Source organism: Lytechinus pictus, unplaced genomic scaffold (genome assembly GCF_037042905.1).
Source record: "Lytechinus pictus isolate F3 Inbred unplaced genomic scaffold, Lp3.0 scaffold_31, whole genome shotgun sequence".
NCBI classification, from domain to species: Eukaryota; Metazoa; Echinodermata; class Echinoidea; order Temnopleuroida; family Toxopneustidae; genus Lytechinus; species Lytechinus pictus.
Genome location: NW_026974151.1, coordinates 303,816 through 375,904, shown reverse-complemented (window position 1 = coordinate 375,904; position 72,089 = coordinate 303,816). Strand labels below are relative to the sequence as shown.

Below are 72,089 nucleotides of genomic sequence, written 5' to 3'. Positions count from 1 at the left end.
TCTGTTAGTTTTATCTTATTACTCTTTTCAAGAAATTTTAAATTAATGACTAATTCTCTCTTGAAATCTAACAGCCAACATATAGACTTTATAAATCGTATATTGTGCGAAAACCAAAATTACATTAAGAAAAGCCATGTTTTCATTTTCAACATCGTGGCCAATCAATAATGTTTTCTCATTAATTTGAATATTCACATTAAACTGGATCTTAATGAAATACTGCAGTTTCTGCCAAAATAATTCACATGTGGACAATGCAACAAAACATGATCTAGAGTTTCGATTTGTTTACAATGGTTACAAGTCATGTCTGATGTGATATTCCATCGAACTAAATTCTCTTTATACGGCAAAATCCGATGCAACAATTTGATAGTATATTGTTTAACTCTGTTATTAAATAATTTTCCAAACTTAAATTTAAGCAATTTGCTCCAATCATAATCTTCTGCAAGTGATAGACTGTCTTGCCAAAAATATAACACCGTTGGGTGTAAATTCTTTTTTAAATCTACAAAATATGTGTAGAATTGTTTTGTTTTTGATATTGTAATGTCAATTGAGTCACCGGTTTTAATTTGAATAAGTTTTAATTTGAATAAATTTATCGTTTTGCGTTCGTTGATCATCGTGATTTTCAACCTGAGTAGTGTTCAACTTATCGAACCAATATTTTGGAAAAGCGGTTTTAATTTTAGCATATTGAAATAAGATACAAAGAGAATTCATCGACAGTAAGTCTGTAATACTTTCAGAGTTTTCCATGATCCATTTTCAATTAAATGGTGTACTTTAACTATACCCTTATCGTACCATTTTCTGAAATACAGTAACTTGTTTTCATGTTTATATTTGAATTATTCCATATGATTTCATTTTCAAATTGAGTTACTTCGAATATATTAAGATAGTGAAGTTCAGCCCATGAAGTAAGTAAGTCTGTATAAAATGTAGGTAATGAATATTTTTTGCATAATTTAATCATGTCTACTGGAGAACAGTTACATTGGATGGATAATGGTATACCGCCTAATTTATGTAACCAAAACTCACAAATATATTTCCATGGTGGTTCATCACCTCTTACAATTTTTGGTAACCAAGAAAGTGTGAGTGATTTCAATCTAGAATCTATATCAATCATACCCAAACCCCCATATTGGGGTGAATTAATAATGTAAGCTCTTTTCACTTTTTCTCTTTTAGAATTCCATAAAAATGAATGAATTATTTTATTAAGTTCTTTGATATCATTTTGGGGCATGATGTAGCATGTGCTTAGGTATATTAACTGTGATACAAGTAACATTTTTATAATAACTATTCTCCCATAGTATGTCAGATCTCTCATCTTCCAAAGATTTATAATACGTTTAATTTTATCTATCTTTACAGACCAATTAAGGACATTGAAGTCATTTGTGTTCTTGCATAATACAACCCCAAGATATTTAATTGGTTCATCAGACCATTCCAAGTTGCATATTCCATTTGTTTCATTATGATTTATATTAAGTGGCATAACTTTGGTTTTATCTAAATTAAGTTTTAAGCCAGAATAATCCCCGAACTTAATAACATCTTGAATTGCGACATTTTATGCCTGGACGAAATTAACAAAAAGAGCGGTGTCGTCTGCTAACTGTGAGATCTTTAATTCTTTTGAAAATGGTTCTTTGTGGAATGGAATCTTAATACTACTTACTTTCTTGTTTGACCTTATCTGTGACGCCATTACTTCAACAACTAAAACAAATAACAAAGCCGATAGAGGGCACCCTTGCCTTACACCCTTTTCTATCTTAAACTGTTTTGAAATCCAACCATTATTCATTACCTTGCCTCCAGCGTTTTTATATAATACTTTAACCCATTGGATAAATGAATCTCACACAATCAAATGCTTGTTTGAAGTCTAAAAAAAGTACCAATCCTTGTTGTTCCAAAATTGTGCAATAATCAATAACATCTTGTACCAACCTTAACCCTTTGCGTGCGACGGGCTTCCACAGAAGCCCACCGAGTCATTCACTTAGCTACGACGGGCTTCTACAGAAGCCGAGATTTGTTTGGTTTAATTCGATGAAGTTTTTCAGCTTTTTCGTAATTTTTATGTAATAAAACCTCTGCCACTATTTCCTTTATAAACCTATTTCGATAATAAAATGAAAAAAATATACAGCTACGTGGGGAAAAATCCCCCAAATAGGAAATCATTTCAACTTTACCCGAATTTTTCGTTGGAGTCAAACGGGGAGGATAAATTTTGTGATGTGCACGTACGCGCGCGCACACTAGGCCTGATCACGTGATTTGTTCTGATCACGTGATTTGTTTTGATCACGTGATTTGATCCATATCGTTGTTCTGAAAGATAATCTAAAATCTTTTCTGCAAGATCGTCACGTATAAGCTACGCGCTTATTCACCATTTTCGTCTTATTTATTTCATCAAGGAGATATCACTAGATATATTAGAATGATATCTCCTTGGTTTCATCGATCGGTTGTATTTTCAAAAAAACAAAAAGCTTGTAATGTCTTAGTACTTTGAGCTGATCTCGGTGCTTTTTTTAACTTTTTCCCTCCCCATCATCCCTCTTTTCATTATTTTTGTCTACTACACGCTTAAAAATGAAGTGTTGGATCCACCCTTTTACACGCTGAATTCAGCGTTTTGAATAGGGGCGAGGAGTGACAGTGTTCTAAATGCTGGTTTACCCTTTTTGAAAGTGTTAAAAATACAGCACTATTATAGGGCTGAAAAAAACGCTGGATTCTACCCTTTTCTGATAGGGGTAAATTACCATGATTAATTTGAAAGTGTTAAAAATACAGCAATATTATAGGGCTGAAAAATATGGTGGACTCTACCCTTTTCTGAAAGGGGTAAATTACCATGATAAATGTGACTTTGACTTTATTAAATGCTAAAATTACAGCCTCATCAAACCGCTGGAAAACGTGTTGAATCTCCCTATTTTTGTACCCTTTTTACTGGGGTAAAATAGCATAATTAAATGTGGTTTTTACAATATAAAGTGTTGAAACCCCCTTTTCAAAGGGGTGAATGGTGATCAGACTCGGGGGCCTGTCAAGCATACTTAAACACATCCTCATACACACAATTAATGCACACATACACAATTCTCTTTTTTTAAACATGTTTTTATTAGAGATTTCATCCAAAATCGATTACATTAATTCACGGGAAACAATTACAATTTTCATGAATGTACAAATGAATGATGCATGGAAACATTTTAGACTGGTTCTATTTTTAAAATGTTTGTACATTGTATTTCCAAAGGTTGTTTATTGGAATGGTTCAGAATTCAAAAAATGAAAGACGGTTGATTTTCTGAAAATTAAACGGGTTTCAGATTCATTAAGCATTGTGATTCAAAAGGTCACAAATGATTTAGTGATTTGTGCATTTCAGTGTAGAAGTTATTATCAGGCCCTCACCCATCTTTATCAGTCAGAGCAATGGGAATTAAAATCAGCAATATGCAATGAGAAATTAAAAAAAAAAATTTCGCCTGACGGACGGACACACAGATAGGCACGGAACATGTTTCATAGTATCCCCTCATTTGGCGGGGACACTCAACTGTGAACATCCTGATACGGAAAATTCAAATTTGGAAATGACAAACCTTAGAAGAAACCTAAACCTAAGAAGAAAAAAAAAAAAAGAGAATCATGATTTCTACTATACTGCTGTACAAATTAGACACTGTTGAATAGAAAAAAAGAAGAGCCTAAAAAGAAAAATCATTACAGAATTTCTAAGTCCGTTTATGTGCCTGTACAAATAACAGATGTATGTTGTTAAATGGTCTCCATCTATAGTATTATTCAGATTGGAAATATCTCTTCAAATGCAGATAATATCGAAACACGTTTAAATTCATTAAGTCCTAATATGCAGATCATTTAACTATGAAGTATTAACATGCTTTCCATAATTGTTGGTAAACATTCAACCTAAAATAACATGTTCTACGTATCATTTGAAAAAAATATCAAATAGAACTTTGGTTAACAGTAATAACACACATAATAAACCTTGTTAATTATAAGGGAACATGTCAATTCTCATCATTTAAAGAGCAACAGTACCTATAATGTAGGTAAACTTATGTACAGATAGGGTAAAATGAGCTGCTGTGAACTCATAAAAAGAACATGACAATGTTGACATGGTAATACATGTATGCAAATAGATTTTCAAGTTACAATACAATCTAATTAATTGGAATAATCATGTCCATATGGCATACAGTCACTGGCCGACTTCGAAATAGACCATATGCATGTGATGTCATAACATAGCGCCCTCTCTCAAAGGTTATAGGAATATGCAAAAACAGAGTTGTCAGAGATGCGCAAGTTGCAGATCAACAACTCATGGAATTAAGGCACTGGCGCTGACCTCTACGATGGTGTTACGATGACATCAACGCACATGCAGGGTCACTTCACATATAATAAAATTATGACTGACTATAGTTGTCAAATTAAGATATTATGTAGAGAGAATTACTTTCCAACTGATATTTCAAACACCGGCTTTCAATAATTATCAAATGACACACAATTATGAACATAGAATAAGTAGTCTACATTCAGACGACAAAATAGTTCACTTCATAATTTGAGTCCGAATGCAAATGTAAACATTATCAAATGAGTCCATTTGTGCATTATTTACATCAGATGTGACTTGTCAAATTGTCTCTATTTATAATGGAAATACAATTCAAATAAGTAGTTTAAATTCAGACAATGAATAATTCACTTCCTAATTTGAGTCTGAATGCACCTGTAAAAATTATCAAATGAGTCCATTTGTGCATTATTTATATCAGATGTGACTTGTCAAATTGTTTCTAATGGAAATACAATCCTCATCATTCAAAGCACAACAATGCCCATATTCAAAATAGGGGTGGGCTATAGAGGGCAAATTTTTGGGCACATCTCCGAGACACACTCATCACACCTTATTTTGACGAGTCTAAGTGTACCGACAACTTATTTGAAAAATAAAAATAACTAGATTTTAATTCGTCATGCGGACGAATTAGGTGGTCTGTCCTTATTCTCGCCATCATGATCACCATTACCATGTTCCAGCAGATCAATATGATCTTCATGATGACAACGGAATGTTCATTATGGATGGAATACTTGTGAAAGACGGGAGATGATAAAGCACTGTGAAAATGGTCTCTTTGATATATGACAAGACATGTGATATGAAAAAAGTAATTATATAGTCTGTTTTATCTTGCTAAATTTTAACTTTTATACCTTTTAATTATCATAAAGGATCATGTACGAGGTGGTAAAAAAGAAAAAAAAAAATGAAAAAAAATCATCTTGTTTACCCCAGGACTCGAACCTGCGCCCCCGAGAACGCAAGTCAAGTGCGTTATCCATTGAGCCACGACATTCCCCATAGAGATTACACGTAAGCAAATTTGAGAATTGCAAATCCAATTTTGCAAGCGAAAAACGGGCATGATCCCGGCATCTGATAAAAAAATGGAGGGCACACTTCCGAAAGCTTAGAATCTCAGCTACAACATTGTAAAAGCTCAGAGACAACTGACAGGAAAAAGTGGAGATATAGCTCACGAAATAGAGGAATGTAGAATCTAGTTTTGAGAAAAAGTCATGTCCCATAGAGATTACACGCAAAATGAGGAAAAATGACATGCCTCTTTTGATCGCTATTTTACGCCATGATGCGTTTTTCAAAATGAAAATTCATGTTAACTCAGGAGAATGAGTACATTCTAAACTACAACCTATCGAAAATTGGGCGAAAATTGACCAATATTCACGGAGTTAAAGCCTAATTTGCATAATTATTATGACGTCATAACAAGGAAAATTGATATTTTAACTTCCGACGCCATTATGATGACGTCATGATCAAATTGAGGGACAATGGTGACATGAAATCAAATCTACAACTCATACTCTATCGATATATGAAAAAAAAATGGGGGTCAACGCACTATTTAAAGAGCTACAGTGAATTTTTAATAGGCATGTTTTTGCCCATATATGGCCTATAGTAAGAGCTCGCGCGCACACGTGCTGCAAACTTTAACGGGTGTTAATTTCGTTATTAATGGTCGTAGAAGGTTGATGAAGGTATCAAATTGCTCAGAATTATATTATCAATGCAATGATATAAAAAAACGGCGTTTCTGCGTTGCGTTGAAGGCGTTACGCGCGGAAACGCGCGCGCATACGTGTGCGTGCGCAAATTTTTGAAATGCTTAAAATGACCTGAAACGTACTCTACTTTGGTCAAAAAGTGATTTTGAGCAATTTGAAATTTTGACGAGCGCATACGCGCGCGTCGTGACCACCAGGTGACCTTTGATGACATGAACTGTTGACCCTTGACCTGATGTTGATGTGATGTAAATATTGTTAATTTTTGATAATTGATAATGGAGATATGATTGATAATGTGATTTTACGAAATGGCGTCTAGATGACGTCATCATGACCTGATGACCTTGAAAATGTTATTGTCACGTCTTATGACAATGACCTTTGACTGTGCCAAAATTGAAAGAAATTGACAAAACCGATCTGGAGTTATCCTTGGAACAAAAAATTGGCGGAAATAAAAATAAATAATAGTAATAATAATAATAATAATAATAAAGAAGAAAGAAAATTCTGACAAAACTAATAGGTGATCTGTCGTTGACAGACCACCTAAAAAGTTGGAAATCCAGGGTGCCCGGGCCAAAAAATGTACACGCCCAAAATTGTTCAAATACATTATTTTGTGTACTTAGTCAATAAAAAAAAACTAACAGATCATGTTTGATTATTTTCAATTTTAACTGGCTGAATAAATTTTCTTTTCAGCATAATTATGCTTCAGAAATGTTATTTGAAATATGTAGCTAAAAAACAACTAACATAGTTGAAAAAACAAAGAAATATAAGAAATTGATATAATAAAGTTAAAACAATGAAATATATTTAAGAAATTAAACATGGTACCAAGTTTTTTGTCAAGTAGAATTGTTAGAAATGCTATAAAGAATATTTCCCCCAAAAATAGCAATCTAGGAGTTACAATAGTCACATTAGGTATTACCAAATAAATTAGAATTAATCAAACATTTCTAATTGTGATGAGAAAACTCAATTTGTATTGACTTTGTACACAGAATCATGTATTTTGAGCAATTTGGGGCATGACAAAATTTTGTTCATAGGGGCATGGCTTAAAATCTGTACGTGTGGACGTGACAAATTTCGTCTCAAAAGTTACGCGAGACTTAGAAGTATAAAGTCAGTGTACGGTGTGGACAAAAAAATCTCGCACGGCGGACTTATTATGCAAAACGTTGAGGGGGAGGGGGCTGTATTAGCCCCCCCCCCCAAGTCTAAATAGGGTTAAATAGCATGCATAGATAAATTTGGTATTTTTAAATGTTAACAGTCTAGTCTGATTCCTTGACCTATAAAACCTAAAGTTATTGACACCCAAATCATGAACAAATATTTATAAATGACAAAGATATGGCAAAAGTGCATTTTCAAGGCTAAAATGGCTACCATCTTGGATTTTTCACGTTTTTGGACGGGGCACCCTGGATTTTAAATTAAAAAAAAAAAAATTCTTCCAATAATGTGTCAGTACACTTAAACTCATCAAACTAAGGTGTGATGAGTGTCTAGAAGAGGTCAACTTCTATAGCCCACCTCTACTATTAACTAGTTTGATCAGAAGCCTTCAGACTATAATTGTAGTGACGCCTATAACCGTGACGGCCAGCTTCTCATAACATATTACTTGCTGCTAATAGCAGTGATACTCGACATCAACTCCTTGGCCCGTGCTGGGATAACATCCCTTGGATGGCCAACTTCATACACAAAGTGTTCCAGAAACTTATAGAATGCTTGCAGTTCAGTTGCGTAATGAATGTTGAACACGTAGTGCAGCTTAAAAAGAACATCCACCGATGAAGTGATATCTCCTGGGCAGGGGATTGCTTGCTCATCGATGACGACAAAGTACTGCACTGGCAGGCGACGAGTCCCTAGCCCCAGCAGGTATGGCTGGCTTCGCTTCACTTTTGCATTCTTTCGCTGCTCTTTGATGAAAGCTTCTACGCTGGTGCCAAGCTGTAAGAGAGTAACAATGGACAAAAATTTAGTATTTGCAAGCCTTTACCAATTATAGGCTCAAATACATACTTTTACATCATTTGGGGGACAAAAGTGAAAACAATTGTAAGACAACATATTAAGATTTCGATAACAGCTTTGGTCAATTTGTATGTTACCCATTTGAAATGAGCCTTTTGTAGAATAAACCAAACCACAATTATTCTGTTGTTTTTCTATAAATTGAAAACGTTTGTCAAAGCACAATCTGAATTTAAGTAATACTGAATAGGACAACTACCCCCCCCCCCCGGACAATTACCCACTGGACAACTACCCCCAGGACATTTGATAGTTGGGGATAATTGTCAGGGGTAGTTGTCCTTGGGGTTAATTCTTCTAGGGAGTAGTTGTCCAGCGGGGTAGTTGTCCTAGTGGGGGTAACTAAGAACTGGATCTTTTTAGAACTGCATTGGATGTTTTTCAGAAATTTTAATTAAAAAATAATGGAAAAACCACTAATGAATATCGTAACAATTTCATTAAATTCATCCCACATTAAAGAATGAATGTAATAATTTTACTCCTTTCAAAAGATTGAAATTAGACTTCATGCACATAGCAAACATACCGGTCTTGTAACCAGGAAGTACTGCACTGCATCTGCCAAGGACGTCCTCTTTGCCGCGTTAGATGGAAGTAGGTACACAGCCCCCATGAATGCATAGAGTGATTTCTCTCCTAATAAGTACAATAAACAGAAGATAAAAATTTGGATAAGATATAAGTAGAAGTAAGTAGTAACTCATTTTTGAAGCATAAACAATGATTTTGAACAAAAGAAATGGTGTAGTTGGAGTTATTGATGATATAATAAGAAAAGTTTATCAAAGCTTATCAAAATCACAGCCTCCACATGACAATGAGTTAAGCCAATAAATTCAGCTGGGAGGAAAATGAAATCATGAAAAACATGCATTTAGATATTGTGATTTTAAGGACATTTCAAACTTGGACAAAGTTATTTGACCTGCTAAACATGCTAAACACTAATTTATTCTGTGTACCAAACTGGCATGCAAGTTCTTGATATGATACCTCCATGCCTGACACAGACTTATGAGTGCCCAGGGATTTCGGGCATGCAGTTTGTTGCACTCTGATCGGTCAGGTCATATTTTTCTTTTATTGGAAAATCCTCCTTCAAATTATTGTAATTTTTTTTTTCCTGTTTCTTTATATTGTGTGCCAAAATTTCTGAATGTTACAGGAGTTTGTTTATCGATCCTGCTCTGTATAACTAAAAATGCCTATTCAAGCACAATATTTATCTATCAAACTGAAGGACACATTTTCTTACCCTCACTGGTCACCTAACTCAGAAGGTGGATGATACAAGTCCTTCATCAATGCTTGTATCTTCGGCAGCCTGGACATTTTGCAAATGTGTAGGATGCTCTCCACAAATCTTGTCTCCCACTTGCTGATAAGTTTGGCAGTGGCCTCTGGTAACAACAGCTTGAATTCTTGCTGTATCTTCAATAAACATGCATACATATAAATATGGTTGATAAAATCATCTCTTTTAACAGTACTTTGTACAGTACTTCCAAATAAATCATGTACACAGATGTCATTGCTAAATTATTTCTACATCATTTCTGAAAGAATGAATATTATTGCCCCCCTAACAGTTTGTAAAAATGAAATTTTGTGACAATATATGTACATTACCAATGGGGAGTTGTCCACAATGACATCACAGATTCTGGCGGAGTTGCCAACTTGAAGATGTCCATAATAAGTATTTACGAAAACTTCGAAAATCCATAACTCGAAAACGTATTGTCCAATTTTGTTCAAATTTTTACTGGTGCCTTCTCTATTCACTGAAAGCATGTGAATGTCTGAGTTGCCTTCCACTTTAAGAGCTCGGGGAGGGTTCAATTTGAGATTTCAGATGCTTCTGTAAGCTAACAGAAGTAAAATGAAAACGTGGGATATTTATATCTCGCATCAGACAGACTCCATTTATAAAATATCAAATTGTATTTTATGATTAAAGTCCCCCTTTAATTATTAGTTAATTCCTACATGGAGCATTGTTACATGTACTACTTACAACTGTCGGTGTATCTAGAAATCTTGGGTATCGCTCAAGGATGTCAGTGACTTTTGGCAATTTCTCAGAGATCCAATTTCGTCTGTTTTGGAACGTCCTGCCCATGCCCTCCAGGACCTCTGCACTGCTCTCTGCAGTTGCCCTTTTGCAGAAGTTGACAATTTCATCCTCCTCTTCTGAGGTCACCTCTTCCATTTGTTGAAATGTGCGCTTCAGTTCTTTCTTGAAAGCTTTCACCTGCAGCCCTGAATATTTTCCTGTCCTTGGCCTTCGCTGTTGTTCACGAGGTAGAGACCTCCGCATGGTGTTAAGCTTCGAGCTCAAATATCCACGAGCTGAATCAGTTTCATCATACCAAATATCCTCAAAGAAAACAGAAAGAAAGGAGAATGTAAGGATGGAATTGATTTTGGTCATTTAACAACTACGTTGAGAACCACTGAAGATACATGTACCAAGATCATAGAAAAATATTGACAAAAACAAATCTCAAGATAAAGGGGCATTTTGTGACAGACGACAAACATTAATAAAAGTGTAGCAGAAAAATTAAACTAGGAATTCATGGCTACTCAACCACCCATCTTCCTCAACAAGAGACGCTAGGATCGTACTACTGTAACCACCCATTCTCAAGTCAAGTAGCACCAGGATCATGAATAGAGAACGAAATTGGTAGGAGTATCTGACAGACAACAGGAAATAGATAAAATGTGACAGAAGAATCAGAGTAGGAATTCATGGCTACTCAACCACCCATCTTCCTCAACAAGAGACGCCAGGATCGTACTACTGTAACCACCCATTCTCAAGTCAAGTAGCACCAGGATCGTGAATAGAGAACGAAATTGGAAGGAGTATCTGACAGACAACAGAAAATAGATAAAATGTGACAGAATAATTAAAGTAGGAATTCATGGCTACTCAACCACCCATCTTCCTCAACAAGAGACGCCAGGATCGTACTACTGTAACCACCCATTCTCAAGTCAAGTAGCACCAGGATCGTGAATAGAGAACGAAAATGGAAGGCGTATCTGACAGACAACAGGAAATAGATAAAATGGGACAGAATAATTAAAGTAGGAATTCATGGCTACTCAACCACCCATATTCCTTAACAAGAGACGCCAGGATCGTACTACTGTAACCACCCATTCTCAAGTCAAGTAGCACCAGGATCGTGAATAGAGAACGAAATTGGTATGAGTATCTGACAGACAACAGGAAATATATAAAATGTGACAGAATAATTAAAGTAGGAATTCATGGCTACTCAACCACCCATCTTCCTCAACAAGAGACGCCAGGATCGTACTACTGTAACCACCCATTCTCAAGTCAAGTAGCACCAGGATCGTGAATAGAGAACGAAATTGGTAGGAGTATCTGACAGACAACAGGAAATAGATAAAATGTGACAGAAGAATCAGAGTAGGAATTCATGGCTACTCAACCACCCATCTTCCTCAACAAGAGACGCCAGGATCGTACTACTGTAACCACCCATTCTCAAGTCAAGTAGCACCAGGATCGTGAATAGAGAACGAAATTGGTAGGAGTATCTGACAGACAACAGGAAATATATAAAATGGGACAGAAGAATCAGAGTAGGAATTCATGGCTACTCAACCACCCATCTTCCTCAACAAGAGACGCCAGGATCGTACTACTGTAACCACCCATTCTCAAGTCAAGTAGCACCAGGATCGTGAATAGAGAACGAAAATGGAAGGAGTATCTGACAGACAACAGGAAATAGATAAAATGGGACAGAATAATTAAAGTAGGAATTCATGGCTACTCAACCACCCATATTCCTTAACAAGAGACGCCAGGATTGTACAACTGTTACCACCCATTTTTTGGACTACCCTGTTCTGATTACTATCAAATCACTTGACAAAGCCCCATGGGCAAAAATCTGTGAACAATCTTTCATTAGGAAGTTTTTATTTGAATTATTTGTCTAAAGCAGATATATATACCCTGAGGAAGTGAGGTGGTACCTCACAAAAATTCGGTTCTAGCTGTTTGTAGAAAATAAAAGTAGGAGTAAAATGTATCTCTGGTATATCATATCGTCTTTTTGTATTATCACAACTCTCCACTACATGGACTCTCATAATCTTCATATACATATTCATATTATATTTGATCCAACAAGTGTGTCTTGACCACTTGCAAAGAAGTCCATCAAGTGGAATATCACTGAAGTTTCATGTATGACATATTTTATCTTATAAAAATAACCTGTAACTCCTAGAAGTGAGCTTGGACTCAGCATGTGGAGGTCTTACAGTGAACATGCATTAAAGGGGAAGTTCACCCTGGAATTTTATTGGTCTTAAAAAATGAAGAAAAATAATAAAAAAATATTAGTGAAAGTTTGAAGAAAATCGACCCAAAAATAGCGAAGTTATGAATATTTGAAGTTTTGATTGTGTGACGTCACGTGCGAGCAGCTCTCCCATTGGATGTGTATGTAAATTCCATAAATTTGTCTTTTTTTCATGGTTCTTGATAAAGGGATGGGTCAATTTGATATAGTCATGTATATGAACATATGTTTGATGGTATATTGACCGCACAGGTGACATAATTAATTTCTTTTGAAAAAAATGACATTTTATGAAATTTACACTACATAACACATAGGAGATCTGCTCGCATGTGACGTCACAGAATCAAAACTTTGAATATTCGTAACTTCATAATTTTTAGGTCGATTTTCTCCAAACCTTCACTCATATTTTTCTTTTATTTTTCTTCATTTTTTAAGACCAATAAAATTCCAGGGTGAACTTCCCCTTTAACTACACAAATATAGTTGTATTCAGAAACATGGCTCAAAAGTTATTTTACATAATGATAAGATTGTAGACATTGGACAGACAGGTAGACAATCTCTTTGTTGTGCCACTTTAAATTCATGTGGCAAAAATTAGGTATACTTACATAGGGATACTTTGATGAAGTTGACTTCAAGCTGGGATATGCAGTAATGATACTTTTGGCAACTGCAATTTTCTCTTCTCTCGTTGGGTAGCTGCATGATATAAAAAATGTTTAATGAATTGGTTATACGAAATAAAAAAAATAATGGCAGATACAATTCTAACATCTGTCATACATGTTGGCCAGTTCTGCAGAGCTCCAGAAACAAACTTCTCCTTTCCATACCCACTAAAACATGCAATACTGTGGAAATCTTCCACATGTTAGAAATTAGGTTAAATTCTTTAGCTGATGTGAATTTCATCAAAGTTTTACACACCAAAGGACAATCATAGCAATATTGAAAACAAGGATTATACAGATTTAAACAACTATATGTGCTAGATGAACAAAACTAACACCTGCTGACATGTTCCTTAAGACTTACATGAAACATACAGTGATACTTGTATGTACATGTACACATATGTTCCACTTTTGGTTGTCTGATTATGTTACAATTTGATGCAAGATGATATAGACAAGAACAAAATAATGTGGTAATTATATGAGTAATTACATTATCATGCCATAATACTAGTATCTTCAATTTATAAAGTACTAATAAATCTCACTCTGCCATTTTTTTCACGTTTAGCATACATAACTTATATACATTACAAGTAGAGCTGTTTCATTACTTACTATGAATAGATTTTGACCATCTCAGCTGCCACGATAGTTGTCAACAAATGACGAGTTTCTGTTGTGATTGTCTGGTTGGTAGAGTATTCCTCTTCGATAAGAGCTCCACGAGGGTGATTCCTCACTATTTCTCGCACATCAAAGCCCTATGATGGATTAGAACAGGGGGCAGAAATAACAATATACATGTTTTATACATACACTTATTAATCTTTGGACAAGCCAACTAGTAAATGAAGTATATTCATTTGAAAATAAAGTTTTGAATGCATGTTACAAATTAATGTATATTTTCTTTTAATTAGTTTGAATGAAACTATAACTACATGAAGTAGTTGGTCATTACTGTAAATATATCACACAAGTACCATCTCAAATTGTTTAGCTCTAAATATTATTTTGAGATTTTTTTTTTTTTTTTTTTACTAAAGACTAGTATCATGCCCAGGATAGTTTTCAAAATTTGATTTTTACCAAAATACATGTAATAAGTATATTACCTTTACTTTAAGTGAGGGAGACTTTGTAGGCACCTTGGCTTCTTTGACAGGTGGAGTAGTTGACACATCTGTAGAACACTGGACATGTAGGACGTGGCCATCTTCAGGGGACGATGGTATGACAGTGGCACCTGTTGATCGTTGTGGGCTCTGTGATGATGTAACTGGCTCTATAATGATACTACCACCATCTCGCATCAAATTCACATCATCCATGTCCTCTTCATCGATATCAACATAGGTCTGAAATTGCTCCATTTTCAGTTTCATGGTGTATGCCTCATTGTTGAGAGAAAACTTGATCGCAATCTTGGACTTCAAATTTGTGAGGAGTTCCTCCGGGCTCGATGAGGATACAGTCAAAAGTTTCTTTTTCTGCCCGTAACTCACACATAAATTACAGCTGGCCTTCTCCATTTCTAATCTATAAAGATGAAAAAACAAACTAGATTTTAATTCGTCATGCGGACGAATTAGGTGGTCTGTCCTTATTCTTGCCATCATGATCACCATTACCATGTTCCAGCAGATCAATATGATCTTCATGATGACAACGTAATGTTCATTATGGATGGAATACTTGTGAAAGACGGGAGATGATAAAGCACTGTGAAAATGGTCTCTTTGATATATGACAATACATGTGATATGAAAAAAGTAATTATAGTCTGTTTTATCTTGCTAAATTTTAACTTTTATACCTTTTAATTATCATAAAGGATCATGTACGAGGTGGTAAAAAAGAAAAAAAAAATGAAAAAAAAATCATCTTGTTTACCCCAGGACTCGGACCTGCGCCCCCGAGAACGCAAGTCAAGTGCGTTATCCATTGAGCCACGACATTCCCCATAGGGATTACACGTAAGCAAATTTGAGAATTGCAAATCCAATATGGCAAGCGAAAAACGGGCATGATCCCGGCATCTGATAAAAAAATGGAGGGCACACTTCCGAAAGCTTAGAATCTCAGCTACAACATTTTAAAAGCTCAGAGACAACTGACAAGAAAAAGTGGAGATATAGCTCACGAAATAGAGGAATGTAGAATCTAGTTTTGAGAAAAAGTCATGTCCCATAGAGATTACACGCAAAATGAGGAAAAATGACATGCCTCTTTTGATCGCTATTTTACGCCATGATGCGTTTTTCAAAATGAAAATTCATGCTAACTGAGGAGAATGAGTACATTCTAAACTACATCTTATCGAAAATTGGGCGAAAATTGACCAATATTCACGGAGTTAAAGCCTAATTTGCATAATTATTATGACGTCATAACAAGGAAAATTGATATTTTAACTTCCGACGCCATTATGATGACGTCATGATCAAATTGAGGGATAATGGTGACATGAAATCAAATCTACAACTCATACTCTATCGATATATGAAAAAAAAATGGGGGTCAACGCACTAGTTAAAGAGCTACAGTGAATTTTTAATAGGCATGTTTTTGCCCATATATGGCCTATAGTAAGAGCTCGCGCGCACACGTGCTGCAAACTTTAACGGGTGTTAATTTCGTTATTAATGGTCGTAGAAGGTTGATGAAGGTATCAAATTGCTCAGAATTATATTATCAATGCAATGATATAAAAAAAAAACGGCGTTTCTGCGTTGCGTTGAAGGCGTTACGCGCGGAAACGCGCGCGCATACGTGTGCGTGCGCAAATTTTTGAAATGCTTAAAATGACCTGAAACGTACTCTACTTTGGTCAAAAAGTGATTTTGAGCAATTTGAAATTTTGACAAGCGCGTACGCGCGCGTCGTGACCACCAGGTGACCTTTGATGACATGAACTGTTGACCCTTGACCTGAAGTTAATGTGATGTAAATATTGTTAATTTTTGATAATTGATAATGGAGATATGATTGATAATGTGATTTTACAAAATGGCGTCTAGATGACGTCATCATGACCTGATGACCTTGAAAATGTTATTGTCACGTCTTATGACAATGACCTTTGACTGTGCCAAAATTAAAAGAAAATGACAAAACCGATCTGGAGTTATCCTGGAACAAAAAATTGGCGGAAATAAATAAAAGTAAATAAATAATAATAATAATAATAACTAGATTTTAATTCGTCATGCGGACGAATTAGGTGGTCTGTCCTTATTCTTGCCATCATGATCACCATTACCATGTTCCAGCAGATCAATATGATCTTCATGATGACAACGTAATGTTCATTATGGATGGAATACTTGTGAAAGACGGGAGATGATAAAGCACTGTGAAAATGGTCTCTTTGATATATATATGACAATACATGTGATATGAAAAAAGTAATTATAATCTGTTTTATCTTGCTAAATTTTAACTTTTATACCTTTTAATTATCATAAAGGATCATGTACGAGGTGGTAAAAAAGAAAAAAAAAAAGAAAAAAAAATCATCTTGTTTACCCCAGGACTCGGACCTGCGCCCCAGAGAACGCAAGTCAAGTGCGTTATCCATTGAGCCACGACATTCCCCATAGGGATTACACGTAAGGCAGTAAGCAAATTTGAGAATTGCAAATCCAATTTTGCAAGCGAAAAACGGGCATGATCCCGGCATCTGATCAAAAAATGGAGGGCACACTTCCGAAAGCTTAGAATCTCAGCTACAACATTTTAAAAGCTCAGAGACAACTGACAAGAAAAAGTGGAGATATAGCTCACGAAATAGAGGAATGTAGAATCTAGTTTTGAGAAAAAGTCATGTCCCATAGAGATTACACGCAAAATGAGGAAAAATGACATGCCTCTTTTGATCGCTATTTTACGCCATGATGCGTTTTTTTCAAAATGAAAATTCATGCTAACTGAGGAGAATGAGTACATTCTAAACTACAACTTATCGAAAATTGGGCGAAAATTGACCAATATTCACGGAGTTAAAGCCTAATTTGCATAATTATTATGACGTCATAACAAGGAAAATTTATATTTTATCTTCCGACGCCATTATGATGACGTCATGATCAAATTGAGGGATAATGGTGACATGAAATCAAATCTACAACTCATACTCTATCGATATATGAAAAAAAAATGGGGGTCAACGCACTAGTTAAAGAGCTACAGTGAATTTTTAATAGGCATGTTTTTGCCCATATATGGCCTATAGTAAGAGCTCGCGCGCACACGTGCTGCAAACTTTAACGGGTGTTAATTTCGTTATTAATGGTCGTAGAAGGTTGATGAAGGTATCAAATTGCTCAGAATTATATTATCAATGCAATGATATAAAAAAAAAACGGCGTTTCTGCGTTGCGTTGAAGTCGTTACGCGCGGAAACGCGCGCGCATACGTGTGCGTGCGCAAATTTTTGAAATGCTTAAAATGACCTGAAATGTACTCTACTTTGGTCAAAAAGTGATTTTGAGCAATTTGAAATTTTGACGAGCGCGTACGCGCGCGTCGTGACCACCAGGTGACCTTTGATGACATGAACTGTTGACCCTTGACCTGAAGTTAATGTGATGTAAATATTGTTAATTTTTGATAATTGATAATGGAGATATGATTGATAATGTGATTTTACAAAATGGCGTCTAGATGACGTCATCATGACCTGATGACCTTGAAAATGTTATTGTCACGTCTTATGACAATGACCTTTGAATGTGCCAAAATTAAAAGAAAATGACAAAACCGATCTGGAGTTATCCTTGGAACAAAAAATTGGCGGAAATAAATAAAAATAAATAAATAATAATAATAATAATAATAAAGAAGAAAGAAAATTCTGACAAAACTAATAGGTGATCTGTCGTTGACAGACCACCTAATAAGCACAGAATGGTAATTTAAAACCATCATGAAGCACAATAATATTCTCGTTAATATATCCTCTTTCATGTTTGGATGCTGTGCATTATACTGCGATTCATAATAAAATACATTACAATCCGCAAATTTAAAATCAAACCCTGCAAATTCTTGCATAAAATCTCACTGGTAAAAATAAATATCAATCGTACTGTAAAAAATAAAACGACAAAAAAAAAAAAAAAAAAAAAAAAAACCCATTGAAATCAGCTTCTACCAATGTTGTATCCTAGGCCGGCTCAGCTGAGACCAAGACCACTCGAGACATATGGCTCAATGACTGAGACAGGGCTTTCCGAGACCAAGACCACTTAAATTTTTCACCAAAATTCAACATTTTGGGGCCTAATTATGTTTCAAAAAGGTTCTTCGATAAACAAAAAACTAAATTAATTTCATAATTAATTTCTTATGTACATTTATATATCTAGCAAGGGTTGCAGTCGGCACCCTAAACATAGTGAAAGCAATATTGTAAGACAGTTGATTAATTTCTTTCTAAACTCTTGAATATTGTTTATTCTTCAAGCTTGAAAATAAGCATGGTCTACTTAATATCTGAGAATGCTGGAGCAAACTCAAATAATATGCTGGATATATTGGGGTTTAGCCCTCTGCTTATTGAAAAAATTGTTGCCAAGTTCAATTTAAAAACACTACAATAACATTTTCTGATAATAACCTGACATGGTAATGGCATTTCTCAGCACCACATAGGAGCACCAGTCATCATGAAGTGCATAGGAGCTGTAGGCCTGAAGAGGATGGTGGTCCTTCAACTCTTCTTGCTTAAGAAGGAAATACTCTTGAGGCATCTGTTCCACAACTTCAAAGGCGAAGAAATGATCATCAAAATCCACAGTGGTCCAGAGTTTTCCATACAAGTAATTGTGGTTGCCTATGCAGTACATTAATTTCAATACTCCAAATGTTGGCCTAGAACAAACCCAACAGATGGATGTTTGAGAGAGTAGAATTCAACTTTGGATGGATGTTCTGCAGCGTATAATACAAGGCCCCAAGCTTGTGAATTCCACGTTTTGCTCCAATGGGATTTGTGACCTCATATTCATCAAAGTATAATGCAATTTGCAAGGCGTCAGGACAAATACTGAAGAGAGGATGGTCTGTGAACTGAACATTGTCACAATAACGTCTCTTGACACCATCTGTAGAGGGAGAAGTAGCACTGACCTCGGCGAGTACTACAGGATTACTCAGGACTGTTCCAAGAGTTTTCTTGACTGAAACATATTGGAAGGTATCTTGAACAAGTACTTGTTTGGCACGTCCAGTCTCTTTGTCAGTTATTACATCAAATCTGTTCCCAAGCACAACAGATATAGGCTTGTTCAATGAAAGTTCATTCTCAAAATATTTTTCTTGTTTGTGGCGGGTTTCTAAGTCTAAGAATGGATTTTTAGCCTCATTAAAAGCAGCAAACAATTCACAGTAAGCAGGTGAAGCTTGATCCACACCTAAATTGTCCAGAACTGTTTTTGTTTTACTTTCTAAATTTGATACAATGTTCTCAACAAGTGTAGATGACTGATCTATCACTCTTTCAATTGTAGAATAAATTAAGTTAGGTTGTGAAAGCAGAGCTGTAACTACAAGTGCTGCTCTTTTCTTAAGAGTGTCTCCATTACACAATTCTCTGTCGTTTTCAGTATCTGCATTGTCTCTGTCTTGTTGGTCAGGGTTTTCACCATACAATTCTGCCTCCAAATGCAAGTCTTCAGCCTCATTTACATTTATTACACATTCATTTCTTTCATTATCATCATCATGTACAGTACATAGGTCATGGGAACTCAGCAGATGTCTCCTGAATGAGTTGAAAGTGAAAAATGATTGTGGACATCCTCCTTGTCCACACTGTAAAATCAGCCCTGGTCCATCATACAATGCGTGGGCAGCATGTAAGTGTGATAACAGCTTTGGGAGGCCACATATAATTAAATTACATGCAAAACATTTACAGGAAATGTTCATGATACATTTAATTCATCAAACTGAAGGCTCACCTTGTTTATTCGATGGTGGAGGAGTGTGTATTCCCTAAACCGTATGAACAGAGGATCATTGAGGAATTCAAGCTCAGACACCTTACGATTGTCTGATGACAGAGAAGAGGTGCGCGTGACGAAATGATTTGTTTTTTAAGTGAACGTACCAGACGTAGTTGAATTATCAGCAGGGTAGGTGGTGCTGTGGACATTACTGCCAAAACTGGAATCAACAAAAGGAGGTAAAGATCTGTCCGAGTTTGTATCAGTGTCTCTGCAGTAGTTATCACAGTTTGTTGTATTGAGAGAAATTGGTTCTGATGTTATCACCTGATCTGGAGAAGGGAGGTCATTACCTTCCACCACCCTCTGATGTTGAAGTTTACCCTTGGCACTAGATTGTTGCCTTGCTTTTCTCTTCCTTGCAAAACGGCGTGCAGCTGCTGACTTATGACGTCCCATCACACAACTTGCTCATATCTCCATTCCTGTGACAAGTAATACATACAAGACAATTGATCTTTTTGCATTATCATTGCCATTTCTACTTCGGAAAATTATTAAATTTTTACAGTCATATATGATTGCAATTATGCAAAATTTTATAATACTTAACAGCAGTGGATCTGGGGGGTTGAGGGGGTTACAACCACCCCCCCCCCCAAAAAAAAGAGAAAAAGGTAAAAAGTTCATCAGCTTCTCTGAATCCCCCTCCCTCGCTATAATCACCTCGCTTGGCCTCTTACTCCCCCCCCATCAGCTCATTCAACCGCTTACCCCCCCCCCCTCAATAATTTTTCACCCAACAAGAAAATTGAACGTGATAGGTGATCAACAAAATGATTATAATCGTTAGGGGTATTCGGTAATCCTAGGGTAAACTATGCTGAAATACCGTCTATTTCAATTTTTCTTCTTGCTTGCTCGCGTGTCGTCATTTAGCAATGTATAAGCGTTGCACAAGTTTTACTCCATTTGAGTCTACAAATAATTGAAGATGGCAACCAAATTAAAGTTCTCTTGTAAAATGCTGTAAATATGGTGGCCTTAAATATGAATTTGATGAAATATGCACTTAATCATTTTACTGAAATGGATGGTGTGGAGATCAGATTGGGCAGGTAGGGGTCATTGAGACGCACTGTGTTAATCAGTTCTTGCTCGCAATAATCGCGATCAGAGTTACATGAAATTAGCGATCAATTTTTATAACACCAATAGATCTATACCGTAATGGTATAGATCTAACACTCAGAATTAACACTATAATAATCACAAGACACTAATTGATCGCCAACTTCATTTAACTGGGATCGATATCAACGTGAGAAAGAAAGTCCTGAAAAGTGTAACTATAGTTAGATCTATGCAGAAACGAACGGAGTTGTAAACGTGACGAAAAATACTTATTTCTTCCCTTTTTGGAGAACCTAGACAGAAGACAGCTTGAGAGAGGCTTTGAAACGGGTTATTAATGATTATTTGGGGGTTAGTCTACTACTGTCTAGATCTAGACAAAAAAAAATTCCCAGATCTATTTCCTAAGAACATCATAAAATAAATGTTTTGAATTAGATATGGCAGAAAAGTCAAACTTGAATTGTCACTCAAAATGATCGTAAATTTCACTGAAAATGAAATCAACGACAATGTCAACGTTGGTGAAACGGGTCACCACGCGGTGGGCTGCGCGCTGAGCTACGTGCAGCCCGCCCGCCCGTCGCACGAGATTTATCACCATGCGTGCATCACGTCTGCATTGGCATGCTGCGTGCGTGTAACCTCGCTAGTTCAGTTGTACCGTGCGGTCACCAATTTTTAAGAAAATAATAGTCTACTTTAGGGCTGTGTTCTTTGAATTAAGGTCACAGAAATAAAAGTTAAAAATCTACTTTACATTGAGGCTGGATCTTGTACAAAATAGGCCAAAGTTTTCACTTTAAAAATGAGCATGTCATTTTGAATCTAACTTAGATATGAACGTTGCTAGTCGAACAGTCTAGATACACATGTACGTGCAAATGAAGATAATTGTTGTGTGCAGTGACGAACAGTAGCCGGCGTGAAGATGAATTGAACAATAGATTTGTGACTTATTTTGCCCAAATATATTACCAATCTTCGAATCGAAATTGTCTTTAAGTAACAGTGAAGTAAATTTTTAAAGGATGTAATTTTCACTTACCAGTTTTCTGTACGATTGGTCTGGATTAAAAGTTGAAGTCATTCCATGGTCGTAAAGTTGGGATCTTGGGTGCGTGATGACGCTATGATCGATGACGTCAAGCGAGGCGTGGACCAATCAAATTACATTGTGACCTAACACTTTTAAATTAGTCAATTCAGCACTATTGCTTCTTCTTCTTCCTGTTACTGCAGGCAAACTCCTCAATTGGGATATAATTGCTGCAGGCGTGTGTGGCTAGTGATGAATTTGAATTAATGGTGTGCCCCCCGGATGAAAGTAGACATTTGAATTTTGTTTAGCCTTGTCTTAAAACCATCGACCGATTTAGCTTCACGTATGTCTACTTGTAGCAGATTCCATTCTGCCATAGTCCTCGGAAGGAAGGAGTACTTGAAGCAATCTTTTTTTGTTGTTGGTCGGGAGAAAGAGATTGACGATGATTTCCGTGTCCTGACAGAATTTTGAGAGGGAGTTGTTAAGTATCGACCTACGTTGATTGAAGCACTGTGATTTACAGATTTATATAAAAGTGTAAGTCTTGGGATGGCTCTTCTATCTTCGAGAGATTTCCATTCAAGTGACTTCAGCATCTGGGAAACACTACTGGTTCTCCTGTGATCTTTACAGACGAATCTAGCTGCTCTTCGTTGAACTGCTTCTAGTCTACTGATCTGGTCTTTCGTGTATGGGTCCCACACAGAAGCACAGTACTCCAACTTTGGACGTACTAACACTTTATAGGCTGTTTCTTTTACATTACGGGGGCAACTATACAAGTTTCTTCGAAGGAGGCCTAAAACCCTATTCGCTTTGAATATGGTAGTATTAACATGATCCGACCAGGTTAATTTGCTATTTATCTCGACACCTAAGTAATTGTGACTTGAGACAACGTTTAGTCGTTTCCCATTCATATCATAGGTGGTTAGAAGGGGTTTCCTTTTATGAGTGACGTGCATGACATGACACTTATCTATGCTATAGAGTTAAATCAACACTTTTTACCGTACGTGACATCTTGTAACCATTTTTCTACCATTAAAACTGTTAAAGTGGCGTTTTCGTATTTCAGCACTTTTAAAAGGGCTCGATTCAACACTTCATTTTTAAGCGTGTATTCTTACAAAAAAGAGAGGAAAGAAAGCAGTTTAGCACACCATTCATCTTACGCTCTTTTCAAAAGGGAAACGTCCATGTATTTCATGATATCCGCACTACGCAAACAAAAGAATGTCTGGGCGGCCACTCAAACAAATTCCTTCCGAAAAGAGCAGGATACAGATGGTCAACGCCCCGAACAAAAGGAAGATTAGTGTTTATCGGCAGGGTGACCTATTGAATGCTTTTCGTACTTATCAATACAAAAAGTTTTTATGAATACCTTTTTTTCGACCAACATACCGTATCTAAACAATAAAGAAAAAATGTATCAATTACCGACAACACAGGTGCTTATGACATCGGTCAGTGATTCATATTGCATAAAAGCGCTTCCCCTGGGTGATGATGCATATAAGGATGAAAGAAGAATCATTTAGGAAATTATAGGAAAAAAATGTTCATATGTCACAGAGAACGAGAGAGAATGAGAGACAGAGATAAAAAGGGGAATAGACAAGCGCGCTTTTGCTAAAGTTCCATGACTATCTACTTACTGTAAACGTATAACAATATGACTTTATTTTTTTTTAGATTACTTTTAAAAAATCCCAAAATGTTTGTCGCAACTCTGTCCTCGGACCCTTGTCAAACTGATGACGTTTTATTATTATTCTTGTTTGACCTAGCCCCCCCCCCCCGACGCAAATATTCTGACCTATACACTCTAATATTGCTTGTTTGTCTCCTCTCTCCTATTTTCTGTTTTTAATTTCGAGTAACGCGGTAGAAAAGATAAGAATAAAGACCGTCCTGGCCAGTTTTTTTTCCCGTTACGACCCCCCCCCCCAAAAAAAAAAAAGATAATAATAATAATTGAAAAAAAATCAAAAATCGCATTTGGGGACGCTTAGCATGGGTAGCATCAAAACCAAAATATGTGGAAAAAGATTTATGTTATACAGGGACAGCAATATTTTTTTTATGGTGCAGGGTCTGAGCTGTGGGACGGGGGTGAATCGGCTAAAAAATTTTTTTTTTAAATTCATGTCAATTTACAGAATGAATTTATAATAGGTTAGGCTTTAGAAGCTCTTTATCTTATTCTCCTTTTTCTCCCAGATGAAATTTTTTGCATTGAAAAGTTGACGGAAACTTAATCACTTCAAATTATAAAACCAATAATGAACTAAAAGTTTCCTCGCCTGAAATGGAGGAAATAGAATGATATATGATGAGAAATTACGTTAAGGCACCCACTATAAAGAAAACACGTTTGTCTGGCGTGTCACCAGACAGAACCCTCTCAATCCTACAAACTTTTATTCATGTGTGACCTACACCCCCCCCCCCAAAAAAAAGGGTCGATACCGACCCAAATTTTATTGATTTTCCTACTTTTTCGCGAATGTCTTTCTTTTTTTTTTTCGGCGTATAGCGCGGTAGAAAAGATTCATATAGAAAAAAAAATTGTTTCCGTTACTGCAAACATTTGGGGCGCTTACCCTGGTTAGCATCAAAACAAAAATATCTGATTTTTAAAATTAAAAACAGGGGCCACTGAGCGTTTTGATAATGGTGGGGTTGAGCTCAATGTGGGAGGGAGTGGACTGGCCAAAATATCGCAAATTTATATAGACTTCTGATTTTTTTTGTACATGTTTGCTGAAAGGGGAGAGGACTGAAACTTCCTACCAACTCTGCAGCCTCTGTACTATTAGATAGAACGATTAGAACGATAGAGACAAAAATGAATTCTAACTATTACGAAAGTTTGTTTTTGGTTGTGAATCAAGGAGACAAATTAAAAATAGAACAAAACGAAAGAACAATAAAAAAAAACTTTTGATTGCGGAGGCTATAATTTATTCAAGAAAAAATACTTTCTCTTACTTTCAGTAATTGCTAGCAAGGCTCTTTTTTAGGGAAAAGTAAGATAAAGAAAGAAATGTAAAAAGTGACAAGAAGAGAGTTGGGAGGTATGATTTCAGACTTACAATTCACTTTTATTCGTTTAACTCTGAAATAATTTCAGGATATTACAAATTGAATACCGGTGCGCAAACTCAGGAACAAAATTATTTTATTATCATAGCTGCGTGGAAAATCGAATTAAATGAGACATGTAATTTATGGGAAAAAAGATGAATTTTAGTAAAAGATTGAGGCCTCTGTCTTGCCATTATCCTAAGCCCCATGCAAGTTCACAAAAATAGTTTAGTCGTGCATTTTTATACGATGATCCTCATCATCATTTTGTCTTTTGCGAAAGATATCTAACCTACGTTATCAATATTTAAAATGGAAGATGATATAAACATCTATTGTGAAGCGACAGCTACAATAGTGATTTTAAAAGGTTTTTTCGGGATATTAATTTGAGAAACGGGGGGGGGGGGGGGGGCTAAATTTTCGACATGATGACCACGATGTAATTGAACGAGAGGCCCACAAATGCAACCATCTCCGATCAATACAAGTTGGCAATATCGAGGCATACTCTCGGAAGCGTTTCCGATGAAGAGAGAGAGGGGGAGACGTAAGATTTAATGTAAAATGACAGACTCTGAGAAGACCCCCCCCCCCGCGCTTTCTCTCGTTCTCTCATCTTATTGCTCTTATTTTTGTCTTCTATTTCAAAGGAAATAAACAGAAAATAAAGCAATTTAGAACACTGTTTATCCCCTGCTCTTTCGAAAATGAAAACGTCCACCAGTTCTTGATCTCGGCACTCCCCAAACAAAAGAAAGTCATGGCGGACGCTCAAACAAATTCCTTTTCAGAAGAGCAGGAGACAAATAGCCAACGCCCTGAATAAAAGGAAGATTACTGTATTTCTTCAGGATGACCCACTGAATGCTTTTCGTATTTAGCAATACAAAAAGCTCTTGGGAATATTGCTTTTCATATTACGACAGTAAAATTTTAAAAAAGTAAATGTTTACTCACTTATTGACAAAACATGCAAGCGCTTAAGACATGGCAAGAACATTTTCTTCTTGAGCATTACAGTGCTTTCTTCATAAAAATACAATTTCCCCTGGGTGGTATACACAAAGGGAATTACGGATGGAAGAAGATGCAAGTGAGATTTTAAAAAAGAATAGAAAATGCAAATCGAGATACATGTATAGGAGAATGATGAAAAGATAGAAGGATGAGAGGGGGAAAAAAGAGGAAATAGAGATAAAAAAGGTAAAATGTAAACCATAATGTGCGATTTTGCTATTGCATGAATATTTACTTATAAAGAATTATAGATCAGCTGAATGTGGGAGGGAGTGATCCGGCCAAAACAAAATCACAAGTTTCAGGAACAAAATTATTTTTTATTACAAACAATAATTCTTGAAAAAATAAGGGGGCGATTTAGTGAAACATTGAGGCCACCGTCTTGAAGCCCAGAAGCCCAAAATCACAAATTAGTTTCGGACTTTCGTTACGCAGCATACTTGCAAGGGAATATTTACCTTTTTTTATTCATTCTGGAAAATAAAGGTATTTGGTATGCTGTGATTTCACCCAAAACGGATTATCGTCGTAATTATACACTTTGCAAATGATCTCTATACAAGGGGCTAAAGAGACCTTCCTTGAGTAGCGTGACAATAGGCAAGGAAAAAGCGCTCGAGCAGACAACAAAGCGGTATCGATCGAACCCGACCCGTCCGTGCGTGCTGATTGCCTTTACGCATTTTTGTACACAATTCCTATTGACTTGGGAAAAAGCGAAGATTCGACAAAATAACACGACTATTTCCTAGTAAATTTCTTAACTATTCTGTTGATTTGAGAAGCGAAACCTTCATTTCTAGAAAGAAAAATGTCTAATCTTTCATCTTTACATTTACTAAAATTCCTGAAAATACTTCAGTTTGGCGCAATTAGCAATGTTTTAGGAAAACACCACCACAGATCCAAATACCAGCAATGTACCAAAACGGCTCCGCCGCGGAGAGAGGTATCCGGTTTCGCGGGTCCGCACGCAAAGGGTTAAGTTATCTGAGGCTGAACGCCCCTTAATATAACCTGTTTGATCAAACGAAACAATTTTATGGATTACTCGTTGAAGGCGTTGTGATAAAACTCTCGCTAAAATCTTATAATCTATATTTAATAATGAGATTGGCCTCCAATTGTCTAATAATCTACTATCCCCTTTTTGCAATAACAGTGTGAGTATACCTTGTCTTTGACTTTCTGACAAACCCCCTTGAGCGTATCCTTCATTTAGACTGTCAATCGGCAAATCTTTTTTGTCTGGCCAAAAACATTTATAAAACTCCGAACTCAATCCATCGCAACCAGGTGCCTTATTATTTTGCATTGAAAGCAAAGCTTTATAACACTCATTTTCGGTTACCAGTCCTTCACAACTAAGTGCATCCTTCTCATCTAATACTTTCAATTCAATATTTTTAAAGTATGATATAATGTTCATATCAGTATCGTTATAACTATTTTTGTACAATTTACTTAAATAATTATTAATAATCTTCAAAATTTCTGTTTTCTTTGTAAATGTCTTACCGTTTTGTACAATACAGTTAATCTCTTTTTTCATGCCATTTATGGTTTCTTTTTTAAAAAAATACTTGGACGACTTTTCGCCAGACTCCATCCATTTCTCCCTAGCTGTAATATACGCACCTTTGCACTTATATGTGTAAAGTTTATCTAATTCATTTCTGATTGTTTCTAACTTATCAATTTCTTTCTTGTTTGGATTTTCATCAGCCTTTTCACTCTGTTTATTGAGCTCATCTTGGAACTTTGTAAAATAACATTTTCTTTCTTGTTTTTGTTTAGAATATTTCACAGTGACCTCTTTTATTTTAATTTTACACATTTCCCATATAAGCTGTGGACTTTCATTCATGAATTCCATTTTTACTTTATTAATCACATGTTTAATACAGATTATAAAATCTTGTTCTAGTAAGTGTGAATTGTTTACTTTCCAATAACCTTTTCCTTTCCCAATACCACTCAAATTCAACTTTAGCGAAATGGCATTATGATCACATTTAAGTGCTGGGCGTATATCAGTGCTGTACATTGAAGGATATAGTGCTGTTGAAATTAGCCAGTAATCTAATCTAGAATAGACACCATAGAACCTCTGTCGCCAAGTAAATTGTTTCTTCGTGAGATATAATTTTCTCCAAACATCAACCAATTCATTTTTTTTTAATGAATTTCTTGAAATGATTAGGTGTTTTATAGACACGAGATGTGCCACGAGAATCTAAATAAGTTTGTGTAGTATTCCAATCACCTCCACAAATTGATATATCTCCAGGATGTGCATATAACTGTTATGTGAAATTATGCAAAACTTTAAAATGTCATTACTTTCTTATTTTACATCCGATTTTGATGAAATTTTCAGTGTTATGCTTGTTTGATTTTTCTCTTTCTATTAAAATCAGCTTTTTGTTGGGGTGGACTTGTCCTTTAAATATTTTATTGAGACATATTTGATATAACTGAAAAGGAAATTGGACATTTCAACAATTTTTCTTCTTGTTATTCATGGTTTCATGAATTTCTTATGTATTTCTATTTTTTTTCTTCATATTTTTCAATTTTCACAATTTTTTTGTTATAATTGTTTTCATTAATCAGTATTTATAACAAATCAGTCTTTAGAAACTAAAGAAAAAGTAAATAAATAAATTTGTTTTTTCCATTCACTTTGTACACAAATCTCCCCATTGACATTGTGTGTAAATGTCCCATACGTAACATTTTTTAAAATTAAGTTTTAATTAAAAAGTAAACCATATTTTGGAAACTTTTTGTGGGATAACATTTTCATACTCAATAAATTAGAACTTCCCAGAGTCAGGCAACAATACAAGTATTGTATTCAGAGAAATAACTTTAAAAAAACGTCCTCAAGATGTTACGTATGGGACATTCCATCCTTGGACAAGACCTAATTTGCATATCTACATTAATTAGATGACACCAAGGATGATCAGTGATACTTGGTTACCCTATTATGTCTAGTTTTCATGAACTAGGTCCATATACTTCTGAAGTTATGATGATATTTCAAAAACTTAACCTTGGTTATTAAGATTTCAATGCTGATGCCCCAAACATGGCCAAAGTTCATTGACCCTAAATGACCTTTGACCTTCATCATGTGACCTGAAACTCATGCACGATGATCCGTGATAGTTGGTTACCCTTATGTCTAAGTTTCATGAACTAGGTCCACATACTTCCTAAGGTGTGATGACATTTCAAAAACTTAACCTTGGTTAAGATTTCATTGTTGACGCCGCCGCTGCCGTCAGAGATGGCGCCTATAATCTCGCTCTGCTATGCAGGCGAGACAAAAATAGAACATGATTTGCAACAATCAGCTTAAAGTTTCTACTTATATATAAATGACATACAGTTCATAGTTGATTGTAAACACGCTATTTATGGAAACTTCACCGATTTATTTATTAAGCCACTTTAGGGGTTACAAGTTACAAGCACAACATTTTAATAGGTTCAAAATACGGATAGGGTGGGGTACCTTCGACAGGCTCTCTTGAGTTAGGCTGTGATATGTCAGAAATTCATCTCATGTAACCTGCAGAGCAATGTCTCTTTTAGCTTTTCAAAGAGGTTTCATAAAAATAAAAGTTGCTTAATTATGTAAGAAAAATGTCTTTTTTATACCCATCTAAATAATTCACATGTCTACTGCTACGCACAATTACGGGTGTGTCAGTCATACCAACGAAAGCAATGCTAGAGCTCGATCAAAGCTATTGCGTTATCTCGAATGACATACCACAGATTTCACTGGTATGACTGCGACATGCGGTTGTTCATTGGTCCGTTTTCGCGCATATTTGCACTCTTTCTGAGCAAATTAAGACACAATTACTGTCATGTAGCATATCAACATTCTCGTCAATGCATCCTCTTTCATATCGATTGCTGACATTGTGCATTAATTGCCGTTATTTAAAATAAAACAGTGGATAACAATGTAGGTCCTATATCCAATTTTTTGACCAAAAACATGCAGATTTGGGCGTAAAATCTCACCTTTTAAAAAAAACTATCACACAGACAGTAAAAAAAACCATTGCAATCAATTTCTACTATCAGAATCATAGTGAAATACGTATTCATGTCTTTTTCCCTGTTGTCTGGGTGAAGAAATATGAAAATGTACATCGACACACATTACCGTAGTCAATGAAAATGCCTGTACAAAAAGCGACTTTTCTGAAATTTGAGTTTTCAAATTTGAGACATTATAAGTTTACAAAAAGGAATGATAATGAGTTTGAATTTTATCCTGATGATGATTGTATATCAATAAAGTTTTCTAGAATGTTTCAAGACAATCGTTTCATTTTGCCTTGATTAATGCTAAATCATGTATTTCGCACATTTTTCAATTTTGGGGGAAAAATGTCAATAAAAAGTTTTGCACTTAAAATATCAGCCAAATTACATCCATATCCCCTATACATACTATCTGATAGTATCAAATTGTGGGGAATTGTATTAATCTTTCATATGACCGTAATTTTGTAACAATTGAATGTTTATATCGAATTCTATGAACGAAAATTCATATTTCATCAAAACGGCGGCCATTGTGGACGCCATCTTGGATTTGGAAGTTTTCGAAACAAATTTTTTGAGGTAGACCTCTTGAATATTGTTCATTTTACTGTAAGCTTGAAAATAAGCATGGTCTACTTAGTTTGTGAGGATGGTGGAACGAAACCCCCGTTTTCTGGCTTTGCTGGCCCTCCTATTATCTAGCTACTCCAATTTTTTGCATACCAAAACCTGAAAAAAAATAAAAGTGGCGCCTAATCGTGAAACGGGCCTACACAATGTCTGTGATCTCACGCTGATTCACAGAAAATCTCATATACACTGTAGCTGGTCTTTGAACTTGGCATCTCTGTCGACCTGGTCCTGGAACAACTGAATCGACATCTAGATCTAGAATAGAGTCTAGGGGATCTAGATCTACATGTACATGTAGTCTAGATCTAGATCCAATACCGGTAGTACTTACACTAGATCTACAGTGAGTCACATGCAATTAGGCCGAAAGTTCTTCACAATCACACGATATGCACAATTGCACTCTGCAACCACCCTGTCTGTGGCGAGTCAATGCAACATACAATACACACTCGAAAAAGTCTTTAAAATGCATATATCACTTTTGTGACACAGAAACACTCAGTTCCATTAAGTTATGATTTGTTTTCATTAATAGACCTGGAAATTTTTTTTTATTCACCAGAGCACTCAAATCTTTATTGTTGAGCGTATTTTGGTGAGGCCCTCTATTGTGAGATTGATGCACATCTATCTTCACAGACTCCCTTTGTAAACAGAAAAAAAATTATTTCAAGAATTCAATTTAGTTTTAATTTATTTTTAATTTTATGATGAATTAACTGTAGATCTAGATCTAAAAACTGACTGCCAAAAAAATCAAGCATTTATGCAGTCGACTCTAGATCTAGATCAAGAGAAAGAAAAAATTGACAGTCTTATTCAAGTTATTTCACTGGTTTATTATAGGATGGTCTAATATAGCACTTGGTCTAATTGTCAGATGGGCTAACAACATTCTGGCTAAACCCACTCGGGCCAATTCTCATTTTTAGAAATTCCTGGATCCACGACTGGTCTCTAGATCTAATCCAATTCGTCTAATTCTCACTTAGGCCTACAATGTAGATCTTGATCTAGTCCAAAATCCAATTCGTCTAATTCCAATTTGGTCCAATAACCAGTTGGCTACATGTAATTCTCACTTCATCTAGATGGGGGGGGGGCACTTTTGTCCAGAAAATTTTGACAAGCCAAAAAAAGGTCTTCGGTCTGTCCGATTGCGCCATGAAAATGTTGACAGGCAAAAAAAAAAGTTAGGCTTTCACTTTCACACGTATGTAGAATCTAGATCAACGGTACTTTCGACAATTTCAAAAGGGGGAGGGGCACGATTGCAATGGATTGCAATGGATCTGCGCCCGTGGCGCCCCTGACAGACGAAATTGTTGTAGATCTAGCCCGAATGTTTTTGGCCTACAATCTGACGATTAAACCAAGTGCTATAAGATCTAGATCTAGTATTAGACCATCCGATAATTCACCATTTCACCACACATAGGAGACTTCTAAAGAGTAAAATTCATACACTAACATGGGCTTACTCTTCACAAAGTCAGGGCGTTGTACCGTAGACGCATGTATAGGTCAAGCAGAAACCAAAATATAAACACCTAAATTTACCCTTTCTCTATCGCCAATGAACGCAAAGCGTCGAGCGATACGCTCACGGATTTCCATGGATACGCTTGCCGTAGCTATCGATAGAACAAAAGGCAACAAAATTGCGACCAAAACATCGGGCGGCTATTGCCACGGATCTCGTAAGAAATTTTGATTTTTTTTCTTTTCTTTTTTTCTAAAAAGTACATGTACATCAAATGTTCTTAATTGTGTATTTCAAAGGGATCGACCATCGACATGATTTTTGCGTTCATCGGCGATAGAGAAAGGGTAAATTTAGGTGTTTATATGTTGATTTATGCTTGACCTAGATCTATACACACTTAAAAATAGGTAGTCAAAAATGACCCTATAACAGTCATTTTTGACCCCATTCTCAGGGTCAACTATACACCGAACCCATTGGGGTCATTTATGACCCACTAGATGTAGTCAAATGATTTTGACTACAATGGTAGTCAACAAATGACCCAAATGAAGTAAAAAATTACTACAAAAAGGTCAAAATTTGACTACATTTAAATGAAAAGGGGTCAAATGCAATAGACAGTAGGGTCATTTCATTCCTCCATCCTTTCACTTCAATGTAGTCAATTTCAACTTCAATGTAGTCAGATTTTGACTTCAGTGGTTAGTTGTATCCGACTACTTGTAAGCTTAACACATTAATTAGACACAAAAACTAAAAGATTATTGTGCATAAACAAATAATTTATTTATAAAGAACATATTAGATGCTTCCAAAAAACTAAATAGCAATACAAGAGTGGTAACATTTAAAATTTGATCCTAAAAAGTATACTGTCAAATTGAAAAGCACTGAAGCATTTTCTAACATTATTAAGACATTACAGATTTTATAATTTGCTTTTCAAATAATTGACCTTGATTGATCAATGATGTGGTAGTAGGCGAAATATCTGATCTGTATGCTTTTTTCTTGAATAAATTCATCTGGTTTGACTGCATTGACATCATAAATAGAGAAGATTCATCTTGACAAAACCAATTATCAATTACTGACCTGACAGTTATGATCCAATTCTCGTCGGAATGCCCTCTAGAGAAGATGGCTTTGGACCAGGATGGCCGAAACTGTCAGGTCAGTAATTGATATTGGTTTTGTCAAGATGAATCTTCTCTATTGAAGATCTGTATGCCATCTACAAAGTGTCTGCATCAGATTCACATGGAATGATGGCATTTACACACGCATATGATACACCACATCTGACACCTAGATGTTATTACATGAATTGTCCCAAGAAAAGCTGCATATCATCTGCATTCCTGTTTACCCAAATTTTTTACACTGATGTACATTAATACTGAATAAGTTACAGGATAACATGGAAGTCAATTTGCTTAATTAATTTAAAACAAATTCAATTTCAGTTCATATCGAAAAAGTACGAATTAAAACATGAATTTCTTCACTTGTGTTCGCCACCAATCAAGCTGTATTGCTGATCGATCCATAAACACTATGTATCGGGCTCATTTCAATGGGTTTTACACATGTACCATTTTAAAGTCATATTAATGTATTTACATTGGGTTTTTGAACAGGAAGGACCTTTTGGCAAATTCCCTCTATAAAATTCTATTTGTAACTATTTCAAAGAAATACTTCTACACATTCTATGTAACTCTATTGCAACTCGGGAGCAGTAGCTGCAAGTCCAACATCTGAAAAATGCTTTGTCAGCAAACAGCAATGTACCAAGGGTCACACCACTTCTTAAACTGAAACTTGCTATAATTAACAATTCTATCAGTTACATCATTTTTTTTAATCAGTTAATAGTTGTCATTCTATCAGTTAAATTCAAAGTTGAAATTAATCAAATTCTAATAATGTATCAGTTAAATTCAAACTTGCTATTTGCAGTAATATCAGTTAAATTTAAACTTGCCGTGTATTATAATTCCATCAGTAAAAGTAAAACTTGCTATTTGTAACACTTCAATTGTAAAAAGGCAATACAACTCAATTACCACACATTACATCACTTATTCATAGATTCTAGTCATTTCACTGGCGCAATCACACCTTGTGATCACATGGTATTTTACCCCTTGTTTGGGGTGTTTTTTGTCAATTAAAATCCTTGTTTGGGGTAAATTTGACCACTTTTGGTGAATCCTAGCTTGGGGTCATTTTTGAAAGTATACACATGAGTGGCCACCCTCTCCTCTCACAATCACACCAAGGTTAGTACAATGATCCCAAGCTAAACATTGATAAGTATGCAGTTCAGCATATTATTTTCATTTTCATTAAATTCTAGTTTGAAGGGCCTATGTAGTTCAGTACATCCAGTGGTATAAATAACATCAACTCGCGGAACTCAAAATACGAATCACAATTTGGATATGCGCCTTGGTTATGGCATAGTATAATGAATGGCATAGTATAATGAATGAGGGCTAAGGTCTTTGAATTCTGCTACCAGAATATTAATGTCAAGAAAACAATATCACACAGTGGTAATTATGTCAAAACTTGCTTAATGTGTCTGCTATATATTAACTTATGTACATTAAATGTTATCTGTGCAAACATTTTGGCTTAAACCTAGTCTATAAATTTAACTGATCGAAAAACCATAATTTGCCACAAAAATGACAAGTTTGAGCTTTTTGTCACAAACCCATCTTCTAAAGCCACTAGCATTAATTTGCAGAGATACAATTTAAAACGCAGAGGTATTTAGCAGACAAAATGAAAATGTTGGCATACTTGCCACTTTGCACTTTTGTTTGTTTTGTTGCTTGCAAAATTTAAAATCAAAATGTGGTATTGGAATTTGGATACCCTTTGTACCCCCCTGTATACGAATGACTAAAATAGATTTGAAAAGGATAGGCAGTGAAATTGATACGCATTTATCTGATGTCACAAAGGAACGCTAAAGGCGCATGCGTACACACGCAAGCAATTGAAGATGCTGCTTAAGTACGCACGTGGAGCTGCTGCCTTGAGGAATTGACGTACCTCGATACCTGAACTTGTAAAATCCATTTTAGTATTGAATTTCATACATGGCATACAGACATATCCAAATTAGGAGACATATCAGAATTTTCAGTTCTGCTGAACTGACATTGACCATTAAATGGTTGAAAATTAAGTATGAAGGACATATGTCCTTAATGACCTCACACAGGTGGAGGTATTCCTGTCTTTGGCATTTACCTGGTACAGAACTTTTTGAATAAACTCCCATGTAGTATAGCACGCAGATGGATACTCCAGGTCAAGTATATAAAACAACTTGAAACACACATCAACAGCCTTCAGAAGGCTGTATTGCTTAAGGGCACGGCCCTCAACCACAGCAAAATATTGTGCTGGCGCTTTCTGTGGGCCAAGGGCCAGGACAAATGGTTGCCGCCTCTTTGACATGAGTCCATCCAAGTATTGAGGGAGGTTTGTCCCTATCTGTAAAAAGAGAAAATAAATCTACTGATTAATTTACATTTAAAAAATAAATCTAGATATTTTCTGTCTGCGTACTTAATTCTTACTGGTTAGTGGGTTGTAGATAGATATAGCTTTAGCATGGTCCTGATGTACATTGTGTGCACACACTTTGCTGGTCGAGGAACAATATTTGACTATACTGCCTGGCGTTTGACATCATGGGTCAGTCTGTCAAATCTATATAGTGAGGGTAACTACTGTAACTTGACCATGATCATGATAGAAGTTGTCATATAAACTTAACCTTTCTTTATATCACAGTTCTAAAGATCTATCACAGATCTAGGTGTAGAGTGAGAGTCGAGTTCTATTAGGGACCTGTCAGCTGAACTTCAATTAGCAAACATGGAAAGTTTGGGCTGCATGTGGGATGTGCTACAAATGTTGTAGTGCGACAAGCATGCAAATTCTGCAGTTAATCGAACCATAATCAAAATGATACAGAGATGCCAGTGACTTTGGTCACATTTTCCTGAAACGCTAATAAAATTTCTTGAAAATATGAATTTTTAATCTTGTTTTGTACTGGAGATGCTGAAAAAAATTTCCTGAAGTCTGGCATCTCCGATGATAACAATTAAAGATAAATTCCAGTTTTGGTAACGATCTAAAAATGACTTTTTACAGAATCTAATATAATGACCACCTAAGTGTCTGTTTGTATGAATAAAAAATATGTGCCAAAGGATTCTGGAAGAAATTGTGTAATTGCTGAGAAATAAGCAAAATAAGCGCGGATTCGGTCACTTCCGTCGGGTCTTTATTTTAGCAATAATAATACACTGTCCCACGTGTGCATATCTGTGTTGGTGATCTTCAGTGTGAACATTTTTCAGCGTAGATTTCAAGATTTCACAAAGTTCAGTTTATGTAACTGTACCAGATCTAGATCCTCGATGATATACTGACAATTAAGCCTTGTTTTACAGACTTTCTCATGAAATCAGTGTTTACTGCAAATACTGGAATTTCTCTTTAAGTAAAACAGATCTATGCAATACAAACTGTGTGAGCATCACATCAGCCAAACTGTTGTTGTCTTGATGAACGTGTCCCATTCTTTACATATCACTTTCAACCAAATGGAGTACTTGAGGCATTTCTTTCATTTTATGTGCAAGAAGATATACAAAAACATCCTCCAATTGGATATATCCCATCTGCATCCCACCTCTATACCCAAACATTTCATTTAGTAGGCACTAAAATTTACTCCATACTTACCGGCTGAAAATCAATGAAGGACTCCATTGCTTCTTTCACCGTAGCCCTGGATTTCTTTGCGTTTGACAGTTTTCCTGTAGGCAGTATCAAGGGCAGTGCTGTCAGACCTGCATCCTGTGCACTTTGATCATCTATATCTGAAAGGAAAACAAACTTCAATTAAAATAGAGCAATTCCATGGTAAATATTTTAACACTGAATCGCATCTTTTTTTACAACAGTATACAAAATTATTGAAAAGCAAAATATTACAGAAAATACCCCGGGTGGGGGTGGTGGTGGTGGGGGCACTCAATATGAAGTTCGCACCATGTGCGATCAAAAAGACCCCCTTTTTTGGACTGCTGTCACCCAAAGACCCCCGTTTTTTTCCATTTGATGACCCAATTTTTTTCTGTCACCCAAAGACCCATGAATTTTGCACTCTCTGACCCAAAAATTGCCCAAATTTTTTATTTTCAGAAAAATGCCATTTAATCACACTAAAAAAGAGCCTATTTTTTAGCTTGGTGTGTCACCGAAAAACCCAGATTTTAGACTGTCACTGAAAGACACCCTATTTTTTTACTTGTCACCCAAAGACCCCCTATTATTAATTTGTCACCCAAAGACCCCCTATTTTTCATTTGAACGCATCACCGAAAGACCCCTATGTTCGAGATGTGTGATCTTACTCGTACGTCACTTTCATATTGAGTGCCCCTCCCCCGGGGAAAATATGTACCGGCTTGCACTTGTGGACTTTGCTTTTCTCCATACTGCAGTAGTTTTTTTGCCAGTTCTTGAGTCCATTTCATGATTAATCTGTCAGACACATCCCCATGAACTGCTCTGAAATCACCATCTACATGTATCTGTGATGCAAATTAAAATGCATAAAGAAGGATTGTAAAACCTTGATTCAGTATGGTAATTTTGGGGTGGGCACATGTGTAATGTCTAATTGCAAAATGAATATCCAGCAACCAAGGAGCTAGGCCTTGATTATGTTAATGACACCTGGCAAAAGATACATCTAGGGAAGTATATTATTATCAGTAGTACCAAATAAAAACAGGCAGAATTTGGTAGACTTTTGTTACTGGTCCTGGCAGGCAAAAAAGATCAATGAGGAATTTTATTTGGGTTTTTGAGAAGCACACCTCAAGAATTAATGCTTTACTGTACTTTTGACATAAACCAAGAAAACAAAAGTTACCCCATACCATGTTAGGGACATCAAAGAGTCGAGGCCATTGCAACTCGATGTCATGCACGGTAGATTTCTTCTCTGAGTGAATTTCTTCTTGTCTTTTCAGTGCAGTCTTCTTCATGAATTCCACCACTTTAGGGATAGGGCTATTATTATGTTGAAGCCATTGCTTCATTTCTTCCAAGTTCTCCGGCTCCATATCTTTTTCTGAAAAAGACAAGGTGATAAAAACCAAAATCAATAGTAGGCTACCTACAGCAAACCCTAAACTACCTTTTACAAAAAGTTAAAGTCCTTCTCAAGCCTTTCGGCCCATAGAGCGGCGCCTATCTCCATTTCAATAAACCTAGGCCACATGTCTACTGGAAAGTAGAGAAACTACAGCAGGGGGTTAGTCCACTGGTAGCCATGTGTTTAACTTCCCTACTCCATTCTTCTAATGTCGAGTGCCTGACAAGTAAGCAGTAGGTACCATTTTTAAAGCCTTTGGTATGGCCCGGCTGGGGTTCAAACCCACAACCCCCCGATCATGAGGCGGACGCTCTCACCACTAGGCCACCATGCCGGTGACACCTGTTTAAGGCTCAAAAATTTGACGGCAATCAATCCTAAGATCTAGTGCACTGATGTAAGTCCCGGGGGGGGGGGGGGGGGGATCTGTCCTCATTGAAAGGGGGGGGGGGTATCATGCTTGACCAAGAATTCACGTAAAAAGGGTGTTTTTTGCAATCATGCACGTTACGTGCGTAACTTAAATAGGGTCTCAAAATCACCAAAAATCAAGAAAAAGGGTCACTTTTTTTAAACCGATGAGTTACGCATTCAGTGTCTTAAAAAAAATTCACCTTACCTGTGTACTTAGGGCTAATTGCATGTTCATTTAACACTACAGTTTATCACAATGATGGAATATTCCCAAATCCCAGCCAAAAACACTTTGCACATGCCCGCAAACACTTGAATTAGCCCGACCTCATGCACGGAAAGCAAAACATATATCACTATTTGCTTGGTTTGAAAATAGTTATTACTTGCTTTGGGGATTACTTACTTAGGGTAGCAAATTACCGATAATCATACTTATTTAGGGTGTATATTTTTGCATTTGTAAATACTTGTTTAGGATGCTTTTGGCAAGTCCTTGGTCATGCATGATACCCCCCCCCCTTTCAATGAGGACAGACCCCCCCCCCCCCCCCTGGGATGTAAGTTCCTGACCAGATGCACTGCAGGAATCAGACTAAGCTTCCTGTAAAAATTTATCTAAACTAGTTATAGGTTTCTTGTAAGAGGTTGGAACATACCTTTGATGCAAGTTGATTAAGTGTTACAAGCAACAAAAAAAAAACCATGCAGATGATTTTAAAGTGCGCTCTACAAATTTAAAGCGTAAACTCACAGCCTCAACACACTTTGAGAGAAATGGCATTGATCACTTTCACCCAAAAGACACTCCATTTAGCATCATCCAGGGATGCAGCTGCTATTGGGCACAGAACCCTATTCAGCCTACATCTAGAAGAACAATATTGCAACTGGGACCAGCTCTCGGAGTCCCCGAATATTGTACCGGTAGCTGAGACAATAAGCAATTAGTTCCGTGGCCAAGGGAATTTCAATCAAACATACAAATCATGGCTGCGCTGGGACTTGAACACACAACCTTAAGATCTGGAGTACAATGCCCTACCGATTGTGCTAACTTGATCACAAGCAATCTGCTGAGCATCATGAGGTGAAAATTGGTAGACCAAAGACTGGTCCCTGTGGAATGTGGAACATTATAAATCATCTGATAATTCTGAAGATTGTAATCAAGTAAGCCTACCAAACCCAACTTGAACTTGAAGATGAGCCAGTAATAATTAAACATTCAATGTTCACAAAGCATGCAACAAAACTTAAACTAGGCACATTAACATACCTTTAGATTTTAGTTCTTCAAATTTTTTCCTTGGTTGATGGTTCTTTCTGGTTCTCCTCACTTGAACTTGAAGGTTCCAAAGATGTCCACCCTTGCTTTGGCATTCTCTTTCTCACATTTTTCAACCTTTCTTCGATGAAGCCCTTTGCATGTTCACCCTCTACTGCTGGTGTATACCATGCTTCCTATGTGTGAAATTTATACAAAGAAATACATGTAACAGCAATGAGTGAATATACAGCACCTACTTTACAGTACAACCTAAAAAAGTGTAACATTTAAGTGTAAAAGTTTTGTTCAATTCAGTATTTAAACACTTATGAGGGTGCAAAATAGTTGACAACGCATATTGTTGTTATCGAACAACAAGATAATATGGCACGAGAGAAACCGAAATGCCACCAATAAGCGTTAGATGAGTCCGGTATTTTCTCTTCTGTTCAAAGTTATTGTTCATGGGGAAAGCCATATGGTACAATGGGACAAAAACAACTTGTTGATAACAACACAATTTTCTGCTTCAAATGATGTTCTTTTAACGTGATTAAACTTATACTTACATAACCAGGTCCTTCAACATCTTTCAGTGCTGGAAATTGTTGAATCATGGATATTGCCATGCCCACCTTCTGTTCAGCTGATGGTCTATTATTATAAAGATCCAAGAAGAAAGGAAAAAAATAATGATCTACTACAGATACCTATAAGATAATATAAGAACAAATTTGTCTTTTATTAGTAAATAGATTTTGCACTCATTCATCTTCCAGATGCTCCCTGCTGCCTTTAAACTATGCTGCATACTTTTTAGCAGCACAGCAAGGGCAATCATCTTCCAGTGATGTCACTGCACCATGACCCTCATGCATCTGAACAAGTTTGGAGATGAATATTGATTGTAACTGTCTTTTCATTTTCATTTGAAAAGTTATCTTCAGAAACCTGAAACAGTCAAAGTTTTGTAACAAAGCAAATATTTCAGTTAATTTTTATAATGAAACTCCCCCCCCCAATTTTAAGAGTTGTTGAATCATATCAGGGATATGAAAATCATCAATTTATCTTTTCTCCTTCTACCTGAAGGTTGAGAACTTATATCCATCCCTCATATATCCCCAGACAGGGCATGCATAAGCTGGCAGCAAACCTGCATTTCACCACTTTTGTGAAAAATAGCTTTTGACTGGTCTAAGCTCCAACCCTGGTCTATTGATTTTGTTAGTTGTTTGGAAATTTTTGAGTATTTTCTTACTTGTCTCCATATTTCTCCATGAGGTGGGATACAACTATTCTCACCATTCTTCGTCTGTTAGAGGCACTCTGTGGTCCACCTTCTTCAAGTTCACCGAGAATGGACTGGCCACCAGCAGCCTTTTCCAGAACAGCACTTATGTCCTAGAATTTGGTAAAGAAAAAAACAAATATTTGAACGGTTATTTTTATTACTAAATAGGTTCATTATTGCGGATTGAAATAATCGCTAGAGGGTATTCATTTGTCTCGCAATCTACTATGGTCAACAAGGAAATTCGTGATCACTCTCGCAAAAAGTGTTCACTGGCTTTCTAGGAAATTCGTGATCACTCTCGCAAAAAGTGTTCACTAGCTTACAAGTTCACGAGCTTTCGAGTGCCGCTGCAACTCTTTATCAAGTGACGAAAATTATCTGATGACGTACTCTATTTATACTAATCTCCAGGACCGTACGCACGAACGCGAGAACAATAGGTGGGTATTGATCCGTTGCGTCGGTATGCGGCGCGGCCGGTAATCCGTATATGCAAATAAGCCGGGGGTATATGCAAATACGCCGTGGGTCGGCGATATGCAAATTAGACAAAATTGGCGGGCTCGCTAGTTTCCCGTGGGCGGGGGCTGACTAGCTGAGCGGTCCCTCGTTCGGGGCCGGGAACGATCGGGTCGGCGTGCACTGCCAGGCAAGGGGGTATTGTGCTGTCTGATGGTTCGCATCCAGAAGTCGGGGATGTCGATCCCGCTGTCTCTGTTGAAGTTGTTAGGACAAAGACGTATACTAATAGCCTCCTTAATCCTGCGTGTATACCAATGTCTCTCTTTGGCAATGCAATGTACACCCTCCCAATCTGGGTGGTGTTGTTTCTCCCAAGCATGTTCTGCCACCGCGGATGTGTCGGTTCGCTGTAACCGAACATCGCGCTTGTGTTCAGTAATACGTTCAACTATCGGTCGGGCTGTTTCTCCGATGTAAGACCCGTCACATCCCTGGCAAGGAATGTTGTATACTACGCCATCACGTCTGTGATCAGGGATAGGGTCTTTGGGGTGTACAAGCTGTTTGTGTAAGGTGGTGTCCGAGCGGAAAACCGTTCGGATACCGTGACCTTCTAATCGGCGTTTAAGTTGTTGTGAGAGGCCATCTATGTATGGCAAGACTGTGCAAGTCTTGAAAACCTTCTGATCCCTTGGTGGTAGTTTTTTCTTGAAAGTGTTCTTGATAAAACGGCGTGGGTAGCCGTTGCTGTACAAGGCGCCACGTATGTGTGCTCTTTCTTTCGGGAGTTCAGGTGGGTGAGTTATGATACGTGCTGCTCTGTCGAACAGGCATTTAACAAGACCTTTCTTGACCGATTTGTCGTGATGAGAATCAAATGGTATGTATTGGTCTGTATGGGTGGGCTTGCGGTAGACAGAGGTGGAGAGTTTCCCGCCCTCGTGTCTTTGGACTAGCGTGTCAAGGAATGCTAATTTCCCTCCTTGCTCAGTCTCCAGAGTGAACTGGATGGACGGTTGCTGGCTATTCATGTATGAGAGTAGGCTGTCTGTTTCGGATCTATTTACGATTATGAAAGTGTCATCGACGTATCTCTTCCACACCCGAGGGTGGCATGTGGAAGGACACTTGGGCAAAGCGTTCTGTTCAAAACCTTCCATATATAGGTTAGCCACAACCGCTGAGACTGGGCTACCCATTGTTGCTCCTTCTGTTTGCTCATAGAAAGAGCCTCTGTACAGAAAATATGTGGATCTGAGGACGAACTCCAGGAGTTCGGCTATTTGTTCGGGCATAAGTGTGGTACGTTCTGATAATGTGGGATCGGATTGCATGCGTTGCAGGGCCGTACTGCATGCGCCCTCTATCGGTACGTTAGTGAAGAGGGAGACTACATCAAAAGAGATCATGGATTCCTGTTCGTTAACTGTCTGCTCCGATGTGAATTCAGCGAATTCACTGGAGTTGGAAACCGTGTGTTCTGAGCAGTTAGTGAGAGGGGACAGGATGTCCGCCAGGTACTTTGATAGGTTATAGGCAAATGAACCTATGCATGATACTATTGGTCTGAGAGGTATCCCGGGTTTGTGTATTTTGGGCAACCCGTATATTCTAGGTGGCTGTTTCTGTGTGGAAATATCTACGCAGATGTTTTCGCTAAATGCAAGAAAAGACAACAGGCTAAATTTGAAAAGTTGATACAACCCAAATCGAAGAAGGTCACCGCCTCATTAGCGAATGAGGATAAATGGGTTGTTAACCTATCCTCGAGACAGATCACCTCCACCGAGGAGCAATTGCTTAAGAAAGGCCTCGCCGTGTCGCCCCCAAAATTGCCCATTACCGAGATTATAGCTAAGGTTGAAACCGCGGTCAAGTTTATTGATCCAGTTTCGGCCGATGCCGCACGAAAAGATGTAGATTCCAGTCTACAGAGAGCACGTCCTCCGAAACCGAATACCACAAGAGAGATGCGTGATGCTCTTAAGACACTCAAGAATGATGATAGCATCACAATCCTCCCTGCGGATAAGGGTAGTGCCACAATCATTCTAGATAGTACCGCCTACGAAGACAAAATGACCGAGCTTCTGAGCTCTGGTCCGTATAAAATGCTAAAGAAAGACCCCACAGATCGAATGTGTCGCAAACTGACCAGTACGTTACTGGCACTAAAGAAAGACAAAGTTCTAGATGAGGCTACATACAAAAAGATAAAGCCCACACAGAAACAGCCACCTAGAATATACGGGTTGCCCAAAATACACAAACCCGGGATACCTCTCAGACCAATAGTATCATGCATAGGTTCATTTGCCTATAACCTATCAAAGTACCTGGCGGACATCCTGTCCCCTCTCACTAACTGCTCAGAACACACGGTTTCCAACTCCAGTGAATTCGCTGAATTCACATCGGAGCAGACAGTTAACGAACAGGAATCCATGATCTCTTTTGATGTAGTCTCCCTCTTCACTAACGTACCGATAGAGGGCGCATGCAGTACGGCCCTGCAACGCATGCAATCCGATCCCACATTATCAGAACGTACCACACTTATGCCCGAACAAATAGCCGAACTCCTGGAGTTCGTCCTCAGATCCACATATTTTCTGTACAGAGGCTCTTTCTATGAGCAAACAGAAGGAGCAACAATGGGTAGCCCAGTCTCAGCGGTTGTGGCTAACCTATATATGGAAGGTTTTGAACAGAACGCTTTGCCCAAGTGTCCTTCCACATGCCACCCTCGGGTGTGGAAGAGATACGTCGATGACACTTTCATAATCGTAAATAGATCCGAAACAGACAGCCTACTCTCATACATGAATAGCCAGCAACCGTCCATCCAGTTCACTCTGGAGACTGAGCAAGGAGGGAAATTAGCATTCCTTGACACGCTAGTCCAAAGACACGAGGGCGGGAAACTCTCCACCTCTGTCTACCGCAAGCCCACCCATACAGACCAATACATACCATTTGATTCTCATCACGACAAATCGGTCAAGAAAGGTCTTGTTAAATGCCTGTTCGACAGAGCAGCACGTATCATAACTCACCCACCTGAACTCCCGAAAGAAAGAGCACACATACGTGGCGCCTTGTACAGCAACGGCTACCCACGCCGTTTTATCAAGAACACTTTCAAGAAAAAACTACCACCAAGGGATCAGAAGGTTTTCAAGACTTGCACAGTCTTGCCATACATAGATGGCCTCTCACAACAACTTAAACGCCGATTAGAAGGTCACGGTATCCGAACGGTTTTCCGCTCGGACACCACCTTACACAAACAGCTTGTACACCCCAAAGACCCTATCCCTGATCACAGACGTGATGGCGTAGTATACAACATTCCTTGCCAGGGATGTGACGGGTCTTACATCGGAGAAACAGCCCGACCGATAGTTGAACGCATTACTGAACACAAGCGCGATGTTCGGTTACAGCGAACCGACACATCCGCGGTGGCAGAACATGCTTGGGAGAAACAACACCACCCAGATTGGGAGGGTGTACATTGCATTGCCAAAGAGAGACATTGGTATACACGCAGGATTAAGGAGGCTATTAGTATACGTCTTTGTCCTAACAACTTCAACAGAGACAGCGGGATCGACATCCCCGACTTCTGGATGCGAACCATCAGACAGCACAATACCCCCTTGCCTGGCAGTGCACGCCGACCCGATCGTTCCCGGCCCCGAACGAGGGACCGCTCAGCTAGTCAGCCCCCGCCCACGGGAAACTAGCGAGCCCGCCAATTTTGTCTAATTTGCATATCGCCGACCCACGGCGTATTTGCATATACCCCCGGCTTATTTGCATATACGGATTACCGGCCGCGCCGCATACCGACGCAACGGATCAATACCCACCTATTGTTCTCGCGTTCGTGCGTACGGTCCTGGAGATTAGTATAAATAGAGTACGTCATCAGATAATTTTCGTCACTTGATAAAGAGTTGCAGCGGCACTCGAAAGCTCGTGAACTTGTAAGCTAGTGAACACTTTTTGCGAGAGTGATCACGAATTTCCTAGAAAGCCAGTGAACACTTTTTGCGAGAGTGATCACAAATTTCCTTGTTGACCATAGTAGATTGCGAGACAAATGAATACCCTCTAGCGGTTATTTTTATTATACCAGTATTTTTTTTTCAGTTAGGCCAGAACAAAATTATTTGTTACTCGTTAAAGTACATGGGAATTAGAATTTACTTCTTGTCAGAACTGTTTAAATTTATACCATGTGAGGCATTTTCTTGAGATTTGACAAAAATACTTTTTGTTATCAGAAGTTTTTGTTAACGAGTTGATATGTACATGTAATTATGTATAGTGCAATGAATAACAAAATACGAAATGTTTTCATCAATCTGATTTTGTAGGCCTATTATTCAGCATGACTCCTATTTTGCTCAAAATATTGGGTTTTTATTATTGATTAGTATTTTTTTTTATTGAAAGGCAGTCCTCACTATACCTGGTAAGTGGTATATATTAATTTAGTAAACTCACAAATTCATATGGTGTCTTGGACATCTTCACAATTGGCTTCTTTGCTGGTCCACTCATTTCTGTTTTTGGTTTCTTAGCTGGTCCACTCGTTTCTGTTTTTGGTTTCTTTGCTGGTCCTGCACTAATTTCTCCCTTGGCTGAGTCACTATCAGATGAAAGCATTGCTACATCACTCTGGAATTATAGAAGCAATTCATGACTATATATGCAACACCGTAATATGGTCAATCAAGGCCAAACTAGACAAATTTTAAAATTACTTAAACATGAAGTTGCTCACTTTGTTTATCTCCCTTGCCGAAATTTGATACAGTTTTGATAATATCAATACTATGTAAAAATATAGGCCTACCTATTAGCAGTAGCAGTGTATCAAAATGTATCAAATTAAAGGGACATTCCCTGATTTTGACCCCCACTTTTAATGACATGTATCAGTAGATACACCCAAGAAAACCCTATTTCCAAAATTTCAGTCAATTTGAACTTTGCATTGCCAAGTTATGCATCATTACGTGCATTACATTTCCCCATAGACTATAGTGTAATCTTTTCTCTCGGATCCGAGAGAAACCCAAACATTGTGCTTTTTTGGCACTTCTGAAGTATCTAAATTAAAAAAAGTGGCTCGACAGATTTGTGAGGCTTTTCATTTACTTAATTTCTTGTGATTTGTGTGCATAGCATGTTTAAGTAAAACCTACGTTAACTACAACAAACACTGTCCAATGTAGTTTGAAAACAATTTAATGCCTTATCCTTGACTAGAACTCCTTCCGCTACAAACATGACATATAACAATAATTTTTAGCACCAAACAAGAACAAGTACCCGGATGACATTCTAGGTCAGGTCACCGGAAGTACAGTACATGTACAAGTATGTTGTGCTAACTACAGTTCAAGGCCTTCAGGAAAAAAAATAAAACACGATTTCTATTGTTTTACTTTAAATTATGCTAATTTGTTAAAAAAAGTACATGGAAATAGCAAACAGTTGTGTTTTCATAAAGGTCAAAGTCTTAAGCAAGTCATGTCCAAGTTTGAACAACATAAATCCAAATTTGGCATACTGTTCTTTTAGATCTTCGCTCAAGGGTTGAGGGTTCAAAGGCCAAAGGGTTGCTTGGTTCTAATGTGAATGGGCTTATAGGGTTATATACTCACAGACATCATTGTCTTATCAGGTACCTTCACAGCTTCCTTTCTTATCCATCTATTTGTTGACTTTTCTGCCACAGATTCACACACTTCCCCTGGTTCTAGTTCCTTTTCAGATAGTTCTGCATCAGCATTTTCTCCCTAAGACAATATAAAAGAAGAAAACAACAAAATATAAGTACCAGCATGTTAATTGTATTCATGTGCGATTCAGAGAATGTAGCTGAAGGCATTTTGAATAATCGATTCTTTTCTGGAAGAGTAAACACATAATGAGCTACCACATACATTACATCCCCATGGACCAGGAAAGCTAAGTTCAAGTGTTCTTTTGTTTACTCAGATACTTGGGTTTGCTTTGAAGTGGTTAAATGCGTTCAAGTGTGACCCACGCTAGGAAGATTCGGTGGGGATTTAAAATGTTCTTGTGAAAAAATGAAAGGTCGCGTGCACTCCCAACTCAATCGTATCAGTCACATTAACCTCTAAACGTGTGAGCAACTGAGCATTGTTGTTAAATTGACTTATTAAAAAATCGGTTTTCTTAAATTAAAACTGGAATTGTATATTAAAAGGTGTGCAAAATGTTATTTTATTACACAGGTCATAAACTTTACAGATAAATTTTAAAGAAGCACAGAACAAAAAGATCATTCTGTACTGATGCATATTTGGTAAAGGCATTTTCACCTTTTATTTTCTTACCACATTAAAGTGAGTATCTTGGGCTGATGTACCAGTTGTCTCCTTCCATATAAGCCTGTGTTGCATGAAGTGGGTGGAAATCTACCAGTTCTACATCACATGAAGCAAGTCTAGTAAGTATTGGTTTCTGGACAACATAAGCATGCAAGTGGCGAGAATACCCTACTACTGACCATGGCTGGACGATGAACTTAACTTTTGATTCTGGCAGAACAAGGACCTCATGTATTTTCCCAAAATTAGGATCCTCATCTGGACACATCCCTACAACCAAAATCATACCTTTTATGTAGATGGTGCCACAGAATTTAATCCACTTCGCAATGAAAACATCATCAAACAATGGATAGTTGTCTAACAGATTTGAGATGACTTCTGCATCATCCAATGAAGCGAGTACTGTAGCTTCCCCTGGTCCAACTTCTAACATTGAATCTTCCAATGATTTCCTAGTATGCAATGTATAGCACAACTGCATTTGATGCTTGACTGCCAATGATAATGGTATATTTTTGAAGTTGCAAATGACATGACCCATCTGTTTGGAGTCGTTATGCTTAGCTTCAAACCTCATAGCCCAATATTGTCCCAATGGCCCAATCTCTCTGATAGCTTTTGCATAATGCAACATAAAATGGTGCTTGGGTTTGAGATGAGCTTCAAACACTTCAACAGACATTTGATGATGATCTCTTATGAGTTGCGTGAGATAGCGAGTTTCTCCTACAGTATTGACAGGGGAGAAAATGATGTCCATGCACTCAATCAGGAGAAGTATGACCTCCCAGTATTGATTATCTTCTTCAACACAGTCGCCCATCATAAGACAGAAATGCCTCATTATGCACCACATCTGTGCAGCTGTTTGTCCTGCAGCATTTGGAGATCTGAGATCTTTTTCTGTGAAGCAGGTTGGTTTGTTGCACTTGTCAGTGAATCCATAATCATAGCTGGTTATCCTGCCATTCAGAAGTTCCAGTGTAAATTTACCGCTTCGTATAAGTTCTCGTATCACAATCTTAAGTTCCCACATGCACACCCCTTCCAAAACATCATGCATAATGTCTGGGGCATAGTTCCTAGTTACGTGAAATGTCTGAAGCTCATTGAAAATGCTGTTCCGTCTGATGCCAGTTGCTGATACGTCATTTATAGCAACATCCTCCATATAGTTATGTTCATTCCTAAGAACAGAACTTGCAATATATTGTGTCTGAATTTCATCTCTGGAGATTTTGCAATGACGACAAGGGAAGTTTGCTGAAAAAGATTCCACAATTCCAAGGAGACCATGGACACCCAGATTATCACCAACAACTTGTGCCACTCCAAAGCGAATGTTGCCTGAAAACACATCAGTTTCAATCTCAATCCCATCACTCTCCAGACTCTTCAAATCATTGATTATGGGACGCAAGATTTGATCCATTCCATAGGCTTTTGCATCATTATTGTTATAAACAGCCAAAAGGTAAATATGCTCGAGTGCGGATGTGTACTTTCTTGGTAGACTCTTGATCGTGAAGTACATTAAACCGATTTTATGCTTCCTCGATCCAAGTGGATTGCAAACCTCAACGTCATCACCATATATCAACAAGAGGACTTTATGGCCGTAGATATTCAGGTGGCTTTTGCACAGTTCACCATCTTGGAAATCCTGAAGAATGTCATCCTTAACATTTTGTTGATGTTCCATTATAGCTTCCATCAAACCTTTACTCATCAGTATCTGTCGAAGGAGTAGTTTCAATGGTACATACTGGAAATCTTTGTTGATTTCTGTTTGCTGCACTTCTCCGGTTTTTCTATCTGTTCTTTGTACATACTCGACAGCTAATTGATTTCCATTCATAAAATTAATTGACTTTGGCTCGACAAAGCCCTGTAATTTTCGTAAGTATTGCTTCAGTTTGTAATCTGTGTTTACTTCAGAAAATGGCTGTTCAAGTTTATTCAGACAGTTGGATAATTCTTGCCATTCCGGATTTTCTTCATCGACACCTAAATTTGCAACAATTGTCTTCACTTTCTCGCCTATACACCCAACTATGTCGGAAATAAGATCTGTGGTTGACTGCTGAACTAGGGACACAGTGGTACCAGTGACATGTCGTGTAGATTTAAGCTTGCAAAGAAATTGTGCACTTTTTATGAAAATGTCAGTTTCTGGTTCATTTTCCTCATCTTCTTCATCAGCTATGTCTTGATTTAGATCCAAATCAAGTTGCTGAGCCTGAGGGTCCTGCTCCTGAAAAGCTTCTTCATTTTGCTGATCATCATCAACATGTTCAAGTTGTGCATGTTCACTTTTAAAATGTCTCTTTAAAGACCAAGTATATTGAAATGTCCTCATACATCCATCCTGATAACAAGGTACAGGGCATCTAAACTGGTTTCCTTGGATAATGTCATGAACAACTCTCAAATGCTTTAAGTAGTAACGAAACCCAAAATATATAGTGTTTTGGCACTTATAACACACAAATCCCATGGTCAATATATAGTATACATGTATATGGTCAATGTACTACATGTACCTGAAGTTGTTTTATGTATGGTCTGTAGTGTAGAAGAAATTTTATCCTCTCTCCTAACTTCGGAATCAACAACTTTATGGCATCTTTATCCTCCTCCAAATGTTTAAAGGCATGATCATCTATACCATTCTCTGAAAAGACGGACATGAAAAAACAAAATATGAACATTCAGTCATTCAAAATACATCTACGCCATGATCTCTCGTTTTTTTTTTTGGTTACTGGTACCAAATTTTCTGATGGTTCAGCATTATAAAACATGTCAAAAAGTGTCAAAAACATGACTTTTTTACCTGCACACATAAATAGTGACAGAAGTTACAGCACTTGAAATCATTCATTGTCACAACCACTTTTGGTTTCCTTTGGCAATTCATGGAAGTTAAATTAAAGGCAGGGGCATTCTGCGATTTACTAAAAAATGAACCATTATTTTGTTAACTATCTATAGGTTAACCGTTAAAGGTGCATGTTATGATCCCAAAAATCATCCCTGAAATTTTTTCATCAAAAGTGAGATTTTTATGCACAATAAAAGGCCATATTAAACAGATTACTTAGGTGAAATTTGTTTTACCACAAAAAGTTGGCCACCAAATTTGGTCAACGGGATCCTTGACTGACTAGTATTACATTGCTTGGGGTTTTGAAGTGACCCGACAGCTCGAAGGTCATCTAGAGGTCAATTTATTTATAATGTCTAATTGCAAAATGAATATCCAGCAACCAAGGAGCTAGGCCTTGATTATGTTAATGACACCTGGCAAAAGATACATGTAGGGAAGTATATTATTATCAGTAGTACCAAATAAAAACAGGCAGAATTTGGTAGACTTTTGTTACTGGTCCTGGCAGGCAAAAAAGATCAATGAGGAATTTTATTTGGGTTTTTGTACATGCCGGCTAAACATCCGAGAAAAAAAATTCAGGGTCCAAAATCCAATATTTGTCTTTATACCAGACACAAAACTCTATTCATTTTCAAAAATTTAAATGAACGTCCAATTTTGCAATTCTAAACATCCAATTCTAAAAATTTCAGGGTCCCAAATCCAATATTTGTCTATTTGTCAAAACTCTATTCATTTTCAAAATGCAATTTTTTGCGTTAATTTTCAACTGTCCAAAAATCTGACCGAACGTCCAATTTTGCGATGTAAGCTGTGCTTACGATTTAAAACAACGCTTGCGCGTCTTTTCTAACATTGGCGTACAAAATTGTACATGCCGGCTTAACATCAAAAAAAATTTTCAGGGTCCAAAATCCAATATTTGTCTTCATATCAGACACAAAACTCTATTCATTTTCAAAATGCAATTTTTTGCGTTAATTTTCAACTGTCCAAAAATTCAACTGAACATCCAATTTTGCGATGTAAGCTGTGCTTACGATTTAACTCATTTGCGACAGAGGGCCTGTCAGAGAGGATTTCAATGACCACTCTTCCCATTGGCAACTTGAGAGTCTAATCTATACTTAGTGTGGAACACAGCACTTACTTATGGGGATATATGATTTCAGAGTAATAAGACATTGGCCCTATGCAACCTGTAGGAGCTTTACATGGGATGAATGATAGATATAAATCTTAAGAAATAACATCTTTATGAAAAAATAAATTCCTGCAGTTATAAGAATACATTTTACTTGTGAGAAAAACAATTGTTAGTACTTCCAAGTCATTTATGATGCACCACATACCTAACTGAAAATGGAATAGTCTAGACATACAGGGTTTAATAAAGTTCAATAAACTTATCATACCATATAGGTTCATCAATTTCGGAATAGGGGTATCAACATAATGGGGAAATATGTCAAACAGAAGATACAGTGGCTAAATATTATTTTCATTGCATTATAATAGATTCTAAAGGCATGATTATTCAGTTTGTTTTCTTCCTAAAACTGATATTGCTAAAATTTAGGCAACTCTTTGATTATCTTTGTAAGTAACTTACTCTACCCTGCTTGAGAATAGACTGGCCTGTCTACCTATTTGCATATGATATGCGCGCAGTGCTTACACACTGGGTTGTGTGTATGCGTAAAGCACACAAGCACATAGACATTGCATGGGACATTGTACTGTGTGTTGTAGGTATGGTGAATGTTGTAATTATATGAGCTCTACATGTAAGCCTATGCAATATTCTGCGTGTTATAATGAATGGGGCTTTTGGTTGCCTAGATATTTCACAACCTCGTCCAGTTTGGGTATGTAATAACCAATCAGAGGGCTTCTAAAATTCATAACTTCAACATTAATTTTTTATGACTAAGTAAGGAGTGTTCTGATTGGCTAAATTTTTTCTTGAGCTCCTGGCCAAATTCCAGGTCACCACACTTTCTATTTTTTTTGGTGAATGGCCGGAGCAAACCACAAAACGTGGAATGCTGTCCCAAAAGAGTAAAAACGACGCTTTCGCGTCTTTTCTAACATTGCATGGCGTACAAAATTGTACATGCCGGCTAAACATCCAAAAAAAATTTCAAGGTCCAAAATCCAATATTTGTCTTCATATCAGACACAAAACTCTATTCATTTTCAAAATGCAATTTTTTGCGTTAATTTTCAACTGTCCCAAAATTTGACTGAACGTCCAATTTTGCGATGTAAGCTGTGCTTACGATTTAGAACGACGCTTTCGCGTCTTTTTTAACATTGGCGTACAAAATTGTACATGCCGGCTAAACATCCGAAAAAAATTTCATGGTCCAAAATCCAATATTTGTCTTTATACCAGACACAAAACTTTATTCATTTTCAAAATGCAATTTTTCAGTATTGTACAGTATACCTGTACATACGTACAGATCATGACATCACTCAGTCTGCCTCCGTATCTTATCTCTGTGGGACTGTATTTACATTTAGAACATGTAGCCTACATAAAGCCTAAAATTTACAACTTCCTCGTATCTGTGCTTCATCTATGTGTGTCTGCACACAATCAATGGATCATGATGCCATGCACTGCAATGGCAATGCCAATGTCAACGTGTTATTTTGTGAAATTACTTAATCTTAACGAAATACTACAATCATGTAAGTTTACATAGTAAAGACACAAACATGTTTGACACTCAAGACAAATTTCTTACCTTCAAACACAGCAACTAAACCACCTAATCCCCACTTATTTAGGAGCCTCTCCATCATCAACACCAACTAAGCGGTCGCATGCAGACTGCAGTAAAAAATTCGCAACTTGAGACGCGGCGGGAAATTCGAAATCATACTCACCATACATTGAGTGATTCGACCTGAAGTAAAATAGTTCTTTGATAAAAATAATATATATCACAACGCAAATGAAGTGAAATACATGGAAAGTTTTAAAATGTTGTTTCTTTCACACTGATTAAATTTGTTTGCTATTACATCATTACAAGTATTAGCAAAATAACTATTGATTATTGAACACTGCACACAGTAATATATCCCTCCGCCGTTCAACTTGCATTGCAGTCATTTTGATGATGACTCTTTAGGCAAGTTATTTTTCCACTTCATACACCTAGTCATTTTTAACTTCCGGCGCAGTCAAAAAGCCAAAAGGCAAAGTAAACAGTGAAAGGTTGACCCCATATGCAGTCAAATTTGACTACATCCACGGTTATTTTGAAATGACCACCCAAACTAGTCAAATTTTGACTACCTATTTTTAAGTGTGTACATGCGTCTATGCCTACAACGTGTGTTTTTGCTGAACATAATCTTGTTCGGTAGATATTAATCATTCAATGACTGACTGTAATTATGTCAGTCGAATAAGAAGGTTAAAAAGAAATAGAGGTGAAATTAGAGGAAGAGTAAGAAGAAAAACCGTGAAGATATTGGTATGAATAAGAAACAGAATAACACTTTTTATTCCTTCTACTTATGTTTTTGATTATCTGTAAAATTGTTCTGAAAGAAACACTTTATTTTAATGAATCCTGAATCCAAAAGTTCAATATCTACAGCATAAGACATAATTTGTAGTAATTGACGAATGACCATTATTCTTCCCAAGGATAGGCCTAATGTCGTGAATGACAGACAAGAAACATGGTGCCGCTATTTAGTGTGGTCCTTGTTCACGTGTTTACTTCATATTTTTCACTGCCTTTTCAACGTCTTTCTCCTTTTCATCTTTTACTCTTCTGTTATATTGCGTATAATGTATTCATCATTATTATCATTGGACTGGCATTTGTTCTGGTATTCCTTGATAAGAAAGGAAAAATAGATGGAAGTAAAAGTTTATCTTTAAAAATCTAGACGCTTCCATTCTGGGTGTATTCATTAATAAAATGTATGATACTTAGTATCATTTTCCTTATTTTTTTTAGAAGAAACTGTTACATGCCAAAAATTATACACCATAAAGTGGAATGATATAGTTCTTGGTAGGTTTATTTTCTTATCCAAGTGTGGGCATTGTTTATCAGGTTTTGGATATTCTATTAACCCTAAACTCAATGTTTTGTTTAGGTAATAACTTCTGTAATGTATCTTCATGGTTGATCTAGACTTGTATAAATACAATAAAAATGAGTTGTTAACCATACTTATAACCCTTTTTTTTAGTCAAACCTTGTATATAGCTTCCCATCATGTAGTCGTTGTGTACACACCCTCAATTGTTACCTTATATATGCTCTAAAATCATTAAAATCCCATAATATAATTTCAATTCATATCCTTATGAGCTTTATTTCTTTGAGTATCGATCAGTGACATGTAATCCTGAGTTGTTCCGAAAGTTCAAACAGGCAAACCCTTTAATCTGGATGAGCGCATGAGCATGTGCACATGCTTTTGCGGCTCTCCAGTTAGGAGCTCTTAATTACTTTATTCTGTTGCATATGATCTTTTATATTGTTACTAAGTGAATATGTAAGTTGCATGGCATCAGCTGGGTAATTTGTAAGTTTATTATTTGATGATTTCATGTGTATTTTCGAAGTTACTTTTTTGGTGGTTGTCTATGCTTACATAGTATGAAAACATCCATGTTGTATGTATGCACCTCTATGCATCACTATACCTTTACTGTGTAGCTATTGTGCATTGTTTACTTCAATGAACTTGAATGCCTAGACTGAAATAAATCACAATGCAGGCTGTTCATCTGGGACTATTCATCCTTCTGTGCCACTCTGCTAGTGCTATTGACTTTGTGGACTGCAGTGGACATACCATTGTACATCCTTTGGGTTGTGAACTTTTCACTAGAAAACATTTTCTTAAAAGAAGGATCCCATATAGTGTAAACACCCACTGGGCATTTTACCGGATATTACCCGGGTTGTAACAGGTAATAACGTAGTTATTACCACGGTAACACCAGTGGGTAGTAACGGGGAAATAGTAGACCAATCTTTCCCCGTTATTACCCGGACCCGATATTACTCCATTTACCCAATATTACCCAGTATGATGTAACCGATATTTCCAGTTATTTTCATGATATTACTGCCCGATATTACTCCATTTACCCAATATTTCCCGGTATGATGTAACCGATATTTCCAACATTTCCACGTTATTACCACCAAATATTACCCCTATTTACCCAGTATTACCCGGATTGTAACAGGTAATTACCACGGTAACACCAGTGGGTAGTAACGGAGAAATAGTAGACCAATCTTTCCCCGTTATTACCCGGACCCAATATTACTCCATTTACCCAATATTACCCAGTATGATGTAACCGATATTTCCAGTTATTTTCACAATATTACCGCTCGATATTACTCCATTTACCCAATATTTCCCGGTATGATGTAACCGATTTTTCCAACATTTCAACGTTATTACCACCAAATATTACCCCTATTTACCCAATATTACCCAGGTTGTAACAGGTAATAACGTAGTATTACCACGGTAACACCAGTGGGTAGTAACGGGGAAATAGTAGACCAATCTCTCCCCATTATTAACCGGACCCGATATTACTCCATTTACCCAATATTACCCAGTATGATGTAACCGATATTTCCAGTATTTTCATGATATTACCCGGTATGATGTAACCGATATTTCCGGCGGCATTGCCATGTTATTACCTGATATTACCCGGGTTGTAACGTAGGTAATAACGTAGTTATTATCGGGTGCGGGTAATAACAGGGAAAGATCGGTCTACTATTTCCCCCCGTTACTAAGTAACGGGGAAATAGTAGACCGATCTTGCCCCGTTATTACCCGCACCCGATATTACTCCATTTACCCAATATTACCCAGTATGATGTAACCGATATTTCCAGTATTTTCATATTACCACCCGTTATTACCCTATTTACCCAATATTACCCGGGATAATGTAACCGATATTTCCAGCATTGCCATGTTATTACCACTTGATATTACTGCATTTACCCGATATTACTGGTATGATGTAACCGACATTTCCAGCATTTCTGCGTTATTACCACCCAAAATTACCCCATTTGCCCAATATTACCCGCTATGATGTAACCGATATTTCCAGCATTGCCTTGCTATTACCACCCGATATTACTGCATTTACCCGATATCATTGCATTTATCCAATATTCCCCAGTATATGTCACCGATATTTCCCGCACTGCCACGTTATTGCCACCCGATATTACCCCTTTTACCCAATATTAACCGGGATAATGTAACCGATATTTCCTGCATTGCCATGTTTTTACCACCTGATATTACTCCATTTACTCAATATTACCTGGTATAATGTAACCAGTATTTCCTGCATTGCCACGTTATTACCACCAAATATTACCCCATTTACCCAATATTACCCGGGATGATGTAAAATATTTTCAGCATTTCCACGTTATTACCAGCCAATATTACCCCATTTACACAATATGATATAACCAATATTTCCCCCATTGCTACGTTATTACCACCTAATACTACCCCAAATTACCCGGGATGATGCAACTGATATTTCCGGTATTGCCATGTTACCACCTGATATTACCCAATTTACCCAATATTGCCAGGGATGATGAAACCGTAATTTCCGGCATTGCCATGTCCTTACCATCAGAGGGCCAATATACCCCATTTACCCAATATTAGGAAGGATAATATAACTGAAATTTGTGGAATTGCCGTGTTATTATCTGTGGCATGTGCCCATGGTAATACCAATACATTTGTATCCGCCTGGCTATAACAAAGGGAACACAGCAGAACAGAGATGTTCTAATGTATCAAGCGCTATATAAAAGCAGGTTATCATTATTATGTTTCTTTAAACATATTTCCCACAAAATGAGACCAGGGCTGTGTTTCATAAAGCTGTTCGTAAGTTACAAACAACTTTACGCACGACTGGTGATCATTTCTTGTGCTCCATGATTGAGAATAAGCATAGTATATCAACTGAGAACATGTTCCAGTCATGCGTAAAGTCGTTCGTAACATTACGAACAGCTTTATGAAACAGCTCCCGGATGAACTGGTTCCAGTTGAAACCATATGATGATCGAGACTACTCAGAGACCAGCAGAAGCTGCACGTTAACACACTCATGAATGTAATCATACACACAACAAACACGCATGTTGGTTTTGATAAGCAAATCGGTGCATACACACAAAGGCATTTTCTGACCCAGTCTTTTATGGTACATAAAACAAAAATCTGTTTTTTATTTTCCTGCAAGTACATATTTTCTTTCAGCTCTCTTGTACTTACATATAATTATAAACTTGAGTTGTAAAATGTTCAAGTTATCGAAAATGTCAATATAACTGGTTTCAAAATTTAAACCATATAGTTGGTTTCAAAATTTAGACAATGTGACATACAATACCTGTATTTCATAAATACAAATTGGCATAATGGCATTATAATTAATACACTTTTCAAATGGATAATAATACAACATTTGCAATTATATAAACCTGCTGTTAACTAGCACCCACAACCTAGCAAGATATCTTGTTCAGACGCAGCACACAATACTGTGAAGTTAAAGCATCTTGGCTTATTACATGTAACAAATGCTTCTACACAATATAACAGCACTCTTTGCTGAAACATGCATACATGTACCTAAAATGTAGTCCTTTGGAAGCAATATGCTCAGTATCGTGGCCTGACATTTTTTGAAGGGTACATAAAACTGATTATTACAATTCAAAAAATTCAAACTAAAAAAAAATTCAAATTCAATATATATATATATATATATGTGTGTGTGTGTGTGTGTGTATATATATATATATATATATATATATATATATATATATATATATATACACACATATTTAAACGAAGAAATCCAAAGTGCAATAGCAATGTATAAATCAAAGTGATGAAACAAAGAAAGGAAAAACCAAGATTACACAAGAATAAGTTCACTATACAAACTTTCTTGAAGATGAAGAATAAACTGAAAGTGCTTGTGAAGTTTTATTTTTGTATAATCTTGGTTTTTCTTTTTCTCGTTTCATTAATTTGATATACATATATATACACACACATACACACTTCTGGATGGCACCTTTGAGAGACAACAGCATTGACAACTGTGATAAAGTTTTGTGTTAAATTTTCCTTAATAAGGGAATACATTATTGTACATATACACGGTGGCCCACAAAAATCCAACAGTCAAAAACCAATTTATAAGAGTTTACATGTATTGCATGCGAGTTTTGGAATATTGTAAAACTTCCTCTTAAAATCAGATAATCAGTCTACCACAACTTTATTTTGTTCAAATCAAAGAACTGGAATGGATGCTATGTGTCATCAAAATCAAGAGGATGAAAACTTGCAAAAAAAAAATGCTTTCTAATCACTGTTGCTAGCATCCCCAGCCTGAAGATTGGTACCCTCCGCTGCCTTGCGGTCTTTTTCCTCCTGTCTTTTCTTTCTCATCGCTTCAATTGCCTTTTTTTTCCGGAATTCAAATTTTGATCCACCCTTGGTGATAGACGCAGTCTTGATGAGTGAGGCAAGCTTGGAGTGCAACGTAGGCTTTAATTTGTTCCTCCCTCAGTGTCTCTCCACCATATCTAAAAACATTAAAGAAATGTGGAGAAAAATGTTTACAGAGATTAATTTCTCTATACATCTGGAGATATAGCTGTTCAAAGTTATAGGACAAATCAAAAGGTTAAAATTTTTTAATGACCTGTAACCTACAAACCACATGACCCAAAACATTTAAATTTGGGTTTGGGATTTCCTCTCATGACCCCACTTGAGGAAATTTTAGGAACCGAGACCAAGTGCCAAAAAATTATTTGAAATGAACCCAGGAATAAGTTCATGTGTAATAGATTCCAGAATGTTTACAGTAATTAAGCCACTTAAACTTACATGTTTTCACTGGTACATCTACAATCGACTCTTGTTAATACAAAGTCAGCTGGGCCTACAGAAAATGTTTATATCAGATCAGAGGAATGCTCATCCCGCTCATTGTGCACATAAAACCCAATCATGACCAAGGCTTTATGTTTGCTATAACCAGAATTTGTATCAAGTGTGGAAGTATCAATGAGAGTCAACTGAAATTGCCACATTATCCCAATGAACTTTCACAGATGCAGAACAACAAAATGGTGCATGTATTACCTTCCATGAGCACCCGGTGGTTGGATTCCTTCACTCCAGTTGTACCGTTCCCTCCACCCCAAGTGATCGCCTCTACGACCTGGTGCTGAATGAGCTTGAACAACGCCAACCTCAGAAAGCTCTCTGATGGCACGCGCTGGAACTCCTTAAGAAGCTTGTTTCGCTGTGTTTCAAGAAAGGTTGAGAAATTTTCAATCATTAAAACATCCAGACATACATGAGGAAACTGCAAAACACATGACATTGTACTTTTTTTTCCAATTTGTAATAGCATTCATGAGAAGTAAAAAAAAAAAAGAAGAAGAAGAGAAGAAATCAATGGATCCTAATAGAAGTTGCAAGCCTGAACATTGCCAAACGCTTTACCCTTACTGTACTGGGCTATTTGATGTTCCTCTGTGATCACTTCTCGAAGAAGAAATTATAGGTGATAAAGGAGAAACACGACGAACTGTAGTTTTCCATTTGTTTTGTACACAAAACTCAGAAATTCTCATTTTCAGGCTGACATGAGTTCACAAAAGGTCACATGACTAGGCGCCGCTTTTCCGACGGCGACGGCGACGGCGGCGGCGGCGTCAACACCAAATCTTAACCTGAGGTTAAGTTTTTGAAATGACAGCATAACTTAGAAAGTATATGGACCTAGTTCATGAAACTTGGCCATAAGGTTAATCAAGTATTACTAAACATCCTGCCTGAGTTTCATGTCACATGACCAAGGTCAAAGGTCATTTAGGGTCAATGAACTTAGACCATGTTGGGGGAATCAACATCAAAATCTTAACCTAAGGTTAAGTTTTTGAAATGTCATCATAACTTAGAAAATATATGGACCTAGTTCATGAAACTTATACATAAGGTTAATCAAGTATCACTAAACATCCTGCATGAGTTTCACATCACATGACCAAGGTCAAAGGTCATTTAGGGTCAATGAACTTTGGCCGAATTGGGGGTATCTGTTGAATTACCATCATAACTTTGAAAGTTTATGGATCTGATTCATGAAACTTGGACATAATAGTAATCAAGTATTACTGAACATCCTGTGCAAGTTTCAGGTCACATGATCAAGGTCAAAGGTCATTTAGGGTCAATGAACTTTGGCCAAATTGGGGTATTTGTTGAATTACAACCATAAATTTGAAAGTGTGTTGGTCTACTTCATAAAACTTGGACATAATAGTAATCAAGTATCACTGAACATCCTGTGTGAGTTTCAGGTCACATGATCAAGGTCAAAGGTCATGTAAGGTCAAAGAACTTTGGCCACGTTGGGGGTATTTGTTGAATTGCCATCATATCTCTATAAGTGTATTGGTCTAGTTCATAAAACGTGGAAATAAGAGGAACCAAGTATCACTGAACATCTTGTGCGAGTTATAGTAGTTTTCAAAATCAGCACTGCTGCTATATTGAATCGCGTGATGCAGGTGAGACGGCCAGAGGCATTCCACTTGTTGTAAGCTTGGTGTCAAAAGATGCACAAGAACTGAAGGAAAAAAATCAAGAATGTGGCTTGGTGTGAAATGGAGTGGTACAAAATGCGTGGCACAATTTGTCAAGGGGGGTGGGGGCGCCCACCCCCCCCCAGTATAGTAAGGGTTAAATATATATTCCTTGTTTGCAGTTAATTACAACATAATCATTTACACTTACCACCAAACGGCGTGTGCGAGAGTCTGCCAACCGGTTGTCATTCAGCAGAAACTCCTCTTCTGTTTCTGCTGGCATCTTGAATTCGAGTCCTTCCTCCCCCTCCTCTTGTGAGCCTTCTTCATCTTCAGTGACAGTTCTCGGGGTGGATGGTGATATGTCCTCCCCTCTCAGGGCTGCTACCCCCCTTTCAAGAGAAGCCAGCCTGTCAAGGATGGCTTTCTCGATGGTTATAAACTCACTGAGCTTTCTCAATACTACATCTAGTTTATCCTGAAATATAAAGTACAGATCAAAAAGAAAATGCATGTTAGGTTCTGGATCAAACTAGGCCAATTTGTGGCATAGCATTGCAATGCGTTATTTCTATCAGCATTGTGGTGTGTCGGAATTTCAGCCCCGTTCACAAAGCGTATGGAATGCTGTTACCTGTTGGCCTATTTTGATAGCTGTTGATAGCATGCCTCTCATTCAGATATCTAGAATTTTCTGACTATACCATGCTCCTCAACAGCTGTACTTTGCTGTTCTGTTACAGCTTTGGCACAGGCCTTGTTTGAATCACTAGGTTCCAACTCGAAATAACATGTATACAGTAATCTGCAAAATCAAACTCCCACTGACTTATTGTAAAAGTGGGATTTGTCTGTGTTTTCCCTATGTGATAACTTTTGTGACAGCAGCGTGAGCCCCTAGAAGAAGTGCAGGAGCTATAGGAAAATGAAATTATTTTCCCCCAGTTATTGTTATTATTATTACTATTATTTATTCGGCCATAAAAATAGATGCTCAATTCTGAATGTGTGGTTGCCAATTTGCCTTGGCAACGCTTAGCAGCCATCCCTAAAATTTGATTTTTCACATCATGTTAATTCAGAGCTATGTGCCAATTTGCACATAGTTCATAACAATCATGAAAAAATTGGTTCTAGAATATTTTCACAAAATATTTATTTCCACAAAAAATGTTACCATGGTGATGACTCCACCCACACTACAAACGATTAGTTGGCTTGACAGCCCTATTTATCCTACAGAGAAGCCTAGAAAAGTTCTTTCCGTTGAAGTTTTTCATTGATTTGTGATCTTATGTGGTAAATGAGCATTTTCAGCTTTGTTGCATAAACAGCAACTTTGGGCAATTTGCATAAATCTGCATGGATGCAGGTTATGCAGCGCATAGATAACTTACACAGAATGTTAAACTGTTCTATGTACTTATTGTCTATGTGCACTGATATGGAACTGTCCATCTCGTGAATTTAACCTGTGCTAAAACGAAACGACCTTACAGACACTTTATCTGATATGGATGTGCATGTTTGATACTTTCATTTAGGGGTTTTGTGGGATAAAGAATTTATTTCAATCTTTTTTTTTACAACTTAAATCACGCTTTTGTAATAAAGTTTCATGTAGATGTCTTTCTGGTTATCTGTGAACAAATGAATGTGTATTACTTTCATCTAAACTAGGCCTTCTCCTAATGAACCAGTATGAAATGTAAGCAAACAGATTAGCAGTCTTTAGGACTATCTTGTATTTTTTCACATTTCCTTTTGGGGGATACTCTTGTTTAGGTTTAGCCGTAGGAATCAAATCAATATGAAAATGAACACCCCAAACCCCAAGCCTGTTTCTAATTATTTAAATGTCTATTTTATTGGTGTTTTGTAATAACTAAGGATGTTGCAGTCATATCAATCAAGGTATCTATCTATTTAATTATAAAACTTTATATAGTTATTTTTATGCTAGTATGCTAGTGCTCAGATTATTTTCAAACAATATGTATTTCTGTGTATGTATGCTACTTAGTCCAACTAGAACATGGCTGAAGTAAACAAAAAAAATGATATACATTTACACAAACATGTTAAGAATGTACCTCTGTAAGATCATTCTAATTATAAGACTACTGATTTTCAGTACTAACATGTGATCTCCAACTGCAAGAATATCCTTAAAATTGATTCTACGCCCCAACAAACCCCTATTTTATGAAGTAGTATACATCAGCGTACCTCGCTTCATTTTATCACAGGATGAATTCACGAGATGGACAACACTATTAGAGTTTCGTATCAGCGCACATGCATAATAGTACGTAGAACAGTTTAAACATTCTGTGTAAGTTGTCTTTGCGCTGCATAACGTGTATCCTTACAGATTTATGCGAATTATGCAAATTGCCCAAAGTTGCTGTTCGGGCAACAAAGCTGAAAATGTTCATATACCACATAGGATCACAAATCAATAAAAAACTTCAACGGAAAGAACTTTCCTAGGTTTGTGCAAATTGTCAAGCCGAGTAGATAGAAGTTCCTGCTTTACCATAATGCATCTCTATGCCAATTTAAAGATGATGCAAGAAGAACTGCAGCCGGTAGAGCACTCCCGAGACAATCTGTATTATTTTCCTAAGTATTACCATGGCAAAATGACTCTGCCCACACCAAAAACGATAGGCTTCTTCACTTTACCTTCTAATATTGCATCTGTGTGCTAAATTACGGACAATCGGGTAAAACCAGCAGAAGCTACAGGTTCTCAGAATATTTCCACAAAAACAAGGTTACCATGGCAACGAACACTCCGCCCACACCAAAAACAACAGGTGTCATTGCCTTACAATAATGTACCTTCATGCTAATTTTGACGATGATTCGAGAAGTACTGCGGTCGGTAGAGCACTCACAACGAAATCTCTCCAAATCCATACTACCCTGACTACCCCCAAACGACTTTTCGGGGGATACAATTAATATAGCAGACACCAAATTTTAAACAGCTCAAGGTTCCTTTCTTTTTTTGACAACTGTGTGTTGTACAGTTTGAAGTCCAGATGTACAGGACCGTCGAGTTACACTCAGCAGACATGAAATCTTATTTTACCAGCTCAATGTGTAGAATTGGCAATAGGAGAGTGGATGATGAGACTGGGGCACAATTTACCTACCTGAGTGTTGTGTACAGGACTACCTTTGTCCATAGCACCATCGTCACGTCCCCCATCATAGGTTGTATTAGTTGCATCATTAGCATCAATGCTGTTCCCTAGTGATAAAATTGCAAAACGAAGTATACTGTAAGTTGGATCCAACAGGACCGACTAAGTTTGTCAGACTTGAGTAATAATCTGACTTGTGCCAAGATGATGATATGCATACATTCATTGATCTCCAACCACACAACGTTCAATGGTCCACAGAGCATGGAATAAAGTAATATCGCCATTGTTCTCAAACAATTAAGTGTTTTTTCATACCGCATGTATTTTAAGGTAGAAAAAATCTTGCTGATCATGCCATGAGCACAATTCAAAAAAAAAGAAAGAAATCAGCCTATGATCAAGTGCGCTGACATTGAACAATTTCTAGTGGAAAGAATTGCCCCTGATGCACAACGCTAACTTTTATATACACGTAGGTGACGCGGCTTTGCTACGTTTTAATTCCTTGGATAGTTGAATTCACTGCTGTATATAATACCCACCTACTACACTCTCTAGTGGAGTAGCATCTGAGACTTCAGAGTGTTCTTGTAAGTCATCATCCAAATCCAAGGGAACTGTAAAAATAAGTTATTTTGATACATCAAATAGTTAACTCTGCATAAGTCGACCTTCCATAAATCCAATAATTGCATTAGTCAAAGCAATTTTTCAGAACAGAATGAGCAAAACAAGTTTTTTCCCCTCTTCTAAGCTAATCTCGCTGATCATGCCATAAGCAAAATTTAAAAAAATATAAAAAAATCAGCCCTTGATCAAGCGCGCTCACATTGACCTTTTCTAGTGGAAAGTATTTGCCCCTGAATCACAACGCTAACTTTTATATACACGTAGGTGACGCGGCCTTGTAGGAATCGATACTGCGAACTTCTTGCTATGTATTAATTCCTTGGATAGTTAAATTCACTGCTGTATATAATACCCACCTACTACACTCTCTAGTGGAGTAGCATCCGAGACTTCAGAGTGTTCTTGTAAGTCATCATCCAAGTCCATGGGAACTGTAAAAATAAGTTATTTTGATACATCAAATAGTTAACTCTGCACAAGTCAACCTTCCATAAATCCAATAATTGCATTAGTCAAAGCAATTTTTCAGAACAGAATGAGCAAAACAAGTTTTTTACCTCTTCCAAGCTAAATTTCGCCTAAGTCGAACAGATTTCAGTGGTCCCAATTGATTCAACTTAGGCAGAGTTACCTATAAATAACAAAATAATGGTCAATGCTTTGCAGATATTCATTGATTTTTAAACATGACTTAATTTTCATTATTGAGTAAGTGAAGCCTATACAAGACAATTTTTTTTCAACACCTAGAAACATTTCAACTTAGTACTGATTATTATCATTATCAAATTGCTAATATACATCCTGACATGGCACCAGAATAGCTCTCCGAAAAAATGCTGAAATGTGTGACGTCAGTGACGGGGCAAACTAGTTTAAGCAGACAACATCCCGTACAGAATGAACATTACTACAGTGCAGGCTAAAAAATAACTTTTTGCTGTATGGGGGCTCTTTTTAGCATCTTAGGGGAAAAATCGCCCCAAGGTGTAATGTTTTCAATGGTATTAATTTGGCCGACAGGGGCTATTTCGTGCTTTACAGGGGCAAAATCGCCCGTCGCCCCTGTGTATTTTTTACCCTGAGTACAGTGCATCTATTTTTCAAATTGTAAGAACTCAGTGTATTCACACATGTACAGATTTAACACCAATCTGAAATACATACAAACAAAACAGATTTTGATTACTGAAATATTTAGTTTGTAAGTACACAGGACAGTGGTTGATGAACAATCAAATTAACTACTTAAAAACCCCTGAATGAATGCAAGGACACCCGACGTACAGCGGTGAATGCAGGTGTAAATGCCATGGCATCTATATTTTGGTTAGCAGCAAATTGTTGCTTTATTCTTGTCATGCTTCATTTTCCATTCAAATAAACCAATGTACGGTCTTGGGAGAGAGGAAACAGATTAAACATTTAGACTAATGGTAATGAACTAAGAAGATTAACTGAAGAGACTGCGAGAAAACAGGCACAGAAAATATGTGAGATGTTTATGGTACAGATTCTGCCTAGACCAGAATGCCCAATCATTGATGTCACGCATCTCAGCGGTTTTTGGAGAGCTATTCTGGTGCCATGTTAGGGCTGTATATAAGCAATTTGACAATGATAATAAACAGTACTAGAAATGTATCTACGTGTTGAATTTTGAAAAACCTGTCTTCTATATAAGCTTCACCTCCTCAATTATGAAAATCAATTCAGTTTTAAAAATCAATGCATATCTGCTTAAGGATTATGTTTCTGATGCAATTTGTGTTTGTGACCTACCCATGTTTGACTTTGTTGGCCTTGGTCTCGAAAGGGCACTTGACACTTTCGCTGTAAAGGAAAAAAAAGATATATGGAGTAATTACCTGGGGATGATTAACTTACAGCTAAAATTAATAATAATAATAAAAATCAATTTTAAGATCAATATCTATCCTAAGAGCAATATTGCTTTCACTATTAAACTGGTTCACTAAGGTAATTGGGATTGATTTCAGCCTCTAAATTGATTTTAAAGGAGAATGAAACCAGCTGAATCCATATCAAAGAGAAAAATCAAAGAAATAACATATTGTTGAAAGTTTGAGGAAGATTGAATGAATAATAAGAAAGTTATGAGCATTCGAATATTGAGATCACTAGTGCCATGTAGATCCTCCCAACGGCAATGCGACCAAGATCTGTGATATCACACACGTACAACTCCCTCATTACTTTAGTACTTAATTCACTTATATTCTCACTTTTATAGAGTCTATCACAAGGTGAGGTGTTCTCTTTATGAGATGACAAGTACAGAGGTTTCACAACATTATATCATTGATGAATCGTTTGTCATATGATTAGAATGAGCAAAAAGAGATGTTTTGGGGTATATTTTCAGTGTCCAAATGGGAGAGTTGTACGTGTGTGACATCACAGATCTTGGTCGCATTGCCAATGGGAGGATCTCCATAGCATTAGTGATCTCGACATTCAAATGCTCATAACTCTTTTATTACTAGTCCTATTTTACTCAAAGTTTTGTTGATCTTATTCTTTTATTTTTCTGCTTTCACAAAAGCTAACTTGCTCCAAGAGTTTCATTCTCCGGGTTGGGAGTGATCCGTATCACTTCTAACGATCACAAATGGCCACTTCACTGCATGCCCGCCCGCGGCTATGCTGTGCCTGCTTGCTATCGATGCGTGTGCGCACAATTGATGCAATGGCTAGGTAGCGCGCGCCAGGTAGAGAATTAGGTCGGGTGACTAAGGGGCGGTGACTGAAATTTGACGTTGATTGGTTGGTTAAGTGCACTTGTAAATATTCATTTGTGCTCATATATATTCATGATAAAATTGTTTCCACTCTAAAAGCGATTTAGTGATTCAGAAAAGTTGAATTAATTTTAAGCTGGGATTGACATCAATCCCAGTAACTGATTTTTGGGACCATATTGATCCCAGTTAGTAAATCACCCCGGGTTTCCAAAGAAATCTGAAAACCAAATTTCATGATTTAGGACTACAATATGACAGTTTCTATGGCATTAACAGAGCTGCCAACTTAGCATTTCAGGATTATAAAACGTGAAAATCAGAGTTTTGCTAATAAGAAATCATTTGTACCTCCATGTTCAATGGAAGAGTCGGATGAACAAATTGTAGGCCTTTGCACCGTTTTCCTCCCTTCTGGACAATGCAATTCATGAACACTGCTTAAAATACTTCTTGAAAGTTTGCCTTCTGTTTTTCTGGAAAAGTTGATTTTGAAACCTAGCAATTCATTCCGCTGTGTTGATAGATGCTGCACAGCGCGAGAGCAGCTCACAGGCGAACATTGATCACACTTAATTCATTGCGGACCACAGACTAGACCAGCAGGACAACACAGACGGGCAGTACTGCGCATGGTACCCCCGTGGGTGAATGCATGCTGCACGTGCAACGCACACGCTACACAGTGGTTACGTTTTTGTGCATTTTGTCTGTGCATACTGCACTGATATGTATAATTATAAGATATAATCAGACTTTCAAAATCCCATATTTTGCAAGACATATGCATAATTCCGCATTCTTGTTTCATTTCTCAATAAAATACAGAAAATTGTACTGGTTGGACTCTCTGCATTTATCGCCAACTGCATACGATTTGTCAACTTTTAAATAAGTTTTAATTAAATTTGGTCCTCTATAAGAATATGTACCCTGTAAATAATCTGTTATGACATTAAAAGGAGTCATCAAAAAAAAAAAAAAAAAAAAAAAAAAGCATTATCTTCATTCTGACTTTTCCACCCCCCCCCAAAAAAAAAAATCTGACATTTCCATGACTTCCCACGACAACTTTTTTTTTCAATGATTTCGATGATTGTGGGACCCAGAATTGGTTCTTAAATTACGACTATGAAATAACTTTGTGTGTACCTAAACTGAAAAATACCTGCATACCTGTAGGTGCTCCAGCTAATGACCTAGGTTTGGGAATGGCTTCTTCAGCGTCTAGTGTTGCCAGACTGGCGTTGCTGGCATCCTATGGGTGGTGGCTTGTTAACAGGATCCTTCCCGATTCTCCTCTTCTTATGCGACACTTCCGTCCCTCCTTTCTTGCCCCTCTGCATTTTTGGCACTTTTCAAAATATTGAATTGACAATGGAATATTTGAATATTCTTTACTTTCAAATGAGAATTATTTGTGAATGCAATAAGACCGGTTTACCAAGCTATTCAAATTTATGGATGTTTCTTTCTGGAGGACCTAGCAACCAGGTATTCCACCAACCTGTTATTAATAAATGGACTACAATACTAGGAATCCAATTTGCATGCATTACATGTTGCTATGTCGGGCAAACCATGGGCAAGCTTTCAGGTTGTCAAGAACAACCTTTTTCTTAAAAAGCATGCATAAAATTGTAATATGTTAGTAAACCGGTCTATTTATGGTGAACCATCCCTTAGATATTTGATGTGACATGTCAGATTGTACACATATTATAAAATTAAATGGAAACATTGTTAAATATCATCTACCTACGATCCAGTAATTTACAAGTAATTTCCAAGACACGTCAATATCAACAAAGCACATGCAAGTCTACTCGGTTAAACAACAACCAAACCTCACCAACAGAGGTTCTCATTTTATATCAAAGCACTAGGGTCATTGGATAGTGGTCTTGCTTGTTGCTATGTACATGCATGAGATATACATAAATGCCGGAGTAATCAGTGTAAAAAGGGTTTAAAATATAGACTGTTTTATAGCAGATATTGTAACTACGTAAATATTTAAGCTTTACTCTGTGGTTATAAATGTTTGAGTTGGAATGCCTAAAGGAGTTCTACAAAAAAAAAGAAAGAAAAAAAAAAGAGATTTCACTCCTCTAAAACAAATGCTGATAATAATTACATCAGGCAGTTGTGAATTTCACTGTCACTTTTAATGCCTTCCACTAAAAATTATCCTCAATTACATATGACCGAATATTCAAATATTCGATCTGTCTAATCAGATTCGCAAATTGTTTTGGGCTTACTCTTTGACTGGACGGTGTCAAGCTCCTCGGAACTAGACGAGTGCTCATCAGCATCAGAGCTCCAATTATGGTTGCTATCATCGTTGTCATCTTCAGCTAACCGCATTGGCCTAGCACGTACACGCTTTGGTCGCTGTGCATCCTTTTGAGGAGCATCTGATGAAGACGAGGCATCAAGGCGTTCTTTTAGAAGGGACTGGCCAACCTCCTAGTCAGTTATTGCTAAGAAGCAAATCATAAAAGAAACAAAGAAATTTGCACACAGGCATTTTAAATTTTAGAAAAATGCTGTAACAAACAATGGCGGAGTTGGGGGGAGGCACATCTGTCCCGTGCCCCCCACTTTTTGAAAGAAAAATAAACATTGTGCCCCCTCTTTATTCAAGAAAGTGTGCCTCCCCACTTTAAAACTGACAACCCTTTTTTTTTTGCTTGCTTGTCAGAAAACTTTCGGAGATTTGTGTGCCCCCCACCTTCACAAAATCCTGGATCAGCCCCTGGTAAAAGAGATATAAAACAAAAGTACCTTGGCGTATTACAACAGCAACCTTGAGCCATTCAGAAATATTGGAACTTGGGGGCTTCGCACAGGTTTCCTTGAGACGAGTGTACTCTGGTGCCTTGACTGTCCCATTTATTGCGAACCAGGCGCGTTGGCAGTCTTCCCCATGCCTCTTTCGAACCCAGCGAAACGGGATCACGTCATATTTTCCATCTCGCAGGTACTTGACAAGCGTCCAGCTCTTGTCAGGATAACAGTCTGCCATATCTGCCGTAAAGGATATTAACAAAAAAAAATAAATAGAAAATTACCAAACACAGCCCCGCAAAATGTATGCCTCCGCCACTGCCAGATCGGAAATTTGCAGCCTATTCCTGTTGATTATTTCTGTTCTTGCCAAGAAACAAT

At 37.1% G+C, this 72,089-nt stretch overlaps 2 protein-coding genes and 1 pseudogene across 4 annotated transcripts; all 3 read right to left on the bottom strand.

Annotated features, from left to right (window-relative positions):
* Positions 1-3,540: 3,540 nt before the first annotated feature.
* LOC129269580 (uncharacterized) lies at positions 3,541-22,550 on the bottom strand. Of its 2 annotated transcripts, XM_064115389.1 has the most exons (10): positions 22,445-22,547; positions 20,278-20,747; positions 14,428-14,851; positions 13,928-14,073; positions 13,244-13,334; positions 10,286-10,648; positions 9,524-9,699; positions 8,795-8,904; positions 6,548-8,181; positions 3,541-5,159 (listed from the first exon to the last, which is right to left on the bottom strand). In XM_064115389.1, exons 3-7 carry the CDS (start codon positions 14,842-14,844, stop codon positions 9,526-9,528), a joined length of 1,191 nt encoding a protein of 396 aa, XP_063971459.1. In that variant the 5' UTR covers positions 14,845-14,851; positions 20,278-20,747; positions 22,445-22,547; the 3' UTR covers positions 3,541-5,159; positions 6,548-8,181; positions 8,795-8,904; positions 9,524-9,525. The 2 variants fall into 2 exon arrangements, with proteins under 2 accessions (XP_063971459.1, XP_063971461.1); XM_064115391.1 differs by lacking the exon at positions 20,278-20,747 and having other exon boundaries at positions 3,541-5,302; positions 6,754-8,181; positions 22,445-22,550.
* A 16,056-nt stretch (positions 22,551-38,606) lies between these two features.
* Positions 38,607-54,534, bottom strand: LOC129269578 (uncharacterized). 2 transcript variants are annotated; one of them, XM_064115394.1, is made up of 8 exons: positions 54,434-54,534; positions 51,328-51,458; positions 48,089-48,223; positions 46,923-47,096; positions 41,910-42,052; positions 41,218-41,302; positions 40,658-40,842; positions 38,607-38,940 (listed from the first exon to the last, which is right to left on the bottom strand). In XM_064115394.1, the coding sequence occupies exons 1-7, from the start codon at positions 54,489-54,491 to the stop codon at positions 40,675-40,677; spliced, it is 894 nt and encodes a 297-aa protein (XP_063971464.1). In that variant the 5' UTR covers positions 54,492-54,534; the 3' UTR covers positions 38,607-38,940; positions 40,658-40,674. The 2 variants fall into 2 exon arrangements, with proteins under 2 accessions (XP_063971464.1, XP_063971465.1); XM_064115395.1 differs by lacking the exons at positions 51,328-51,458; positions 54,434-54,534 and adding an exon at positions 48,788-48,868 and having other exon boundaries at positions 38,609-38,940.
* Positions 54,535-59,741: 5,207 nt separating this feature from the next.
* Positions 59,742-71,397, bottom strand: LOC135153104 (uncharacterized; annotated as a pseudogene).
* Between the last annotated feature and the right edge of the window lie 692 nt (positions 71,398-72,089).

What these genes read in the sequence shown, in the direction of transcription:
- LOC129269580 (XM_064115391.1), bottom strand. Translation starts at nt 14,844, where the DNA reads ATGGAGAAGGCCAGCTGTAATTTATGTGTGAGTTACGGGCAGAAAAAG. An exon ending in ATGGTCAAAATCTATTCATA is followed by an intron (nt 13,335 to 13,927) that starts GTAAGTAATGAA and finishes TATATCATGCAG; the next exon opens with CTACCCAACGAGAGAAGAGA. An exon ending in TTCTAGATACACCGACAGTT is followed by an intron (nt 9,700 to 10,285) that starts GTAAGTAGTACA and finishes TGTTTATTGAAG; the next exon opens with ATACAGCAAGAATTCAAGCT.
- LOC129269578 (XM_064115394.1), bottom strand. Translation starts at nt 54,491, where the DNA reads ATGATGGAGAGGCTCCTAAATAAGTGGGGATTAGGTGGTTTAGTTGCT. An exon ending in CCAAGACACCATATGAATTT is followed by an intron (nt 42,053 to 46,922) that starts GTGAGTTTACTA and finishes ACCAAATTCTAG; the next exon opens with GACATAAGTGCTGTTCTGGA. An exon ending in ATGTTGAAGGACCTGGTTAT is followed by an intron (nt 40,843 to 41,217) that starts GTAAGTATAAGT and finishes TTTCACACATAG; the next exon opens with GAAGCATGGTATACACCAGC.